This window comes from Zootoca vivipara, chromosome 5 (genome assembly GCF_963506605.1).
Source record: "Zootoca vivipara chromosome 5, rZooViv1.1, whole genome shotgun sequence".
In the NCBI taxonomy this organism is placed as follows: Eukaryota; Metazoa; Chordata; class Lepidosauria; order Squamata; family Lacertidae; genus Zootoca; species Zootoca vivipara.
In genome coordinates, this window is record NC_083280.1 from 59,939,301 (window position 1) to 60,011,389 (window position 72,089).

General features: G+C 43.0%; 2 protein-coding genes across 2 annotated transcripts in view; one reads left to right on the forward strand and one right to left on the reverse strand.

Annotated features, from left to right (window-relative positions):
• Nucleotides 1–2,738, reverse strand: part of C5H10orf143 (chromosome 5 C10orf143 homolog) — an 11,620-nt gene extending 8,882 nt beyond the window's left edge. The window contains exon 1 of the mRNA XM_035138561.2: nucleotides 2,579–2,738. Within this exon, the coding sequence (XP_034994452.2) occupies nucleotides 2,579–2,644 (66 nt within the window). The 5' untranslated portion in view covers nucleotides 2,645–2,738. The remainder of the gene's footprint in view (nucleotides 1–2,578) is intronic.
• Nucleotides 2,739–13,841: 11,103 nt separating this feature from the next.
• Nucleotides 13,842–39,283, forward strand: GLRX3 (glutaredoxin 3). Its single transcript, XM_035138232.2, has 11 exons — nucleotides 13,842–13,998; nucleotides 15,730–15,838; nucleotides 21,370–21,444; nucleotides 22,101–22,302; nucleotides 26,683–26,855; nucleotides 26,941–27,002; nucleotides 28,580–28,637; nucleotides 30,844–30,896; nucleotides 31,993–32,032; nucleotides 32,854–32,946; nucleotides 39,007–39,283. Exons 1-11 carry the CDS (start codon nucleotides 13,916–13,918, stop codon nucleotides 39,055–39,057), a joined length of 999 nt encoding a protein of 332 aa, XP_034994123.2. The 5' UTR covers nucleotides 13,842–13,915; the 3' UTR covers nucleotides 39,058–39,283.
• Nucleotides 39,284–72,089: the final 32,806 nt, after the last annotated feature.

Here is a 72,089-nt window from a genome sequence, read left to right on the forward strand (position 1 = left end):
AGTCATGTTTAACTATTAACACTAGAGGGCAAAACAAAATCTTAGTATTTGGTAAAGTAACCCTCAGAAGCGGGAAACAAATTAATATTTTAAAATACAAAGTGCAGGTGTTAGAAAATTCTTTGCTTACAAAGCACACCGAAGTCAACTGCAGTATGGTTTCAGGGGATGTTATTTAGTTTAGTCCCAATGTATTTATTTTTATTTTTTTAGGTTTGAGAAGAAGTAGGTTGGTGTAGAGCAGGGGAAGGGAATTTGATATTGGGCTAACATTATTGAACTGCACCTTGGACTCTTAGCCATCCTGGTTAGGGCTAATGGCAGGTTTAGCCCAAAAGCATATGAAGGGCCAGAGGTTCCCCATCCATGGGAGGCAAATCACTTAGGGAACCACATTGGCTACTTCTGTCATAGTTGAGTATTTCAAATTCCCAGGTACCAGTAGGTAAGGTGCCCATCACTTTCTCTTCAGTGCACACGACACCCACCTTTTCCTCCTTTGGAAGTGACAATGTGTTATGTCAGATGCATCTACAACTTATAACTGGGTAATGGTTTCTGACATTTATGTATCACGAAGTGGCTACATATTTCTCCATTCTCACCTCCATGACAGCTCATGAAATTTCCTAGTCAGAATCTGCTACTTCCTTGCAAGGGTGGAAAGGTCTGATGAATGAGGAGACCCTCTAGGAACGTGATATAGGAGAATCACTTGAAGGTTTGAAGAGGCAGTAAAAGTAACTGACAGAGATAGGCCTAAGAACACCAGAATTGGTACATGAGGCAAAAGGTTTATGGCCCAGAGTATCTTTGTTCAGGCCTTTGGTTGTATGGTTCGGTCTTTTAAAAGGATAACCCTGAGTTCATGTAAGCCAAAAGAAGAAGAATAAATCCCAAGAATCTGGTTGTAACTGCTAGTAGTCACCTACCAGTTTTTTTAACTACCCTGTCTCAGAGTGCAGATACAGAAGGCAATGAGGGAGGGAGCTTGACGGTTTCCAGTGGGATAGCCGTGTTAGTCTGGTTTTTTTGGGGGGGGGGAACCCAACTCAAAGATGCTAATAGCACTTTAGTGCATGGGACCACTTTAATACCTTGCTTGTCCACAATACCTTTCAAAATGGAAAGGGCTCAGGGTTGTTGATGTGCACTTACCCCATGCTGCCAGGCAATATCCTTGGCAGTGGGCAGCAAAGCCCAGGTGCAAACTTGGGCAAGCTATGGCGGGAGATTTGGGTGGTTCAAATCTGCTTGGCTCCTTTCAGCCTAGCAAAAACACCTGTCAGCCCCAAGTCCAACTTAAGAAACAAGTCCATCCTTCAGCTCTGAGCCTAGCTCAGGGCAAAAAGGTGGCTTGGCATGCTTACCTGCTACCTAAGCCAGCTCCAGGCTTTTGGGGGCCATAGATTAAGGTACCTTTAACTGCCCTTTAACTCCTTTCCAAAGTGCCAGTGTCTCCTTCCTTTCCCTCTCCCACTGAGCCTAAATATGTCCAGCTGCCCAGGATGAGGACACAAGAAGCTGCTTCTCCATCTCTTCACTCTTGTCACTGCTTGGATGTTGGGGGGGGGCAGGTGAACAAGCAGGAGGCTGTGGGGGATAAGAGTTGGTTGCCTGCATGAATACTGGTCTCTGCATGTGCCCAGTGGTGTCCACTCATGGCTCTGGCCTTTGGGGCTGAAGGGTACAGAAAGCAAGATCCCCACTAACTTCAGCTTCAAATACAATATGGGAAATGGGCCAAGGCAGGAATTCTCAAATCTTCTGCTCTGAGGGCTCTCTTGAGACACCTGAAAATTACTGAGGCCCACCAGTCACAAAACAGTTGCAAATGGAGCCGGAGTTCGGCGTAATTAGCTGGCAAGTACTGACATAATTTTTCCTGCTGTTATCTAACCCACCTTTGGAAATGGGAAACTTAAAAGGAGAGCGAGAGCGAGAGCGAGAGCGAGGGAGAGAGCGCACGCGCGCCAAGACATTTACGTTCGGGAAATACACAAATGCTACAGATCGAAATGATCTTTTGGAGGTTGTGAAAAAGTTGCAAAGTATTCCCACTCATTAGAGCTCCGCCCGTTATTTCAGACAAATACGATCTCGCCTGGCCCTTGTAGCGACCGAGCGTGTGCGCGCGCGCCTTGAAATGCAAAGCTGGCACATTAATTTGCGAAGTCCTGTAAGGGCTTAGCGGCTCCTATTGCTTGCTTAGGATTGCAACAAGCAGCCTTCCTCTTTTCATGAAGTTTGCTTTCTTTCCCCTCCGTCCTGCCCGCTTTTCCTACCCTCTTCTTTAGCTCTTGCTTTGAGAGGCTGGCTTGCAATAAAAATAATATGCGTGCTTTCTGCCTTTGTCGCTTTCGCTTTCCAACGTGTCTTGGAAAGCTGGCAGCAAAACCTGCATTCGGGAGAGGGGCAGCGGAGGCGGAGGAGAGTCAGAGAGCGGTCCGGAGGTGGGGTGGGGAGCTCGTTGCTTTGGCGGATGTTACAGCGCATGCTCAAGCCTACACGTATCAGGCCGGGCACCAGCAGCAGCTCTTGATGCGCGCAGCCTGCTAGCGCTGAGCGGGGGACTTACGCGCTCCGGCTCGTGCATGCTCAGCTCCGCGGGCCTCGCTCTCCGCCGATCCGCCACCAGGTTCATGGCCACTTGACCGGCCGTTTCTCTCACTGCGCGCTCGGTCCCTCCGCGCCGCTTCTCGTGGGGCTGCGCGCCTGGCGCTCCACCCCTTTCCTTTTCGTAGCCAATCCTCCTAATCTGGCCGGCGAAGGATAGAGCGGCCTCCGCGCGTGTCTTTCTCCTTGCAAGGCCCGGCTGATAGAGCCCAGAGCTGTTTGGTGCAAGTTTACGATGCCCAGATGTAACGATACCAGGAAGTACAGTAATGCACTGATCGATCCGTGAGAAAAATACAAGCAGGGCTCAGGGCTCTTGCAGCGAATCGGGTTATTATTATTTCCCTTCCCCCAAGATTTTTGAAAAGACTTTTTTTTTAGTTACCGAAAAAACATCTAACCCCTCCTTTCAACTTCAGTGAGGCGAGGTAGTCGGAGCACACTGTTCTTTCAAAGGATGCTTTGGCAAAAGCTTCCTAGTCGTTTTTGGTAACTACTCGCAAATGAACCTGCTGTCAAAGACTTTTGAGTCTACAGCAGCAGAAATAAGGTTTATTTCTGCATTGAAATAACCGCCTCTCTTTGAAAGTTTCATTAATTTTATAAACCAATCCAGCACATCCCATAACCGTTTTACCAAGGTAGATGGGGACCTCTTGGCACAACAAGCTTCCCCGAAGGAGATGAGCTTTGCCATGTGTGGTCCAAAGCTGTTTATTTCTTACCATTGTAAACATGGAGTGCATTCAATGAATATCCAGTTTGTGTTTTCCTTCTAGTGCATCAGCCTCTGAGATGGAATGATGAGGAGTATCAGCTCTTGGGTCATGTGGAAAAGAGTGTTATATGTGCTAGTATTACCCTGTCCTGTCATAGTAACCCAGACAGATAATAATTATTAAAAGAATGCTCCGTTATCTAGATGATGGTGATGATAACTTGTTAAGATTGTATACCACCCTTCATCTGTAGATCTCTGGGTGCTTCACACAACAATACAAGATAAAAACACAAGGTCCAAGTAGGTTTTCAGCCACCTCCTCATAGGAACTTGTGAACTTGGAGGTCCTGGAAATAAGCCTCTTGTAGTTTTTAGGAACTTTTGTGGACTTACTGAAAATGCAGGCTTAGAATTGAAAGTACCAGGAGTTCTAGGCAAGACATATAGGCCTATGATGGGGAGGTCTCCATACCATCTTTGATGTCTGCATTCTCTTAGAGAACATTGTGCCCAACAACTAGTAGTAGTTGGTTTCCATTGACTTTTCTACTTGGTGCCCCAACCAAAATTAATCTTCAGCTTTGTTAATATACCGTAAAAATGATCTAGATTTTCCTTATTCTTGTTTTATACCTATCAAGGAACCTGTGTGTTTTGCCTAAGTATGGAGACAGATATGGGTAACTAGATTTTAGATTTTCAAAAAGGTGGTTCAATCATTTCTTCTTCTTTGCCATAGACGTAGGTCAACCCCAAACCAGCATAACAGTTAGGAGTCTCATTTGAATGTCTGCTACTTTGTTGCATTTCCCATCTTTAGACTGTCTAAATCAGGCATGTCAAACCTGCGGCCCTCCAGATGTTTTGGCCTACAACTCCCATGATCCCTAGCTAGCAGGACCAGTGGTTGGGGAAGATGGAAATTGTAGTCCAAAACATCTGGAGGGCCGCAGGTTTGACATGCCTGGTCTAAATGAAGACTCCATAGCTTCAGCATTAGCCAGTTCCTCCTCCTCTTGCCTTGTTTACCGAACGAAGCCTGACGAAGGGTTCCAAAAAACTTGAAAAATTGCACAGTATTTTGTGACCCATTTGTTGGCCTGAAATATTGCCCTATGTGGCTTTTGGAATTCATTTGTTTTATATATTTATTCAGGAACCTGTTAAGAACCTTCAAATGTAGAATGGTTCTCTAGTCTTTGTTTTCCTCCAGCATGTATGGCGTTACTGACTCTGTGACATCCTCTATGGCCCAAGTGTCTAGCAGAGAGCATGTAGCCAGACACAACCTCAGCTGTATGGCTGTCCAAATCCTCATACATTTTGGTGTTTCGGGAGTGCAGCAGTTAATCCATTGCAGACTGTGGTTCACTACTAGATGAAGTTTAAAATCACAACTGTTTGGGAATAAATAAATAGACTTCTTTTCACAGATACTAAATATCTGCAGTTCCCTGGAGCACCAAGTGTGACACACACACACACGCGCGCGCACACACACACACACACGTCTGTTGCTATTCCTGTTTCATAATAGTGTGTTACTGTACCAGAGTCAGCATTTTGAGAGCTAAAACAATTGCAGTTCTCTCATTGTCTTGGTGGTAGGGCACATGGTGTTGCATGCAAATGGCCTTAGGTTTAATGCCAGGTGTCTACAGGTAGGTATGAGAAAGACTCCTGCATGGAACCCTATAGTGTTACTGGTCAGTCTAGAACAGGATTTCCCAAACTTGGGTCTCCAGCTGTTTCTGGACTACAGTTCCCAGCATCCCTGACCACTGGTCCTGCTTGCTAGGGAAGATGGGAGTTGCAGTCCAAAAACAGCTGCAGACCCAAGTTTGGCAAACCCTGGTGTAGTGTCTTGCCAAAGCAACCCGAAGTGACTGGTAAATATTTTGAGAAGGCCCTAGAGCAGGCATGGCCAAACTTGGCCCTCCAGGTGTTTTGGGACTACAACTCCCATCATCCCTAGTTAACAGGACCAGTGGTCAGGGATGATGGGAACTGTAGTCCCAAAACAGCTGGAGGGCCAAGTTTGGCCATGCCTGCCCTAGATGATTGGGAAATGCAGATATTTTATCACCATCATAACTTTTTTGTTAATTTATGTCAAAAGTCAATCCCCTCCCGTGTAACAAAATTGCTCAGTTCCAGAATATGACACAATTACTCTATGGCAACTTGGGGGCAAGGAATATTGAAACAGTGTTCTAGTGTCTGAACGGTTGCCTCCCATCATTAGTAATACTTAGCATTTACAAAGTGCTTTTGTGTGTTCGAAGTTCTTCACTTAATTGCCTAGCGGTAATCCTTACCATGAAAAGTAGGTCAGTGTTATTATTATCACCCGTATTGCAAATGGAGAGATGAAGCCGAGAGAGACTGGCTTGCTTAAGGACACATAGTGAATTCATGGCAGAGGTGTAGTTCTATGTATGTTTAGTCAGAAGTAGGTCCCAGGGTTCACTGGGACTTCCTCTCTTGAGGTGATTTGTGTTCATAGAGGTGTAACCTTTCAGAGGTCTACTCAGAAGCAACCACTACAGAATTCACTGGGACTTATTCCCAGGAAAGTTGGTGTTGGATTGTATGCTTATGTATTATGAGAAATGTTATTATTAACGAATATGGCTAAATAAGGCCACAATATTGTTTTAATAATGCTCAGTGTCTATAGCAGTCCTTTTCAATTTTGTCGGGGCTTTTCTGTATAATACAATGATATAAGTGACATCTGCAGAACAGGTTGTCATGGAAACGATGTAGCTCATTTAAACATGCACTTACTTTGTCTGGTGGTTGACCAAAGGCAATGGGGGCAGTGGTGGGGTGGGAAATTTCTGCATTGATGGTGAAACAAAATCCATCTTCCACTAGTCTGGATTCTAATCTGGATTAGAAATAGTTTTTGCAGGATTTGCCCTGAAAGGGCTTGTTGGAACATTGGCAGAAGCAAGTTAGAGTAAATAGCAGTCTTCCGACCCAAACCGAGTATGAGTCCAGGGAGGCCTCTAAGTCACATGAAGTTCTATCAGCCTTTGGCAATGGTTGACTGTGATTTGAATTCCAGTGCTATTGATGTTAGATGTATAATAGGCTCACAAGTAGTTCTGAAGATAAAAAACCATCTCTAAGACTGCAGTCCTATACATAGTTGTCTGGGAGTAAGTGCCATTGAACTCAACGGGGCTTAATTCTGAGCTAAGATTTCATTGTAAGGTGGAGAGTCACTTATCTTTCATAGTGGTTTGAACAACAGCCTGGATAGCTCAGTTGGATAGCGCATGGTGCTGATATTGTCAAGGTTGCAGGTTTGATTCCCATATGGGACAGCTGCATATTCCTGCATTGTGGGGGGTTGGACTTGATGATCCTCAGGATCTTTTCCAACTCTATATGATTCTATAAATCCTATTATTCTAGTTTACAAAATGATCCTAGCCATGCTGCAATCTTATGGCACTTACTGGGCAGTAAACCTTATTTAAATTAATGGGACTTCTGACCATAGGTGTGGTTAGAACTATGGCCCTAGTCTCATTAAACTATAACAAGTGTGAAGAACCTTTCACCCTCCAGATGTTGTTGAACTACAACTCTCATCAGCCCTAGCAGGCCTGTTCAATAGCCGGGATAATGGGAGCTGTAGTTCAGCAACATCTAGAAGGCCAAAGATTCCCCACAACTTGGCTATACCAATGTATGCCAACAGATATAATGGGATATACCTGACCGTTACAAACAGAAGGTATACTTTAGCTGAAGAAAGTCGAATCAAACAAAACACAAATTTAGTATGATAAGTCTCAGTGTAGCACTGTTCAGAATATTTTTTTGGATATAAAATTACATGAGGTTTTTATTTTTTCCTGTGCTATTACTGTATTGATTTTTCCCCATTCTTTATGTTGATAACCTGCACCTGTCTTCTCATTTTACAAAAGAAATGCAAATGCACTATTAAAAACACAGAGTTAAAAGTTTGGCTATACTTAGAGAATAGTGCTAACTTTATACCCCACACCCAATTTCCTGGCTAGCTAATAATAAAAACAAAAAGCTTTAACAACAATGTATAGTTGCTCATCTTCAGAGGGTGTTGATGCCATCTACAGACAAGCAGCTATCTTTACAACTCAGACTTGTAAAAATACTCATTTCTAAGAAATATTGGCTTAATTAAACCATGGATTTACTTATTGGAAAAATAAAGAACGATTAAGATCCATTTTCTTTAGCAAGATTAGGAGGTCAAAGGATCTATGTAAGATATTATAACTCAAATATTTGATGAAAAAGTTGCATAGCAAATGGAATCAGCATTTTTCTCACTTTTGGACATCTGGTTAAGCTTGCCTGTTATTCTTAAATGAAATCTTGTAGACTTTCATCTGACTTTTTGCCTTATATTCTTTTCTTATGTTAGCTCTATATTTGTTTGCCTTCTCCTTGCTTTTCCTGGGCATGTTGGCATTCGGCAGCAGCTACATCAGAGAATTATCAAGGCAGTTGGGGTGGGGGCACTGAATATTTAGCTGGCTTTTTGCAGTTACACTCTCACTTTGCCCTCTTCTGAATGCAGCCTTGTATATTCATGCTAAGACCACACCCCTTCCCAGGGGTGTGTGTGTGGAGTTGTGGGTGGGCATCTGGGACCTCACTGTGACCTGGCAGCGGGTGGAGTGACGCTGCCCACGTCATCGGGATTCCCAGCCTCGTCATACCCCCCTCCCTGGCTGGCCAATTGGGTTAGCCAGGGGGCGTGGTTGCTGCCATTTAAATCATGGCGCTGCTGGGAGGTGGCCTTCTTTCACCTCCTCCTTCAGATCACTCAGCCCACCCGCCCTCTTTTTATGCATTGCTTGACTTTGGCCTTGCTATGGACTAATGTCAGTCGCCTTATTGTTGAGGCCAGGTAGGAATTTTTTCACTTGGCAAATTGACACCAGCCATATGGTTTTCGCCTACCTTGTAGCAATCGTCACAACTTTGTAAGGTTAGGCAGTTAGGCATTGGGTAAGCCTGGTTCATGGGAGGGGAGGTTGCTGCCTCCAGCTGTTTTTGGACTACAATTCTCATCATCCTTGACCGCTGCTCCTGCTAGCTTGGGACATAGCTGCCAAGTCTCCCGCTGAAAAATTCGGGATCAGCAGTGGCGCGGCACCGGAAGTCACTTCTACGCATGTTTGGACATGCGTAGAAGCGACTTCCGGTGCCGCTCTGCCCGATTTCCGGTGCCCAGACATGGGCAGAGCAGCACCCAAAATGGAGCCTCTGGTAGGTAGGAAATCTGGGGGATTTCTGGGATTTTTTCCCCATTTGGGAGAACAGCGGGAAAATAGATTAAAATCCGGGGGGTTTCCCGTGAAAAACGGCAGACTTGGCAGCTATGGTTTGGGATGATGGGAGTTGTAGTCCAAAAACAGCTGGAGACCCAAGTTTGAGAAACACTGCTTTACTAGCTTTGTAGAGTCATATTGTGTGTGTGTAAATATAAAGTAAAAAAGGGAAGAGTGACATTCCAATTGTAAATACATATGTGATAACTGACTTCATTTGAATTTAGTTCCAAGTAGGTGTATGAGGGGGGTTGAAACATGCTTATGGATTTACTGAATGTGGGATGCATAGCTGTCAAGTTCTCCCTTTTTTAAAAGGGAAATTCTCTTATGCTGAATAGGCTTCCTTGCGAGAAAAGGGAAAACTTGACAGCTATGGTGGGATATGACTCAAAATCAAGATAAACACTTGCAACTTGCTTCAATTAAAAGGAACTATACATGCTTATAAACACTAGATATTGGATAAGTAGGTTAAATGCAAAAGTAATCTTTGACAAATAAAACATGGCATTTTGAAAATATGAATGAAATTCCAGCATTCGCTGCCTTCAAACACATATACTCAAACAGTAAGCTATTTTCGAGGTGGTTTGTATACTAGCATATTATCAGCAACTGGAAAATGCACAATATGTTTCTGGCAAAATATTATGAAAATACTTTGTTCATAAAAGAACTCCCCAACCCAATTAATATATGAGCTCCCAAACCCAATTAATACATAATAAGCAGTGCTGTGGCTCCCCACAGTACTATAATTTCCCAGAACTGGAAGAGGGTGGGATACCAGAAAATTGGTGCTGGTGATGGAGAGGTTTTAAGGTATTCCTTTAAGACATTTGGCTACATTTTTATGTATTTTATTATAGAGCAATGGAGAAATAAAATTTATGTATGAAATTTAACCTTGTGTTTGCCTTGAATTCATTTTAATGTGTTTTCCCTTGACTTCAGTCTTTCCTTCCCCCTGTGATCTGGAAAGATGTGTCCCTTGTCCACTGCGATGACTTTGAGTGGCTCTGTGTGCTAGGCAGGCAGTTTTAAGGCCAAAGAGCTTAAAGAAGTAAATCCTATTTCCCTCCTTCAGATAAAAATAGTGGTTCCAACGGGAGGACAGAATTCTGTTTAACGGTGCTAATTTTTAATGGGGGAATTTCTCCTGTAAATACAATGAAATAAAAACTGAAATGGTCAGGAATGTGTTTTTTAACAGGTTCAGTAATTCTCCCTCCCTAACATATGTATAATATGAGGTCTCCATAAATAATTTGCGATGCTTTTTGAGCTATTGCCGATGAGATACATTCTGATGATAAGGACTGTGAGCCTAAAAGCCAGTTACAAGTGACTAATCCCTAGGAACTCCAATTGGAATACTCATGAGCAAGTCAGTACAGAATAGGAGATGGGCCATGTGGTCCTCAGTATCTTTTTCACCTCTTAATATGTTTTGCCCTAGAGTTAGATATGGATTTTGCAATCGGCTTCCTTTTGACTTAAGGTGAGTACCTGCACATCTGGAAACTTTGGTTTCCGTACTCAAAAAGCTGTGCTCGCTGCTGCCCTGTTCACTTCAGCGGGGCTCGTATTGGCTGAGCGGCTGGAGGATTATACTTGTCTGGGAGGTTTGCCAGATTAATTTGGCCCGCTGCCTGTTGTTCAATCTGGAGCTACTGAAGCCCTCGGTTTCTCTGGGACCCTGCTGCCAGATATTCCATATGGGATGCCCAGAAATATAGCCTAACATTAGGGAGATTTAGTTCTCCCATGTCTCAATGGGCCTATACATTTTTAATGACAATTCTTGTTTTTTGCCTACCAAATGAACCTTGAAAAGGTCTTGTGGAGCTTATTAAAGTGTGAGGTTTTAAATTCTCTGAAACAGTTGTAGTTGATATAAGAGACTAGGGAGGGTATTTATTTTAGGAAGCGGTATTCTTTCCATAATTGGTGCAGGGAGATTCATCCACCTATGCAGATGATCCTTAACATTCAGTGGCATCAGGTTTGTGCTTGGTTGTTGAATGGCCTCATTAGCATCTTAAAACTAGAATAAGGACATCATGTGTTAAGCGCTTAAGCAGGTTTCTTAGTCATAGATGTGGTGTGCTAAAAGAAACTGCAGGAGCAGAGCGAAACGGAGGGTGTTCATTTTTTGTTATTTGCTAGACCCTACAGTCTGACACAGGGGATGTGGGTGGCGCTGTGGACTAAACCACTGAGCCTCTTGGGCTTGCCGATTGGAAGATTTGGCGGTTCGAATCCCTGCGACGGGGTGAGCTCCCGTTGCTCGGTCCCAGCTCCTGCCAACCTAGCAGTTCGAAGCACGTCAAAGTGCAAGTAGATAAATAGGTACCGCTCTGGCGGGAAGGTAAATGCCGTTTCCGTGCGCTGCTCTGGTTTCGCCAGAAGCGGCTTAGTCATGCTGGCCACATGACCTGGAAGCTGTACTCCGGCTCCCTTGGCCAGTAAAGCGAGATGAGTGCCGCAACCCCAGAGTCGTCCGCTACTTGACCTAATGGTCAGGGGTTTACCTAAACAGTCTGACACATACAGTGCTGATGTTGGTGCAAATTATTTGCATGTAATGGCACAACCCAACAAAAGGAACCACCCATGTAACTGGGGCTTCCCTGTGATTGATTATGCAAAGCAAAAGCTTCCCTATGGCCACAGAACTTTCCAAGTCCATAGACAGCAAAATATGTGAACTCTATATTTTACAGTGGCTTACCTTTTCTTCTGCTGCCTCCCTGTACCGTACCCCTGCTCTGTTCCTCTAATCTCAATTGACATCCTCAGAGATTGCTTTGCATGCACAAGGAAACAGACAAGAAGAATAGCTGTGGCCGTCTTTTAAAATGTAGGCTTGTAATAAATGACAATGGTTTCTAGACAAGCAAGTTCAGGATGTATTTTGGAGGGAAAGGTCATAGCTCTGTGGTAGAGCATTGTTTGCTTGCTTGCTTGCATGGTTCATTCTTTGGCATCTCCAGCTAGCTATGGGGATGTCTCCTGTCTGAAACACTGGAACGCCACTGCCTGAAAGGTAGATAGGACAGAGCTACATGGACCAATGGTCTGATTCAGGGATTGTCCACACTTCTGTCTGTCCTGCCGCTTCTCTCCAGGAAAATCTGCTGTTTAATGCTGAATTGGAACAAATGCCAATCGGGTTTTCTACATCAATCAGTTTAAGGAAAGAATGTGCTTTAAATCTATAGTTTGTACACAGCCTGGGACTTGCACAGCAGCAAAGCTCACTGGATGACCTTTTGATACAGTGTAAGGCAGCTTCCTCTGTTCCTAATTTGATGAATTATGGTGGGAGCAGTTTAAAGAGAAACTGGTACATGTGCTGGCTTCTCTTCGGAATCCTTGGATTTAACTGAAGTTTATTGCTACAAATTGCTTTCAGCCACTAAAACAGGATTGCTTACACTTGAGTAGATTTAAGCTTATTTCAATCAAGTGGGAGTGGTTGTGCTTCTGAGTGATGAGTTTATGTGAGCTGTATTTCTAAACAACATTACCCGTCCCCTTTCCCTCAAGGCTCTTATAATTTTAACAGATGCATGCTAAGCAAATTCAACAAGTGAAACTTATCTTAAAACTGCACTTCTATGCTGGGAAAGCTTCTCTGTTGCTTTTTTTTTTATGTTCAAGACAGTCAACTTGCCCGTGCTTGAGCAGGAGCTAATATTAAGTCTCTGCTCTTGTTTTACAAAGCGTTGAACCCTGTACTCATCTCAAATGGCAGGAAGAACAGGATTGTATCTTCATTCCCCTAGACAATGCAGCCATGTTATGCTGAACATAGGATCAAACTACAAAGCTGTATTCTTTCAGCACAACCCTATGGAGGTTTTCTTGAAAGGCAGGAAGTCCCACTTTCATGTAAATGTGTATGGGATGGCAGACCTGTACATGCTTACCTTGGAAGTGACTGGAATCAGTGCCACATATTTCTGTGTTGATATGCATAGTGTTGAGGTGCATTTTATATTGGATATAGCAGGCATACTTATCAGTAAGTTTGAAAAGAAGGTTTGACTATATGCATTTTTGTTTGTAATATTTACAACAGCTTAAAGCCTCACTGGAGTATCAAATTGTGAAGTATGTCCCAATGAGTTGGGGTGCTGAAATTTGGGGTACATGTTATGAAGGCGTCCAAATAATAATAATAATAATAATAATAATGGACTCTTGCACAACAATCCTTTCAAAATAGGGGTGAGAGGCTATTGGTGCATCTCAAATAATGTAGTCAAGCTATTTCTGCAGCTAGGAAAATGAAATTTGGTACTGTATTGCAAACAGGACTAGACATCCTGATGACCAGAAAATGCTAAAAAGGCGGCAATTATATGTCTTTGTGTACTGAGGCCAGGAGATGCCCCGTCTCTCATTTTCTAATTTAACCTTAAAGTTTCTTACCTGCCCCACACCCCCATAGGAAGTAGTGGACCCATTAGTTTGTAGGAGGGCAGGGTGGTGTGGTCGGGACGGAAATAGGCTTCGGGGTGTGAAATCATGTTCAAGGTACTTCCATGACAGAGAAAGTGGAAACATCATTCACCCTCTGTCATGAGCGCAACGTTATTATAAAATCCTAAACAGTGGAATGGATGCACCCATGTTTACAATCCGGAGCACTTGGTATAATAAGAGGCCACAACAGTGTGCTTCAGCGTCGAGGTACCGTGTGAGCGTTCCCGACTCCAGCAAGCAAGGAGCAATGCAGAAGGCACTCATTGCTTTCTAGCAATTCATACAGGTGTCAGTTGATCTGAGTCGGTGTTGGGGAGTTTCCTACGTTCTTCAGACTGACTGGCTGGGTGTGCGTGTGTGCACACAATTGCAAACATGGATAGATCCCGTGCACCAACTTTAAAGTCCCAGGAAAGTTTCAGTGGCATTTGCCTCTAAGCTATGCACTGCCTTAAGAAGCAGACGCGTTGCCTACACCTGCATAGGAGTCGCGGGCAGGTCGCTTTGTAACCGCAGGGCTTCATTTCTCGCTAAGCCGCATGCGCGAGATTTCAGCAAGCGTTCCCGAGGATGAATCGGCGGGTGAGGAAAAAAACAAAACAACAACAACCCCAGAGCATGCGCAGTGAGGCCGCCTTAGAGGAGGCGATAGGCTGGTAGGCGACATGTGCGTTTAGCACCTCCCAGTCCCCCTCCCTCCCTCCTGCGCTTGGCGGCGCCGCCGAGATCAACACCAGCCATGGCGGCGGAAGGAGGAGCGGCAGTTCTGGCAGAAGCGGCGTCCGCCGACCAGTTCCACGATCTGCTGCAGCAGCCGGGAAGGTACGTTGTTGCTGCTGCCGCCTCCGCCTTCTTCCCCGCCTTCCAAGCTCGGCTCCGAGGCTGGCAAACAGCCAGGAAAAGGAGCCGCAGCCGAATGCAGGTGGTGCAGCAGCAGCAGCAGCAGCGCCCGGTGCCAGGCCGCCGCTCCGCATTCACACGTTCACTTGATGCGGGTGTCCATTCCGACGTTTTGGGCCGCTGAACCGAATGGGGGCTTTCTCCCCAGCCAGCGTGGTCAGCCGTCGTTATCCCGCCTTGTGCGCTCCCCTTACCCTTCTCACCATCGAAAGGGTTGAAGGGTGGCAAGAGTTCTTCTCCTGTGCAGGGATAAATAAGGCTTGAAAGTCCTACTTCTGAGTAGACGGGCTCCGGGGGTTGTGCTCAACGCCGCCGTAGGCCTTCTGAGTAAGGCACCTAAAGTAGGCTTAATTTGTGCGCAGTTTTACTTCCCAGAAGTGTGCGCTTATAGGGTCCAGGCCATACAGTAATCGTGTGAAATATAAAAGCGCCTCTTGAGGACACGTGTATATGGGGCGGGAGCATGGTCTTGGCTCCCCCACAGGACAAAAGTTAAGGAGCAGGTCAGATCACATAAATGACACTGCATCAGACTTAAGTGCTGGTACTTTATTTTTTAAAGGGATCTGCACAATTTCCCTGGTGTACTAGTTAGAATCCCCCCTTTTTTTTGCTATCCTGCGAGTGTTTTTAAAGGTGAGACTGAGTTCTGCAGCTGGTTTCCTTTGTGTGCTGAGTAGAATGGAGGGCTAGATTGCTAGGTTGCTCCTCTGCCAGGTCATCCACTTGCCATCATGTATTTCTGGTTTGCCTGTGGCTATGAGACTAGTGTTTAAATACAAGGTTGATACACATGTATGGGAGAGATTTACACACCCAACCAGGAGGGAAAGATGCCCCCGCCCTGTGATTGGGATTTCTCTTTCTCAAAGAACCGTTGATGGTGTAGGAATATTCTGTTGCCAAATCATTAAGGGGATTTAAAAACACTATGGATTTCTGCTAGCATGACCTGTGAAAAAGACCAATAGTGTTGGAAAGGAAAACCCCAGCCCTATTTGTTACCAACTTTTCTCTGTGGAACCTCTATGACTGCCAGGACCCTTATTTATCCATCCCATGGAATGATGATGGGGTATAATGGATTAACGTGAGGGGAATTAACAGGTTCAGTTTGTACCTTCTAGTGTGATTCTACAGGGAATTGCTAGGTTGGAAGTCTTCGCTATGCAATCTCCCACTGAGGGGCAACACATCATGGTTGTAAATTACCTGGGATATGTAAATTCCAGTGAGTGTGGCAGTGAGTGAGAATTGAATTTGGATCACTGCCTTGAGTAGAACCAGAAGGCAGGCCATGGGGAGCATTGGTTTGCCATATACTGTGATATGAGCAATCCTTGTGGCTGTGTACCTACTGTCTTTTCTTCTTTTGTAGCAGAGGTGAGCAAACCAGTAACTTTTCAGTTCACCCTAGTTCCCCATGGAGTCAGATTGTTGGTCTGTTTGGCCAACTAATCTCAAATTTGACAGGTAGTGGTTCTCCAGGGTCTCAGGCAGAGAGAAACCTTTTCTGTCCTCTTCCAGAGATCTTTTCATGTGAGATAACTAGTGATTAAAGCTAGAACCTTTTGCTGTGACTCTCATTGCTTTTATTTTACATTGCTTTGCTGGCATCTGACCTCTCTGTTTTCCCTGTTTATTTCATCACAGGTCTTTAGTGGTGGTTCATTTTTGGGCCCCATGGGCTCCTCAGTGTGTTCAAATGAACGGTGTCATGGCTGAGCTAGCAAAGGAGCATCTACAGGTTGGATTTGTGAAAGTAAGTTGAATTGACATTTTGTTATCTGCTTTTGATCTAACATGAATGCTTGCTGTATGCATACTGGGAAAAGGTGGAAGCGTAACTACTCTAGCTGCTCCTACATTGCTTAAAACCTTGGAACTGGGCAACTTGGGTCTGTTGTGGCTTTGCAATTGCCTTGTTGTTCTCTTTCCTTGGTAGTAAGTGTCATATACTCTCCTATTCACTTACCGATACTTTAAAACTACAATAACTTATTAAAGCTAATTGGTGACAGTGTCGAGAGTAGGGGCAATGCTTAGCAGCCTAGGAAGTATTGTCACAGTCTGTAAAATTATTTCATGAAAGTCAGTGGGAGGTGATGGAAAGAAATGTCTTTTGCAATGGGGAGGTGCATGCATAGAATCATAGGCTTGTAGAGTTGGAAGGGACCCTGAGGATTAACTAGTCCAACCCCCTGTAATGCAGGAATATGCAGCTGCCCCACACAGGGGTCGAACCTGCACCCTTGGTGTTATCAACACCATACTCTGAGCTGCACAGACACACACACACACACACACACTTATGCCCTGTGATTGAAGCTCCTACTACAGGCATCCCAAAACTTGCACCCTCCAGATGTTTTGGCCTACAACTCCCATGATCCCTAGTTAAGAGGACCAGTGGTCAGGGATGATGGGAATTGTAGTCCAAAACTCCTGGAGGGCCGAAGTTTGGGGATGCCTGTCCTACTAGGAGTGGAAAGCAAATCTGGACCTGGAGAGTGGGGCTTGTGCCTTGATGCTGATGGTGGTATAGATGATGAGGAGAGGAGAAATCTCCAAAGTATGTGAGGAGGGAGAGAACCTCTCCTTACTTTAATGCTGTGGTCTTTGGTTGCCTTAGGAAATGCTGAGATGGCGCTTACTTTCTGGTGAAAGCATGAACTCAGTGGTTGTTTGCAAGCATCAGTATAAAACCAGGAGGCAGTGTTCTGCAATAAGGAAAGCTGATAGAAAGAGGTCTAGTGAGACATAAGTACTCTATGGCTAAGATCTGAGGGTGCAAGCAGGTCTAAGAGGCTTGGTATTCAAAATGTTGACATGAAATAGCCATCCAAATCTTTGATTGCCAAGTATCCAGCTATAATGCTAATACTCTTTTTTTCTCATTTAGTTACTTGAGCTAGCACTTTTAATTCAACTCCCAGTAGCTTTTCTTCCTGTAATGCAATTGACTAAATCCTGATCTTCTTATCCGAGGGATTTAAGAAAGTAATACTACTCTTTAAAAAAGCCCCCCCCCCACTTGTGTGATTTGATGTAATGTAATGATGCTGCTGGTTGGGCAAATAGACATTCTCTTAATTTGTGTTTTAGCTACTGATTTCACCTAAGAAAGATACGTAGGTTTTGGGGTTTGCATAATTATGTATGGTGGCTGTCTTCCTAGGGTAGATTGAAATCTGGATTTGTGTAATAATACTTGTATGTCCCAGTAACAGCACTCTGGTAGGTAGGAAAAGGAAAATGCACTAGTTACAAGTGCTGTTCATCAACTCTTCATCAGTAGTTTGGATTAAAACACTCCTATGGTGCTGAAAAACAAACATTAAACTTATGTGTCAGTATTCCTTAGGTCCATGCTTTAGGAATTCCTCAAACTATGATGAAGTGTCAATTGCCATGTGGCCTACCCCATTAATTAACCTCTAACCCTCTGCTCATGGAAATATCTTTGCAAGATATGTTGTTAAGGGTTGTCCTGAGCCACTGTGTCACTGGCCTGCTTCCTTGGAGTTGACCATTGACTTCAACTAATGTGAGACAGAAGCTTGCCCCTGTGTATGACCAGTGGATTTGCTTATCCACCAACTCCTCACAGTGCTTTGTGCCATATGAAAATGTTACAGTGGTTGAACTGTTAGTGCCATTCAAAGGGAAGAGGTTCAAATCCCTAGTCAGCTATGAACTTCACTGGGTGACCTAGGGCCAGTAATTACCTCTCAGCCTAATGTACCTCACAGGATTGTTGTGGGCTTTGAATGAGGAGGGGGAGAGCCATGTATTCCACTCCAATCTCATTGGAGAAAAAGTTGGGATACAAATGCAATAAACAATAATAATGATAGATTACGCCCAGAAATTAATATTGGCCCTGTTTGCATGTCACATTGAAACCGTAGTTAAAAACAAACTGTGGGAATGTGTATGTTGCTGAGAAGTTCCTACTTCTCTGCTGGGAAACAAGCAAAGGTCCGGATTGTTTTGCAATCTGAACTCAAGACTCATTGCTTATTTCTTTCCAAGCAAAACCGCAAGCGGTACCCAAGATTTGCTCTTGGCCTGCTTCTTGTGATTTGTCTCTTGGCGGTGTGGCATCAGCAGGAACAGGAAACTAGTGGAATGAAACATTTCCAGCAGTGCACACTATCATAAGGTGTGTTTATATTAAACTACAGTTCGTTTTTAACTGTGGTGTAATGTGTTGTGTGAACTAGGCCATTAAGATGCCCCACCATGACACTTAGAACTTAAATATCTGTGACCGCAGTATTTCAGCCAAACAGCTTTGGTCTTGATGAATGGTATGGAACAGAACTCTGCATTATTGTATTAGTAGTTCTTGTAGTTGAGTAATTGTGCCGTTAAGTCACTATTGGTAACAGTTAGCTACAGTAAGTAAAGTCCCATCATTGTGCAAGTCTATAATTGTATTGCCTGAAGTCAAATTAATTATAAAATTAATACATTTGCATGGTAGCGATTAACTGAAAATAGATGGGGTTTTCCGTGAGTTACAATGTGGAATGATGAAACATGAAAGTACAACATCAATTATGCTAAACAGAAACAACTCAGAAAGTGAAAAGAAAGCTTATTGTCCTTGTTTGCCAGAGATGTAGCTGATGTGCCTTCTGTAGTTCTGCCACCTCAGAATGGCTAGCTACCTCTGTGGCATGTAACCTTTTGTTGTAGTAAGAGTTTTTTTGTTCTTTTTGAAATGCATTAAAATACAGTACTATAGAAACCACACCACAAGTAGTCCTAAACAAAGTGAGGGAACAGAACATAAATAAAAGTCTGCCTTCTTGCTGCTGTTGTTAAATTTACTGCCTGCCCTCCACCAGCAGGTCGAGTTACAACAATTTAAAATTCAGTATTGAAAACAATGAAAACAAATTTCAATCACATAGTAAAGGTAAAGGTAAAGGACCCCTGACAGTTAAGTCCAGTTGTGAACGACTCTGGGGTTGCAACACTCACTTCACTTTACTGGTCGAGGGAGCTGGCATTTGTTTGCAATTTTTTCCAGGTCATGTGGCCAGCATGACTGAGCTGCTTCTGGCGAAACCAGAGCAGTGCATGGAAACACCGTTTAGCTTCCCGCCGGAGCGGTACCTATTTATCTACTTGCACTTTGACATGCTTTCGAACTGCTAGGTGGGCAGGAGCTGGGACTGAGCAACGGGAGCTCACCCTGTCGTGGGGATTCGAACCACCGACCTTCCGATCGGCAAGCCCAATGCTCTGTGGTTTAGACTACAGTGCCACCTGCGTCCTGAAAATGCACACCAAGTGCCAAAGCCAGGGTGAAGAGGTGCGTCTTCAGCATTTGCTGAAAACTGTATGATGCTAATGAACTTCTGGAGGGAAGGAATTTCACCACTTAAAGGCTGCCACCACAGAGAACCATACCCAAGATGCTGGTGTTGAGGAGCTTTCAAACATTGATCCCACATATATACTGAGATGATTCAGTTATGTTGGGATGGAGTTTGTCATGGGCACCTGGACATTTGAGTCACCTCTAGGGGCCACTGAAATAAGCAGAGATGCTTATCGTAAGAGTCAAACAGCTAGGCACAGGAAAACCTGCCCAATAATGTTCCATTTCCCTAATAAAGCTTTAATATTTCCTACTGACAACAGAAGGGTAGGAAATTGATCCTGCTCCATGTCCTTCATATGAACATAAAAAAATTAAACTTAGCTGGAATTGCTATCTTTCCACAGTCAAGGTGGTTGATGTTGTTTGAATTACACCTTAAGTAATATGCTTTATTGAAAATTAGCATCAACATGTACTCATTGTTTTGTAGTTTTAGGATAAAGTGCAAGATGTCAATGTGACTTTGGTCTCCTAATTTATCTCTCTTCACCCCTAATGTCTCATTACCCTTAATCTTCACAACAGATAGTCACCGGGTTTTGCTTTAAAGTTCAAGTAGCTCATTCCGTCTTGCTGTTCCCACTTACAAATCTCCATGTATGCACGACATGAAATTCACTCTTTTTAAGAAAGCTCTCACGTGTAAATGTTGACAGGCCTCCCAAATGCTGTGAATCTCCAAAAATGAAGAACATGAGAAGAGCCAGTCACACATCTAGACCAGCATTCCATTCTCACAGTGGTCAGCTAGATTCCTATGGGAAGCCTAGAAGCCAAGAGCTGGGCGCAATAGCACTCTCGCCTCCTGCATTTTCCAGCAATGGGTATGCAGACGCATACGTCCTCCAAAAGAGAGCTTCTGTTCTAAGGGCATAGGAACATAGGAAGCTGCCTTACACTGAGTCAGACCCTTGATCTAGCCAACTCAGTATTATCCACATTTTCTGGCAGCGGCTCTACAGGATTTTAGGCTGGGTTCTCTCCTTGTCCTACCTGGCGATGCTGAGGATTGAACCTGGGGCTTGCTGCATGGAAATCAGATGAGCTGTGACCCTTCCCCAGCTCAGAAACCCCAGTGAATACTGTGTTTTAAATATATTCACATGCTAATGTCAACATTCACCAATATTTCAGGCATTCACACATGTATACCACATGCCAGAATTAATGTGCTCTTAAGCAAACTACTCTGTTTGCCTCCCGTTTCCCAACAGTCATATAGTCCGTTATATTTGGATCATATGTGTGTCCTGTGTCTGTAAATGGAAATGTATTTGGTATTTGCATTTTCTACAATTTTGTATTTGATGATCTGTTTAGGTTTCAGGTCAGTAGTATACTAATACCGTATCTAGCAGTCTTGCAGGAGTTAAAAACAAAAATTTAGCAGGCATCAATAGTTTATTGAAGAAATACTCGTTTTTTGCTTCATAATTTGCAGAAGGCTGCAAATGTCAGTCATGATGTACTGCCTCTTGAAATTAGTCAATAGAGCAAACAGCAAGAATTGCTGTGGGCAGAAAATAAGCACTGTAATCATGACATAACTGGGGTCAGTGATTTATGGATTTCAATATAGTAGTAGCTGCATATGATTGAAAATTTACTAGGTCACTAGTGCACCAAAATTTTTATTCACAGCCTCCAGGCATCTTTTGAAATGTGCAACAAAATAAAAACCTCTGAACCTGTTTTGACACTGGAGGCTCAGTGGATGACAAGCCTGCCCTGTGAGTTTCATTTAAATGCAAATGTGTCACAAACTTTTGCACTGAAATCCCTTTTAAACATTTAACATGACTAAAAGAACAGTGTAGACAAGATCAGCCAGCACAATCTAAACTATAAATAAGAGCTTGAAAACAAAAGATGTTTTATGTTTGTTTGTTTTTAAGCTGGAAGCTGAAGCGGTTCCTGAAGTATCTGAAAAATATGAAATTACTTCAGTCCCAACATTCTTGTTTTTTAAGGTAAGCCTTTTTTTAGCTCACTTACTTCCATGGATGCTTACAATGTTCTATGTTCTTAGTGCTGGTGTGATACTTTGTTCAGAGGTAACATTTGATTAATTTAGGAATGCTGGGAATTGCATTCTTCTTAGCCATGTGGTGAAGGCCCGTTTCAAATATTTGAAGCTACCCTATGCTGTAACTTGCAGAAACATTTTTTGAGAAATACATGCTGCATCACCAGGCAGTTCCTGAATTTGAAACCTTTTAACACTGTTGGATAGTGATGTCGAGATGACTATTGATTGGTTCCTAAGCTCGTTGTGGTGATCCGTCCAAAATTCTTTTGGCAGGTAATGATATTGTTGTTAAAGCGAGTTCTAACAAAATTCAATCCACCAAGCGCAGAGCTTGGGTTAGTTAACCTACAACAAATTCTGGCCATGTGTGTGCTCCCTTCAGTTGTGTTAGCACCATAGAAATGTGATTGTACACCAGTAGCACTCAATGGATTTCTCGGGGGGCTTTTAACGTGCTTTGTCTTGAATCCTACAAAATAACGTTTGTATATGGCCTAGCGAGAGAGAGAGAGAGAGAGTTCAAATTCCAGTAGCTTTTTAAAGACTGTTCTTGTGAAGTTCATAATGTTTTCCCGAACTACTGTTCTCTGTTGGTAGAATTCCCAAAAAATTGACCGATTAGACGGTGCTCATGCACCAGAACTGACCAAGAAAGTCCAGCGCCATGCCTCCAGCTCGACCATTCCGCCAGGCTCTAATGACAATGTGAAAGAAGACCTGAATGTGCGACTCCAGAAACTGACAAATGCTGCACCTTGCATGCTGTTTATGAAGGGAACACCTCAGGAGCCTCGTTGTGGTAGGAATTGTCTTGAATTTCTATTTTATTCAGCAGGGCTTGATACGTAAGGAGTACCTAACAATATTATATCTTACGCTTTCTATCTGAGTGGCTGCTATTCTTGTCACCTTTGCGACAAATGGAACTGTTGTCCTAGGCTCCAGAGGGGATAAGTTGATTGGCATAGTACTGTTCCCCTTCAAGGCTGCTTTGCACCCCGTTAGCTGCCTTTGAATTGGCCCACCATCTCATTAGGTTCCGAAAAGTAGAATAGGGTTACTAGATCAACAATTGGGTAGGCCAGAGGTTTAGGGCCTTAGAGTTGGAATGGAGATGGATGGAGAATAACGGTGATGCAAATCTAGGTTTCCACTGTGTTCTGGGCACCTAGCTGCCCAAGTCCAGCCATGTCCGCACAGCTGTATTGCCTGAATGAGTTGAGGCTTAAAGCCACAGTCATCAAGCCAGAGCACTGTTCTCAAACTTTTTTTGTGCTTGGGTCCAGTTCTAACTTTTTCTGTTTTCTGCCTCCTCCCCTTCAGCAATCTTGTTTGTCAGTGTGCAGAGGTCCTCGCATGCAGCATGTTGCTCCGTAAGAATAGCTGTGTGCTGATTGAACGATGAAATTAAAAGGGGAGTAGAACAGGACATGTCTTAAAACCGTGCAGAGGGAGATGTTTTAAACAAGCAGCAGATTTTCAGGTTCAAGTGACAGTAGTTGCCCTGAGAAACTCAAGGTGGATCACTGAGGTCTATTGCATGAGCATCAGTCTGAGCAATAAAGACCACAAGAGACATAGCATAAGCATTTGTTTAGGGATGGCAGTTAGCAGCTGCCTATAGTAGAACATTTCGGAATTGCTTCTTGTTAACATCCATTGGTGAATATTAATTGACATTCCATCACTGAACCTGTCGGGTTTGTGATTTTGTTAAAGGACTCATTGACATTTAGGTGGTATAACCCAAGAATAAAAATTTTGATTCCTTGAGCCGATTCGGTACCCTTACTGAATCTTCATTTTCTTCTTCTTCTGGAAATGGCTCTAATTATGGAATGTACTGTCTTTTCATTACCAATAATGTTCATATACCACTTTAAAAAAGAAAAATGAACTAAACTGAAATAATGAAGATCAAGCTATGACAAATGGATTCCTAGGCCCTGGTAACTCATTATACACTCTTTGGTTCTCTCCCCACAAGCTTGTAAGCAAACAGAGTCCCAGAAAGGCAAGGGGCTGATGCTGCCATTGAATTCTAAGAATGCAAACAATGCCCTAGTTAGGTCCCCCCCCTTCATTCTGAGACATAAAAATTCACCCTACTGTATGGGGTTGCAGATTGAGCAGTGGCATCAGGTTTGAAGCTTGCATCTTAATATGGCTCAACGGAGAGCTTTAATCTTTCTCATATACAGATGCCATCATACGTAAGCACCACAGTACGATACTGTGCTTATGCAGTTTGGTACTGGCTGCACATGCACCGTATGAATATTCCTTCTACAAGAGGGAGAAGCTGAGATATTTGCGATGCCTTGACAAAGGCGTGTTAATGCAGTGCAGCCTGCATATTCACCTGTCCGGGGGGGGGGGGGCGTGTCTCCAGCAAGGTAGACATAGTTCACTATCTCGGTGGTCTTTTGAGGGCCATTGCTGGTTGCAGCAGGTGGGCAGCAAGTTCCAAAAGCTGGTGTGATCTGCATGTAATGTGGGAGGATCAGAATTAGTGCGAAGTACTAAGGCGAAGTACACGGGACACAGGTGGCACTGTGGGTTAAACCACAAAGCCTAGGGCTTGCCGATCAGAAGGTCAGTGGTTCGAATCCCTGTGATGGGGTGAGCTCCCGTTGTTTGGTCCCTGCTCCTGCCAACCTAGCAGTTCAAAAGCACATCAAATTGCAAGTAGATAAATAGGTACCGCTATAGCAGGAAGGTAAACGGCGTTTCCGTGTGCTACTCTGGTTCGCCAGAAGCGGCTTAGTCATGCTGGCCACATGACCTGGAAGCTGTACGTCGGCTCCCTCGGCCAATAACGCAAGATGAGCACCGCAACCCCAGAGTCGGTCACAGCGGGACCTAATGGTCAGGGATCCCTTTACCTTTTCTAAGGCTGAAGATAACATTGCTGCTCTCCTTTGCTGTTCTATAATAAATTGAATATGAATAGTCCCCCCCCTCCCGCCCTTGGGCTTTGAGAGACATTTGTCGTGGCTGGGCTATATGTCCATACACACCTCACTAGCCAATGCCGTTCATAATATGTGCCACATCTCACACAGCTAACACAATAATGAGCTGGTTCTTATTTCCTCAAGTGGACCGCAAGGACAGCTGTGATGACAACCAGATGTAGGGATGGTGGGAAGGGGCTAGCCTGTGGTGGTCCTCATGTTGCTGTTAGCCATAGCCAGCATTGTCCGAGGCTCTGGGCGTTGTAGTCTGATAACGTACAGAGTGCCACAGCTGAGTGGCCTCAGGCTTAGGGTAAGAAAGCAGCCCCTTGGCCTTTTACTGGAGTTCAGCCCCCTCGGCTTGCAATGCAGCTTCAGGCCCAGGAGCGGGTCAGCCTGCATCTTGTGCAGAAGAGGTTCCCGATGGATGTTGCCCTGGCTAATTTTCATACTAATAGCAGGTTGTCGGTTGCAACGGAGCTTAATTGGATCTTGGTGTGGAATCAGAAATCCTTGTTATATCCCGCATTTCACCACTTCCTACGGAAAGCCAATTCATAATAATGTTAAATGAGGTCTATCCCCTTGGCTCCGTGCTCACGGGCTTGTTGCTTGCTTACATCATTAGTATTATAATTGTACTTAGCTTCCTATCACCGGCAGCGCAGCGTCCGCATCACTCTTAAAGCGGCCTGTGTGTTCACGTACACGCACTTCAGTGGCGCTTTCATTAGCTCTTGCGTTGCTCAGATGTTGTTTGCTCAGAAAGTCAGCCTAAACCTTTTGTTATGGGAATAAAGCAGTCTTGGCACTTTATCCCTAAGCATAACATTTCCAGTCTGCTACTTTAACCCTTAAAAATGAAACGCCACCAATCAATCTTTCTCGTCTGCATGGAGTTGCCTACAGCTAAAATGAAGCGCTCTCTTTCTCTCCCCTTCTCTCAGCCTCTTACAGTAGAAATGAGTTAATATATTGGCAGCAGAATAACCATCAGCAATCAGCCTGTAGCTGTTTACTAATGAACTCCCAGATGAATGGCAGGCTGGTTGGTAGTGGGGTTGGGGGGTTGGGGGTGGAATTCGGGATTCTTGTTTCACTCCAGGCTGTACAAGAACTTAATGCTTCAGTTGTGGAAGAAAAGCAACTTAGATGCCATATAAATAAATGCTACTTGCTCATGGCTCAAAATGCAGATCATGGAGGACCTGGAGCTACAGCACAAATCAAAAGTAATGGATGAACTTGTGAGATGGAAAATCATGCAAAGGTTCCTTTTGTGCCTGAAACATTTTGAAATTTGTTGCTTTAAATCCCATTTATTAGAACCTTTTGAAAATTGGTGTGAGGTGTTTCAGGTCTCACCAGGTAGAGCTACTTTAATTTATATACTGTACTGGATATTTAGCTGTCTGAGGAAGATAATTTTTCTTTAGGAAAGGATTTTAAAACAGCAGAAAAACATGCCAAACTTGATATGGGTTGTGGTTTCAAAACTGATATTTATGTAGGTTTATTACACTGATATTTATGCAAGTTGCTAATTAAGGAGTTACCGTAGGTTAAAGTTGTTGTTTTTCTGAATTTTGTGTGGTTGAAATATTTTTATGTGGAGAAAAATTGTGCAGACTTACAGGTTTGGGACATGCAGTGGTTCAAACAGTTCAAATATCAAAATTTCGTATTATAGTTAAAAAGGTAGATTTTGTTCAGAAATTGAACGGTATGATTTATTTGGAAATTAATTCTATTTAAACTGATGGGACTAATGCCAACTCGCTATAAGTTGAATCTGCATTCTTGAAAGTGTTTTTTTTAAAAAAAAGGGATTGAAGCAATATTCATTATGTTGTAAATATATCTACCTAAATATTAAAATAAGAGCCTTTGTTGGATCAAAGCATTACATTTATCTGCATGTGCATTTGGGTTTGATTTTGTCTAAACTGGACAACACACTTCAAAACAGAGCAAGCAGCAGGACAAACTCCCTAAATTCAGCTCTGTAGTTTTTGCTACGGTTTGCAATTTGCAACATTGCTACGGTTTGCAATTTGCAACATTGTTTTCCTTTGAGATTTACGGTACCTTTTTGTGGGGGCAGTTTGCTTGCAACACATGTTAATATAAGCTATAATGTAGGCACTAGACCACAGTTTTGGTTAAAGTTAAAGCCTTGTTAAGGTCTGTGCTTTTCTTTTTCTTTCCCCTGTAACCACCAGGCTTCAGCAGACAAATAGTGGAGATTCTTAACAAACACAACATTGCGTTTAGCAGCTTCGATATATTTTCTGATGAAGAAGTACGTCAGGGCCTGAAAACCTACTCCAGCTGGCCTACTTACCCACAGTTATATGTAGCTGGGGAACTTATAGGCGGACTGGACATTGTTAAGGTAAGAAAACAAAAGATCTGCATTTTCAGTATCGTGATTTTAAAATAGTGTTTTGTTTATGAATTTGAAATAATTTTCTTTTCAGGAGCTTGAGGCCTCTGGAGAGCTGGAGACAACCTGCCCCAAGGCACATAAAATAGAAGACAGGTATGACGCATTTTACCCTTTTTAAGAAAAATATTATGAAGGAAAATCACATATTCCATTAATGATCTCGCCATTAAAATTCTGTGCCTTATGGTTTTCATTCACCTTAATTTTCCTTGCCCATCTGCTGCACAACAGCCCTGTAGAGCTGCAAGCCAGATCTTGCTACCTGTCATTTGCTGCTGCTCACTTTTTTTGGGGTCACCTTCAGCCCCAAAAGCAAAGGGGTAAAACTGGGGATATTTTATTATTTGTTAAATTGTCTCATCCTGTACCAGCGTGCCTCACACCGCCAGCCAATCCCTTGCAATTTACGCTTCTCCCTGAGAATAGGGCAAATTCCTGCCTTTGTCCACACTGGTCTTAGACTTCCAATAATACGGAACCCAAAGTGATCTAGGTGTGTGGGGATTCCTGAATCCTGAGGGTGGCAATTGCACACTGATTCCACTAGTCTAGTTGTGAAACTTGGTTAGAAATAAAACGTTGGGAGGAATGCAGGTCAAGCAGAACACACAGCAACCTTGTTGGGGACTCGGAAACTACAACTAATCCAGCCTGCGTCTGCTAGACTGGTGACTGGGAGTGGCCTCTGGGACTGGTTAACATTGGTTCCCACTACATTGGCTCTCAGTACGTTTCCAAGCACAATTCAAAGTGTTGGCGCTGACCTTTAAAGCTTTAAATGGACTCGGCCCTGTATACCTGAAGGAGCATCTCCACCCACATTGGTCAGTCCAGCTCTGAGGGCCTTCTGGTGGTTCCCTCACTGCAAAATGTGAAGTTACAGGGAACCAACCAGAGGGCCTTCTCGGTAGTGGCACCTGCCCTGTGGAACAACCCTTCCATCAGATGTCAAGGGTATAAGTAACTATACAACCTTTAGAAGACATCTAAAGGCAGCCCTGGGAAGGGAAGTTTTTAATGTTTGATAATAGTAATAATAATAATAATAATAATAATAATAATAATAATAATAATAATATATTTATATCCCACCCATCTGGCTGGGTTTCCCCAGCCACTCTGGGCAGCTTCCAACCAAATATTAAAAACAGTACAGCATCAAAGATTAAAAGCTTCCCTAAACAGGGCCGCCTTCAGTTGTCTTCTAAAAGTAAAATAGTTACCTATTGCCTTGACATCTGCTGGGAGGGCGTTCCACAGGGCGGGTGCCACTACCGAAAAGGCCTTCTGTCTGGTTCCCTGTAACCTCACTTCTCGCAATGAGGGAACCGCCAGAAGGCCCTCGGTGCTGGATCTCAGTGTCCGGGCTGAATGGTGGGGGTGGAGACGCTCCTTCAGGCATACAGGACCGAGGCCTTTTATTGTGTTTTATTGTGGGGCAACGCAGTCAGAGGGGCAGCCAATAATAATAATGATAATGATAATCATAATCATAATGACGGCTATTACAATTATTACGATTATTATTATTATTAACCGGAGCACTGTGGCTCTAAAACCAGACAATTTTTAAGGCTAAATTCCTGTATCACCTTTTTTTACCCAGGTTAAAAATCCTTTATCTAAGACTGTTCTACTTTATCTGTATTTCCCCCCGCCTCTTGTTTTAGACTTAAAGACCTGATAAACAAAGCTTCTGTGATGCTCTTTATGAAAGGAAATAAGCAGGTAAGGCTCTTGGAAATGCTTTTAGTGCTTAAAATCCTTTAGGCCAGCTGTCCCCAGCCTAGTGGCACCCAGATGTTTTGGAGTATAGCTCCTATAAACCCCAGCCAGTGTAGCCAGTGGTTGGGGATGATGGGAGCTGTCATTTTAAAACATCTGGAGTGAACTCGGTTGTGAAAGATCATAAACATAAGAGCACAAGGTGAGCCCCGCTGGATTGGAAGACGTTCCATCTAGTCCAGCATTCTGTTCTCAAGGTGGCCAACCAGACACCTGTTCAGAATCATACTCCCTCTGATACTGGAGGTATGTTGCGATCATATGTGGGTGCTGTGGGTTTTTCACCTCTACACAGCATGCCGGCAGCTGCTGCAAGTAGGGAATGAAGAAAATATTTAATTTCACTCCTACAGCACGGCTTTCTAGAGCAGTTTCTAAAGCACGAAAACATAGAAGGTTTTCAAAAAGGATACATTTTAACAGCATGTTAAAATAATACATTAAAGGCTTAGGAGCAATAAAGATCCCTTTGCCTGGGGCTGAAATGATAACAGTGTTGCCGCCAGGTTCCATCAGTGGGGTGCCACAACAGAACGATCTCTCTTTTCCTCTTCTCCTGACGCCTTTGCTCAGAGGGTAGAAAGGGGTAGTTCACACTGCTAACTTCCCTGCGTGGTCATATACAGATGTACACATGGGTATACAACCACAGTCCGTGGGAACCATGAGGGGCACTGGCAACTGCGTCGTCATTGTGACAGCTGCAAAAAGCGCAGCCCTAATTAAGGGACCCAGGTGGCGCTGTGGTTAAACCACTGAGCCTAGGGCTTGCTGATCAGAAGGTCGGCGGTTCGAATCCCTGTGACGGGGTGAGCTCCCGTTGCTTGGTCCCAGCTCCTGCCAACCTAGCAGTTCGAAAGCACGTCAAAATGCAAGTAGATAAATAGGAACCGCTACAGCGGGAAGGTAAACGGCGTTTCCATGTGCTGCTCTGGTTTGCCAGAAGCGGATTTGTCATGCTGGCCACATGACCTGGAAGCTATACGCCGGCTCCCTCGGCCAATAATGCAAGATGAGCGCGCAACCCCAGAGTCGGTCACGACTGGACCTAATGGTCAGGGGTCCATTTAGCTTTAATTATGCAGTACGAGTAATAGGTTGCTGTGGTAAATTTTTGCTCGAGCATATATAATATATAATAATAATTTATTATTTATACCCCGCCCATCTGGCTGGGTTTCCCCAGCCACTCTGGGCGGCTTCCAACAGAAAAATAAAACACAATAATCTATTCAACATTAAAATGTTTAATGTTGCAGATGTTGATGGCAAATAAAATTCATTCCCTGAGAATTCCCAAGGAGTTTGTAAAGTGTCCACATGTTTCGGTTTCTGATGATGAAGTGCAGGGGTGTGGAACCTGTGCGCGCCCCCCCCCCCCGGTTTATTTATTGCAAGGCTTTCAAGGTGGCGTACATGATTCTCCATTTAATCCCCACAACAACCCTGTGAAGTAGGGTAGGCTGAGAGGCGGTGACTGGCCCAAAGTCATGGCCAAGTGGGAGTGTGAACCCTGGTCTCCCAGGTCCTAGTCCAACACTCTAACCACTACACTGCACCACACTGACCTCAGTTTCCATTATCTCCATCTAGCATGGCCAGCATTCGGCACAGTACAGCATCTTGAGGGCCACGGGTTCCTCATCCTTGGTGTAGCAAAGGTGGAAAACAAAATGCTGTTTATAAATGTGCTTCAAACACTTATTTGGGATTGCTACATGCCACATATAGGGACCCAGGTGGCGCTGTGGTTAAACCACTGAGCCTAGGGCTTGCTGATCAGAAGGTCGGCGGTTCGAATCCCTGTGACGGGGTGAGCTGCCATTGCTTGGGCCCAGCTCCTGCCAACCTAGCAGTTCGAAAGCACGTCAAAATGCAAGTAGATAAATAGGAACCGCTACAGCGGGAAGGTAAACGGCGTTTCCATGTGCTGCTCTGGTTTGCCAGAAGCGGATTTGTCATGCTGGCCACATGACCTGGAAGCTATACGCCGGCTCCCTCGGCCAATAATGCGAGATGAGCGCGCAACCCCAGAGTCGGTCACGACTGGACCTAATGGTCAGGGGTCCCTTTACCTTTACCTTTACATGCCACATATACATGCACTGGAACATAATGCACATCAGAGTTGTTCTTTTTCTTACTGCAGATGGCGAAGTGTGGATTCAGCAAGCAAATTATAGAAATTCTAAACGGTACCGGGTATGTAAATATTTTTCTGCCTTGAATCTGTTCTTATAGTAAGAGCACAGATATATAGGAACAGCACTGCTCGATCAGACGAAAGGGCCGTCTCGTCCAGCATTCTGGAATCTCTCAGTGGTCAACCAGAAACCTATGAAAAGTCCACAAGCAGTGCCTTGGCATAGCAGCAGTCTCCATTCGCCACAATCGGTATTATTCAGTGGCACAGAGTTTCTGATACTGGGGGTCCTACCCCAGCCATCAAGGCACATCCATAACCCCCTTTAAAGCCATCCAAGTTGGTGGCTGTTACTACAATCTTGTAATAACAAATTTTGTAGTACTTCTGAACAGTGTGAGGAAATGCTTCCTTTTGCCTGAGAGGTGCTACCTTGGCTGCTTTGCAGTGTGTCTCTACAGAAGCTGATCTTAGGAGCACGTTGCATGTTATTGTTAGGTGATCAGGGGCTCCCTTTGGTTCACCTCTAGCCTTCCCCATAGACCCCACCCCCAGCACCCGTGCAAATGGTGGATCTGACCTATGTCATAGAACCATAAAATAATATAATTGTAGAGTTGGAAGGGAGCATGAGGGTCATCTAGTCCAACCTCCTGCAATGCAGAAATCTTTTGCCCAACATGGGGCTCGAAGCCACAACCTTGAGATTAAGAGTCTTGTGCTCTACCAACTGAGCTATTCCTTTTGCATAAATGGATTGGCCTGTATAGATTATCTGCTAGTCTTCAGTAAATATTTCTCTCTGTTTATTAGGATATTTCAACAATATATATAGTATATCTTTCCTCTTCCCTCCCTGTCCCCTTTCCCTTGTGTGTTGTATTTCTTTAAAATTGTGAGTATTGTGGGCAGAGACTGTCTTGTTTTAATTGATTGTAATGTAAGCCACTCTGGGAGCCTTTTTTGGCCAAAGGGTGGGCTACAAATTCTCTAAATAAATATATCGCTACAGTATTGCAACGTCTTGCATTTTACTCTTGATATACAGTCGCTGGGATCACTTTTACACTGATAAATAAGTGATAGAAATTAGCGTAGCTGAGTGAATATTCCTAGCCTGTATAATAAAATCCTTTTTTATTCTTTTTTTTTTAGTGTTGATTATGAAACATTTGATATTTTGGAGGATGAAGAGGTATGTTGTTTGCTTGCACTTTTCCTGTTATCCTCTTAAAAAACTGCACCGTGTAAGGCTGACCAAGCATTTATTCTCTTTATAAGTAATGGTTTGATTTATGTAATTGAATGTTTAATGGAGAATAAACTGCTACAGAGGAATTATAAATGAAATCCAGGGAAGTCACCTAATGATGTGATCAAAAATTGGGTTGCAAAAGAAATATTTTAGAGGACTTTCGGGTTAAGCGCGATTGCCGGCGGCCGCAGGAGATCTTTCTCCTGTCTCTTGGGAGGGTTCTGGGGGGGGGATCTGCAGAGCGCGCAGCCCCCCAAACTTCAGGAAGAGCGTCCTGAAGCCGTGGAGACTTGGCGGCTGTCCACTTTGATCTCCTCCCCCCGAAGAGCCCTAATAAGGGCGCGAGAGCGGGAGAAGTGGAGACGAGGACACAAACAAGTTCATCGCTTGTTTTTATACAGTGGTACCTCGACTTACGAAGACGATCCGTTCTGCAGCGTTCTTCATAAGTCGAAGTCTTCGGTTGTCGAAGCGCCCATTTTGCGCATGCGCCGACCGACCGCTCCGCTTCTGCGCAGGCGCAGAACTCACGTGCGGCGAAAAGACTTCCGGGTTTGTCGACTTCGGAAGTCGAAACCTTCGGAAGTCGGGTCGTTCGGATGTTGAGGTACCACTGTATTTTTATTGTATGCATTCTCTTTTATTATTTGTGTTTTTTTTTAAACCTTTTTCTGTATTTTTGTATTTTGTAATGTTGTTTTCATGTTTCTTTTTATAAAATGAATAAACATTATTTTTTAAAAAGCATTTATTCTCTTTAGGTGCGGCAAGGATTAAAAAAGTATTCAAACTGGCCAACCTACCCCCAGTTGTATGTGAAAGGGGAACTTGTCGGAGGCCTGGATATTGTGAAGGTAAGGAAAGATCTAATAGTTGACAGGTGTGTGTCATCTTCATTCTTAAGAAAAGGTTCTTCCTAAATTTTGTTCTCATTTATATTGGACATGTTTTTATCATTAGTTGCTCTTCCAACAGGTGGTGTTTCCTTCTTACATCCCTAAACAGCAAACACCATCACTGTGAATAGTCATTAGCAAAAGAAACATGTCTTGGTCCAGGATACCCAAAGAACCATCTCTTTCTATATCAGCTTACCTGCTCATTTCCCTTGTGTCGTAGCCGTGGCTGAGCCCTGGTAAGCTGGGTTGAGATCACAGCCATAACTAGTTGCACCCAGAACATAAGGAGAGGCCTGATGGATCAGGTCAAGGGCCCATCTATCCCAGCATCCTGTTCTGACTGTGGCTAACCAGTTGTGTGTCGAGGCTTACCAGAAATCACCCTTAAATAACTCACAACAGACACAATAATTTAGGTTTGGTTTTTGGCATTAATTTTGGCCACAACTTTATTTAAATACAATTTTTAATCCGAGTGTTGGCTTAGACTTTTGGTTAACCATTCGTCCTTCCTTAAGAAGGACCATCTCCATCTGTCCACTTTGGACAGGACTCAAATCATCTGTCCACTTGGGACAGGACTCAAATCATCTGTCCACTTGGGACAGGACTCACCACTGTCCGCTTGGACAGTACCAGCTCCGACTTCCCCAAGGGTAAAGGGAAGTCAAGTGAACACCCCTAGGAGAGGAGGTAGCTGAGGCCAGGCATTCTCTCCTCTCTTTTTCCAAGAATGTTCCCCAAGGCTCTTACTCTTATAATTTGCCCCTCCAGCCCCGCCTATGACGGGGATGTAAGGATGAGAGCGTAAGCCCCTGGATTCCTTTAACGGAATACTTCTATGTGGAGCAACAAAAGGTGGGGGTAGGCATCTGGATGGCACACCCCTCTTCCGAACTGATTCAATAACCAAAAGCCTAACCACCAACCTAACAAGTTGTGACAATTTGCTAAGCAGTAGGCGAAAACCAAGAGGCAAAGCCAATCAGCCAATTGGGAAAATTCCTACTGGGCCCCTGAATAAAGGCGACCCCTTGAAAGGCAAAGCAATGTCAGGCTAAAACCTGTAAAAGAAAGCGGCGGGTGGGAGGGAGATTCAAACGCCAAGGCAAGAGTGATACAAAAATGGAGGAATTGAATTTAAATAGGGGGCCCCCTCCACCAATCCCATTACACGCATTTAAATAACCACACCCCCATTACTCAGCAAGAGCTGTGGCCTAGGCCCCAGCCAAACCCTTATTAGATTTCTTACCAGCCCTACCACAACCCGCTTTATATTTAATGATATAAAGCGCTATGCCAGTGAGAAGCCCTTATCAGAACCTCACTGCAGTAGCACTTGCCCCACCCATGACTCCCTGCAACTAATATTCAGATGCAGGCTGTCTCTGACAATGGAAGTAAAATAGAGTCCACTGTGGCTAGCAGCCATTATCTTGCTCTGTGAGATCACTGTTCACCTATTTATTTATTTTTTGCCAATAGGTCAAAAAAGCATTTTTGTTCCGGCAAATATTTAACCTGCCTTGCTTGGTGTCCTTTTCACATCCTTTAGAAACAATCCTAGTTGTTCAAAGGTTTTATCTGCTGATAACACAGCAACCATAAATACGATGTGTTGTTGTTGTTGTTGTTGTTGTTGTTGTTGTTGTTGTTGTTGTAAGGTGCCCTACGCAATGCAAACCCATTGGAAGGGCAGTGTTTAAATTTCCAAAGTATATATCCCTATTACGCATTCCTCCCTGCCCAGCCACCTCTAGATTGATCTAACTTTGCATTTTCTCTGCATTTTGAGTTTTCTCATTCCTTGTTTGAGCATCTTTCCCCTTTGTTCAGCCATGGTGAGGTCACACACACACACACACACACACCCATCCACAAACACCCCTTTTTCTGATCCCTTTTTTTTATTTGAGACTGAGTGACATAGTTGTTTTTTCCTGTGACTCTCATCATTAGCTTAATATATTGGTGAAAGGAGCCCTAAATCTCCAGTGTGCAACTATGTTGCCTGCTAGTGTAGCACTGAAATGTTTTTTCTTGACAGCAGCCACTTACCTTCCTGGAAGAACCATTTCGCCCCTGTGGGTGCATTTACAGCTTTTCATTTGGTTCTCAGTTTTAGTTTTTTGACATTGTGTTTTCTCGAGGAAGGTGATGACATTTTGCCTAGCAAACTGTCTCTCATTCCTGAGGAAAGCTAAGGCTTTATTGTATGCTTTCTTGAAAAGGCCCTAAGCAACAAAAATAGATCTGCATTTGTTAACTGCATCTTCTGATATATATATTTTGTGTGTGTGTGCGCAACAGAACAAGTACAGGCTTCTAAACCCAAATACTCTTGAGCCTGTTCTTGTCTTGAATGTTTTATAGTCAATACCATAGGCACTGAAACTCCCGGGAAGACAGAATCAATAAATCTCATTAGGTTTTAAAAAGAAGTTGGTATTACGTTGCTCATGTATCCATTTTTTAATATAAAAAACACCCACACATTTATTTCTTGGAGTAGTGCATTAAAGGTTTCTTTTCTATAGTTTTCAAAGAGTTGGGGAAATTAGTAATGTTTATCTGCCTTTTAGAGGGCATTGAATAAATTGAAGTTGACAAAATGGTGTTTAAAGTTAAGTTTAGTTATTTTGGAAGTTTTTCTAGGTTAGCATCATTCTCTCATTTCCCTCACCCGTCAAAAATCTAACTGTTAATAAAAAGTACGTAAAGAAATCTCTTTTATTATGCCCAGTTAAAGAACCTATTTTTAATCTATTAACCTGCCCAAGCTTTTTCTCTGTTGATCTTACTAAGATTATATTTATTATTTTTTTATTTCTGGTATTTGCCTGCTGAATAATAGTTACGGTATCTAAGTCCCCTCCAAAACTTCTTAGTAAGAAGATACCAAAAAATCATAAAAACATTTGAAACATAAAAGTTCTGGTAGAGGAAGCCCTAAAACCAAATTCTCAGTATAATTTAAGATACACTATATGGGCAGTGGAATAAAAGCTGAGATTTTAAGATGACTGCTTCTAAAAGCCTGGGAGAATAAAGTGTTCATTTTAAACATTTTATCAGTGTTAATAATAATAATAATAATAATCATCATCATCATCTGTTGGACTTGTTAGTCTTTTGTTAGCCAAAGGCCTCCAAGTAACTTACAACATATTTGAAAACATTAGTATTATATTATACCATAAATTTATTTATTTATTAAATTTATATACCATAAACACAGAACAACCACCATGGCAAACCACCATAATGATGGTTTTATATATACTTATTTTTAATTAGCTGGTGTGTTTTAGTCATATTTTATATATAAGTGGACTTGCACACCACATGGAGAATTTTCTTTGAGCAACTGGTCTAAAAAAATCCTAAAGAAAAATAAGGAAAAAAGCCATTCACCTGGAACCAAAAAGACCATAAAGAAGGCAGCAGGTGAGCTTTTCTTGGGAGGCTATTTCTCAGGGGGGGTGAGCACTTCCTGAAGCCATCTGCTTCACTTCACTTGGTGGTGCACTTTGAGAAGGGGCTTTTAAAGAGGAGAAGGTGATCTCTCAGGTAACCTGATCCAAAGGAATGGTGACTCGTTGCTTTTTCAAAGCATAGGTAAAGGTAAAGGCGCCCCTGACCATCAGGTCCAGTTGTGTCCGACTCTGGGGTTGCAGTGCTCATCTCGCTCTATAGGCCGAGGGAGCCGGCGTTTGTCCGTAGACAGCTTCCAGGTCATGTGGCCAGCATGACTAAGCTGCTTCTGGCGAACCAGAGCAGCACACGGAAACGCCGTTTACCTTCCCGCCGGAGCGGTCCCAATATATCTACTTGCACTTAAAAGCGCCACCTGGGTCCCTTTCAAAGCATAGCTAAGACCGGGTTCCGGTTTCCGCCTGCAGGAATGGCGGACCTGTTTTCCATCTCTCTGACCTTCGTAAGGAATTTGGCGGTTGCTAGGGGAGTAAATGGCAACCCCCTACCCTCTCCGGGGGTTACGGAGAGGGGCCGCTGGCCCGCGATGCCCCCAGACCCACTCCGACTGTTTTTGGAGTGGGGGGAGCTTGGGCTGAGCACTTACGAGGGCCAGGACTCCCGGACGCTAATCTGCATGGCGGGGATTTCCATGGTTAAAGAAGATAATTAGGCTTAAATCTATGGACATACTTCAGAAGGAGGGGAAGAAGCGCTGTTTACTGCTGAGAAATTTATGCTGCTGAGGGAGAGGAGTCAAAGATTGTACAGCATCTGGAAGAAGGATTGATGGGGACGGAGCGATAAGGGAAGTGAGTTTTTATTTTTTTCCTTCATATTGTTGCCTTGTACCTTCCCGGACGCGATGTCCTGGCTTGTTTGGAGTGAAAGAGAAGCAAAAGACTGTGTGAGTTGAACTTTATAACTGTTGTTACTGAGCATATTTTTTAAAGATGTGGAGTTGCCGATGAGAAAAGCCCCCCCCCTAGTCGGACGGAAGGAGTTCTGGACGCGTTCGGAGGATTTATGAGCTGTGACGCACTTTAAATTGGAGCAGCGACCTGAAGCTAAGTTCAGCTATAGGGCAAGGAGATCCATTAATTTACCAAGAGTTTATGGTTTGATGTTTGGGTCTCCTGCCTGGAAAAGCTGTAAATTCTATAATGATCGTAAATCTTCATGGCTATGAGAGGAAACGAAAGTGATTTGAAGATGGCGCTGCTTCGTGCTGCTTCGACGCAACAGGGAGCTCCATTAAGAAGATTTATGGGGAGGCTGGACTGATTAACTCACACAGGAGAAAGAACATCTGTGAAACTTTGTTTGATATTTATCTCAGCAGCTGGGAAACAATCGGATGAAAGTGGAAAACATCTATGTGACTGTAAGGGGAAGATCTGGATTATTATGAACTTGGAGGACGATTTGAACTTTAGAAAAAAGACGGCAGTGGACAGTTGCGAGGAATTCCCAATTTCTTGAAGCATGGGAACCCAAATAAAAAATTCTTTAGATGATTTGGCATAACATTCGGTTTGATTGATATATATATGTGTATAATTTGAAATATTGAATGTGATATAATTGGTTTTAATTGGAAAATTAATAAAAATATTTTTTTAAAAAAAACAAACAAAGCATAGCTAAGACCAAAACGGTTTGCTTCACTTTTCCCTCCCCAACTCCCAGCAGTAGAAATGCCTGAAACAATGATGGTATCCTACTTGTTCTGTTTTGCTAAATGCCACGAGGAAGAGGCATTGGACCAATACTTCTGGGGGCAGCCATTCCTTGGCACCCATGTGCACTGTGCAACCTTGGATTAACATGGTGTGCTTTCCATGTTCAGAAAGATAACAAATAACAAACCTCCCTGCTTATCACTCTTGCCCAGATTCTAGGGAGCATGTTAGGAGAGAGGGTGTATACTGAGCAAAGCCTCATTCTAGAGCTAGCTAAAGGTGACAGAGATGCCCCTCTGCCAGGCACTTGCCCTGTGGTTCATCTATCAGACCTGCCTAATCTGCTAGGCCTGCCCCTTTCTAAGGAGTCTGCAGGGGTGACTGCTCACTGCCGCGGCTGGGGCAACTGCAATTATCTCCTGCAATCTCTTCTCTGGTGCTCCTGGGTTCTACCGGAGAGATGGTTACCAGCTGTAGGGCTGGTAGGTCCATAGATGACTGACGCCTAAAGCAGTGTTTCCCAACCTTGTGCCTCCAGATGTTTTGAGACTACAATTCCCATCATCCCTAGCTAGCAAGACCAGTGGTCAGGAATGATGGGAATTGTAGTCCGAAAACAGCTGGAGGCACAAGGTTGGGAAACACTGGCCTAAAGCAACAGAAGCTTTTGTGTATCTATCTCCTCTTGGTAGATATGCCGTAATGTAGCTGCTTGCAAAACAACAAAATCGCTTGATTAGGGGTAATGGGAGTTGGAGTCTTGAGGGCACCAGGTTGAGGAAAGCTGAATTACAAGCTAACGAGTTCTTTTGTTGACACCAGCCTCTGAATGCTTCCCTTTTTTTTCTGTTTCCAGGAACTAAAAGAAACTGGTGAATTGACGTCTACCCTGAAAGGAGAAAATTAATGCATCATAAGGACGCTTTGATGAAGACCAATGAAATATAAAATGTATGATTGTTCGCTGCACTGGAACAATTCACGATTTGCTCGAAGGAATAGAATGCTGGTTTTTGATTTCCTGCTCATGCTTCACAAGGCCATACTACAGGTGTATGTAATTGTAGGTTTTCACCCCAAATGTAAAGCTGTAAGCATCTTCAAATTGAATTATTAAAGTTGGAAGCCAACAATGCCTGTAGTGTTCTTGCATACTTTTCATTTTTCCTCCTGCACACAAAATTGTTCAGCATTTGTAAAATACTCTTGGACCTCACTCACATCTCCTGTGCCTCATTGATTATTTCTGTTGTGCTCAGAGTATCCTGGGATGTTTGAACCCACACTTGGATTCAGAAACCAGCCTCGGAAGAAGCTGCTAACCAGCATGCTATTGTTTGAGCGCCATCTCTTTGAACCTTCTTCAGATAAGAGGCAGCAAATAGAGCAGGAGTGGGGAGCATCTATCGCCCTACAGATGCTGCCGAACTACAGCTTTCTTCAGCCCTATTCAGCATGACCAGAGGCCATAGATGATGGGAGTTGTAGTCTGGAAACAGCTGGGAGGTTGTACATTGCCCACTCAAGAGATAGAGCATTGGCATAGGAACAAGTTCAAGGAGGTTAACCTGGGAAGATTATGAAATGAAGTAGATTGTATTTTTCCTGAAACAATGCACTAAGGCAGGGCTAGCTAATCTAGTGCCCTTCAGATGATGCTGGACTGCAACACCCATTGTCCCTGAGCACTGACCATACTGCCTACAGCCTCTTACTAGCCATTGGAATGTACATGGCTGATAGGTAACTCTATGTTCTCAAAGGTAACAGCCATTTCTACAGCTCTGGATACCTACACACACACCAATCTTGTGTCTATGCAGCTATTCCCAGGTTTGCACTGTATGGAGCAGTTGCCACTCCACCAGTTTATGTACCTCTCATCGAAGGGCTACACACATGCAGCCGGAGATTGCGCCCATGTGGCAACTTCCGCTGCTCATCCCTTTTCAGTCCCCTCCTGGTTCTGGGAGACAGTGGTGCAAGAGAGGCTGGGGAAGCACATGGCCCTGCACTAGTGTAATATGGCTCTTCTGGCCCATCCTGTGCTCCACCCTCCTTCTTTGAAGCGTCCCCTACCTCTGGTTCATGCCTCCTGGCTAGTACAGTTCCCCACAAATCACTGACCCGCTCTACAGAGTGAAGACTCCAGCCCCGCTTCCCCAGTGCACACTTGTCAGCGTCCTGCCACTCCCTGACGCTATAATCTATCTCCCTTCTCTTGTTACTTCCATGGAGTTCCTCAAATGAAATCTCATTCTGCTACACCCACAGAGAATGCCCTCCCCAGGGCTACACACAAGCTTTTGAGAATGGTGGAACTACAAAGAGGTCCCCCCTTTGCTGATGTTAACACCCTTGAGGGTCTGTAGGGAAGAAGGTGGTCTGGGGTATTTGCAGCCAAAGTCATTTAATGCTTTAAACATTAGCATGGGCACCTTTAATTGGGCCTGGAAATTAACTGGCAACCAGGGCAGGTGTTTTGAAATGGGTTATGTGAGTTTTGAATGGAATCCCAGCCAATAAATAATCTGACTGTTGTATAAGACATCTGTCTCTGCAGTCATAATAACCTGGAAATTACTGTTGTCATGGTAGTCCATTAAAACATAAATAAATCCAAAAGCCACAGTTGAGCAATAATCTTTTATTAAGATCAGCTAAATTGCCACAAAACAGTTAATACAGTATGCTGACAGTGTGAGTGCTGGTGCAATTCCAAACTCTTAACCTCCTCTCTAGCTGCTTGAATACTTACTGATGGTCAATTAATGATCATAACCAAATCTGGGCAAGCCCCTCTAAAAGCAAAGGTGGTCCAAGCATGGTTATAAGTGTGCGTATCAGATTTATTTGCTAAGTACAGGGAAGCACACTGTGGCAATGACTGCTGCCAAATCAGCCTTCTGCAGTCATCTGGATATTTTGGATTCCATCTCCCATCAGCTAGCTCAGCAGGTCAGTGATAATAGGAGTCAAATTCCAAAACATCTTGATGGCAACCTGTCGGGGAAACCTGCCTTAAAGAGATATGTGTAAGTGAGGGTAAAAGTCTTGCATCAGTCTTGCAACAGCAAGGACTCAAGCCTTTACCCCTGTCCCCACCAACATGAGGTGTTTTTTTTTTGGGGGGGGGGGTTCATACTGACAAATCCCTCCCCCCCAATTTTATTCCATGCTTCAGTCTGAGACCTCATTCACCTACTCTAGCTGTTTCCCCATAAAAGCTGTCTTTTCCTTTTCCTACAAGCACATAGAAACTTTACAGGATATTCATTGGATTACATATTCTTGAATGCAAGTGTGAGCCATTTTCTTTTAAGCTTTCTTGTTTAGAAGATGGTCTTAATTTTTATATTGATTTATTTGTAAAATAGGGACCCAGGTGGCACTGTGGGTTAAACCACTGAGCCTAGGGCTTGCTGATCATAAGGTCGGCGGTTCGAATCCCTGTGACGGGGTGAGCTTCCATTGCTTGGTCCCAGCTCCTGCCAACCTAGCAGTTCGAAAGCATGTCAAAATGCAAGTAGATAAATAGGAACCGCTAAAGCGGGAAGGTAAACGGCGTTTCCATGTGCTGCTCTGGTTTGCCAGAAGCGGCTTTGTCATGCTGGCCACATGACCTGGAAGCTGTACGCCTTCTCCCTCGGCCAATAATGCGAGATGAGCGCGCAACCCCAGAGTCGGTCACGACTGGACCTAATGGTCAGGGGTCCCTTTACCTTTACTATTTGTAAAATGCTGGACAAGATATGGGTGCCTGTCTTTCTGGTGTAATAAGTAAAGCACAACACATAAGCTATACAGGTGGGGGAGGGGAAGTCTCTGTGGTGGGGAAGGTCAGATGGAGACAATGCTTGAAAAGGTCTCAATGCTCAGGCACAACATAGACGTTAAAATTAAGCAAAACCAAGAAGCAGGATGAAATTTCCCTATAAATATTGCAGAGCTGGAAAAGGTTCGTGTGTATGTGTGCTTAAACACTGAATGTTTAAAAAACCAAATGAGCCTCTCTTATATAACTAATAGGATCTAACTATAAAGTGTCATATTGCGAAGGCACTTGATGCACACTTTTTTGATTCCATGATACCAAAATCGATGAATTCTGGAGTTTCAGTGCACTCATCAGATTTTATGTGATTATTTCCTGGTATCCCCCCACTCCCCCGATATATACTGCAGACATCAGTGGGTGCAGTCCTGACTTTTGAGAGAAACAGTTTTATTCAGATTAGTTTTTTCTTATGTCTTATAAATTTCTGATAACATTTTACTTTTAATACTATACCTGGAAGAACTTTATAATTTCTACAAGACATCTGCTTTTGAAAATTGAAGTTAGCAATTTTGGGGGGGGCAGGTACAAGTAGTTAGCCTTGCCTAGGGTGCAAAAAAACCTGGCACTAGCACTGACTTCATTGAATTAGTATTACATCTGTGGGTCTTCTTTATTAAAAAACTCAGTTCTCTTTAGCCTAATTTTCCTTATGAGCTGGTGTCCTCCTTTTTGGATTGCTAATAATTTTTATAAGCACAACTGCTTTACTTTGTATTTGCTGGCGAGCATTTCTGCTGTGCTTCCACAAGAGGGTGCTGCGTACCAGCATTCTAGAGAAAGCATCAAAAACCACATGCATGCAAAAATGTGTTTTGCCACACGATGTCAGCATAGGACTGTTAGTGCCCCTAATGCGGTCCTTCTGTGTGTGCTATAGGTAAGATCAAGTATTTCTGAATTAAAGCGTGAGGTCTTCATTTGCTATGACCATAACAGCATTTGACTAGGAGAAAAGCTAATGCAAAAAAGGGGTGCTAAATGAGGAAATGCATGCTTGGAGGAGAGATCTCTTTCACATTAGCCATTTCCTCCAGCATGCTCATTTTTTTTCCAAGAGAGCCATAGGATGTCGCTGCCAACCCACTGTGTCTCAAGGTTTCCCTGGCCATCCTCCCAGCTTTGTTTAAGACTGCGTTTGTGCTGAATTTTTTTGACTGGCTTTTCTTTTATGTGTGGTTGATATGTTATAAATTTTATAAAAGGAAAAAAATGTGCAGTCACACTACCCAGTCGCACTACCATAGATAACTTGGCCCCTTTGAGAAAGGTTAAAATTCTCTTTGGGAGCAATACGGAATATAAACAGCTGCTGAGTGGGATTTTAATCTGCATTGGTGGTTTGTACCTCTGCTATTACACCTGCTAAGTAGTATTCCTTCTCCTGTTCCTTTTTAGCAGCTGGCAACTCTCCTCCTCCACCACCTGATTCTCAGTTTGTGTTTGCAAGTTTTTGCAATGGATGTGATTGTTCTGTGAATGCTAATATTTGCCTTGCTTAATTTTAGAGAAATTAGGGGAAATTAACAAGTGCCACTATTACCGTATTGGTCTGAATGTAAGCCGCACTTTCCCCCGCATTCCGACTGTGAAAAGTTAAACCACGGCTTATATTCGTGACCTTACGGTATGCAGCCAGGAGCGCAGCAAAGCGGCGCCCGCCCCGTGCGTAGTCCCTTGTCCTCTCCCCCAAGGTCCGGAAGGGAGAGAGCGAGGGAGGAAGGAAGGAAGGAAGGGGAAAGGCCTCTGGCATCACAGCGTGACTCCCCCCCCCAATATGCAGCCAGGAGCAGTGAGGAAGGGAGTGGCTTATATTTGGGTATTTTTAAATTTCCCCCCCCCTCCAATTTTAAAGTTGCGGCTTATATCCGAGTGCAGCTTATATTCGGGCCAATATGGTATCTTGCTTGTGCCGAGGAACGGGCAAGAGCCATACCAGTTGTTATGATTAGAATACTTACACAGAATACCTGGTGGTGAGTAAAAGAGCTTTTGTGGCTTGGAAGCACCCATAATGCAGTGTTACAGAATGGAAAAGGTGGTTTGTTCAGCACAAGGCAAAACCATACCTGCCAAGTTCCTCTCCGAAAAATAAGGGACCGGACCGGAAGTAGCGCTGCCGCCATTTTGGAACTGGGCGGAGCATGCTCAGAAGTGACTTTTGATGCTGCTGTGCCCAGTTCCAAAATGGCCACCGCACCAGAAGTCGCGCTGCAGCCATTTTGGAACTGGGCAGAGCAGCATCAAAAGTCGCTTCTGAGCATGCTCCACCCAGTTCCAAAATGGCCGCCGCGCCAGAATAAACCGGGGAAAAACAAAAAAATCCGTTTTTTTCGGCTGGGGACAGCAGGAAAAATGGGGGTTTCCCGGGGAATACGGGAGACTTGGCAGCTATGGGCAAAACATAGGTCACCCCCAACTCACTTTGCCTGGACCAAAAGCTTAATTATGGAGATAGCAGGGAATTCCCTTGTGTGGCAGTTGGAGGTGGGTGCTTAGAAACCCTGCAGAACTGTATGGAGGCTGAAATAAGCAAGACAGTGAAAAGTTCATATATGTCTAGAAATAGTCTAGATCTCGCAAGAGCTGTAGGTGTGCAGATCTGTGAAGTATAAAAGGTCATAAGAAATGAGAGAGATGAGATCCATTAGTTCTCTGTCCTGGAATACAGAGATGCTGAACTGGGTTTTCTGGGGAAATCACAGTGACTGAGCAGCACTGAACTCCCCAACTTCAAAATCAGTTGATGTGCAGGCAGTTCAATTTTGATTTCTGCAGGGTTCAGATATGTGCGCCTGACCTCATGCGCTTGAACCAAGCAGGATTGCATATATGGCGTGGAATCACATAATAGCAACAACAGCAACATTCATCCATAGCAGACAATGGGTGGAAACTGAATTGCAGTGAAATGGAAACAACACTGCTTATGAAAAATGCAGGTTCGGCCAGAAATTGCTGCCTTCTTACATCCATACCTATAGATCCTATCATTCCTATTGACCATGTTGGCTTGGGTTAATGTGAGTTGTAGTCCAATAACATATTGACTACAATAACACATGCTCCCTAGCCCTGCTTTATTCACTCTGGACTTGATCTACTCCAGGCATCCCCAAACTTCGGCCCTCCAAATGTTTTGGACTAAAATTCCCATCTTCCCCGACTACTGGTCCTGTTAGCTAGGGATCATGGGAGTTGTAGGCCAAAACATCTGGAGGGCTGCAGTTTGGGGATGCCTGATCTACTCCAAACAGTGGCATAACTGCCAATCACAGATGATGTGCATAATTGAAGCTGACACACCAGTATAAGATCTGGAATAGGCACAGGTTGCCTCTTGTACTTCCCATGATAAAAGCTGAATCTAGAATATCACCAGACTCTGGATCTGATACTTTTTAAGGGGATTCCAACCCTGTCCAGAACAGGTTGAGGAACACCATTCTAGGCAACAGCATCCCTGTATTGTCTGGATCGAGCTTCAGTTTATTGGTCCTCAGCTTGTCTGTATGTAGATCCAAGTACTGGTGCAATGCTTCTGCCGCCTTGCCTGAATCAGATGTATAGGAGAAATTGAACAGGTCGCCATCGGCATATTGATGACACTTCACTACCATTTCCCATGAAAATATGGCTCTTGGTTGGTGGTGGTAGAGTTCCCATGGATGATGTGAGAGCCTCTCAATGTTGCTATGTTAGATATTGTTTCTTAGCTATTGTGCCATTTTGAATGTGCTGCTAGTTGAGCCTAGGGCAGGCATCCCCAAACTTCGGCCCTCCAGATGTTTTGGACTACAATTCCCACCGTCCCTGACCACTGGTCCTGTTAGCTAGGGATCATGGGAGTTGTAGGCCAAAACATCTGGAGGGCCACCATTTGGGGATGCCTGGCCTAGGGTCACAACTAAGTTGCTTTAGCCCTTGTGTTGTGGCTTGCCAGTGGCACAGGAGGACCAAAGGTCCGGCCTGTAATTATTAAAATGAAGAATGATAAGCTTTCTGGATGCAAACCTTGTTCAGTGCATAGTACTGGTACTGCTTCATTATAAATAATTTTAAAAATAGACAACAGTATTGGATTAACTAGAATTTGGCACAAGGCATCAAGAACTGGCTGCCCAAACAGAGAGTACCCTAAACACTTAAACCTCCATTTTTCTGAGGAACAGAGGTTTTATTCTAGCCTGTCACTGAACATGATGAATTGATACCTTTTAGATTTCATCTGTGAGGCTATGGTGACCTGGTCAAGAAATGTTTCTTATTTTTACAAAGTTGTGAACTCTCCTTGAACCTTCCCTTTTGAGGACTTATTTTCTGTGCAATTGGTAGCTTTGCGATTTAGATTGTAGAGTGCTCTTAGATATAAGCTTCATGCACTATCTAGCATTGCATCAACTCACCTCGAATCAGCACACTGTGGTTTTCTAGTTTTGTGTTAAAAAAAATTGCTAACCCATTTTCCTAAATGAATAGACAAAAATATGGCAACGCCTATAATACAGTGACAACCAGCCTGTTGGTACTAAATCAAGATTAAGAAGTAGTAATAAAATGTGATCATGTCTGTGGGGTGGGTGGTTTGCTCTGATACATTTTCACTGTTCAATTCGCTTTTGATTTAAGGATGTTCATTCACAAGGGAATAGTGTGTCTCAGCTGTCATATGACACAGTCAGGTGAAAAATCTGATTACCATGCCTGACATTAAAAATGGATGACATTTTAAAGCAGTTATTCTAAACTTGCTCACCCTGCTGATGTTGAATTCAGAATAAATATGAACAACACTAAATGGGGCTTCCTACGCTCTAATTTGAGCTGTCAGAGGGAATTTTTTTTTTTCATTTTGGGAAGGAAAACAGCAGGGAAAGGAAACAACACCCAGTGTATCGTGGTTCTTGACATAAGGAATGGCCATTCTCAGAGGGCAGATAATGCCATAACCACACCCTTCATAAATAAATAACAAAAGAATTATATAACTGAAAGCTTCCATGAATTTGAAATTACCAACTATATATGCATAACTTTGTAGAAATCCTTCTCTGAGGTACTCATTTAGCCCCTGAGTCTGGGTGTTTAAAAATGCTTTGAAGGCCTGTCTGTTCCAATCGGCTTTCTTTTTAATGCAATTTTATTGGCTATGCTGCTGACTTAACTGCTTTATTGGTATGGTTTGTTAAAATTATTTTATGCTGGTTGTTTTTTAAAATATATTTTAGCGTGTTGTTTATCTTTACCTTTTGTCACTTTAGAAGTTAATCTTCTGTTTCAGTTTTGTGGTTCATACTGTATGCTACCTTGAGAGGACTTGGTCTGGACAAGGAGCTTAAAAATGCTCAAAATTAATAGCAGCCATGTTGCTTTGTAGCCCATACTGCCTTTATTTACAAAACAAATTTGTGAGATAATCATTATAGTTTCCAGTTTATAGATGCGGAACTGTGAGGTTTGTTTGTGACTAGGTTGGGTTCTGAGCAGGTTTAAAGAAGCAGCTACAAGCCCAGACATTCAGTCCTGGAGAAAATGTTTTGCACCTGATGAGTGTGGCAGCTCTGATGTACACATGGAATTGTAGCTACAACTGCCTGCACAAATTACATGTGGAAGCACATTTGCATATCTAATATAGTTAGCGAAATCTCCATCCTCATCTACAGCAAGGATAAAATGCCCTTTCCCATCTTGCAATATGGACAGGATTTCACATTCTCATCCACTGTCTTTGGTGTCAGTTTTGGTTGTGCCTGAAGCACCAGCTAATCAGTGGTAGATTGTCTCCAGGCTTGGAGGCTCTGCTTAACTATCCAGCTCATATCCAGTCATAGGACCATCCAAGGATCGCTGTCTTCCATCTGGATTTTAAACCCTAGCTTTCCTCCAGGTATCAGGGAGGAAGCTGAACAGTGCGGTTTGCAGGGATCTGTATGAAAAAGGGGAATGGGTGTGGCTCAATCAACAGGCATGCACCAACATTATGTATTGAAAGAATTCAGGGCTGCATCAATCTGCAATTTTGGGCTGCATCAATAGGAGTATAGCATCTAGATTAAGGGAAGTAATAGTACCACTGTATTCTGCTCTGGTCAGACCTCACCTGGAGTACTGTGTCCAGTTCTGGGCACCACAGTTCAAGAAGGATACAGACAAGCTGGAACGTGTCCAGAAGAGGGCAACCAAAATGGTAAAAGGCCTGGAAACGATGCCTTATGAGGAACGGCTTAGGGAACTGGGTATGTTTAGCCTGGAGAAGAGAAGGTTAAGGGGTGATATGATAGCCATGTTCAAATATATAAAAGGATGTCATATAGAGGAGGGAGAAAGATTGTTTTCTGCTGCTCCAGAGAAGCGGACACGGAGCAATGGATTCAAACTACAAGAAAGAAGATTCCACCTAAACATTAGGAAGAACTTCCTGACAGTAAGAGCTGTTCGGCAGTGGAATTTGCTCCCAAGGAGTGTGGTGGAGTCTCCTTCTTTGAAGGTCTTTAAGCAGAGGCTTGACAGGCATATGTCAAGAATGCTTTGATGGTGTTTCCTGCTTGGCAGGGGGTTGGACTGGATGGCCCTTGTGGTCTCTTCCAACTCTATGATTCCATGATTCTAAGAAAACTTTCAGAAAACGGCCAGCTTGGCTCATAAATACAGAGCCCATTCCGAACAGCTGTGGGGCAGGGATGAGGGCAAGGTCCTCAAAGTCACCAAAAAGCCGGTCAGTGTTAGCAGCTGAAGCAGACCCCATCCAGACACTTTTAACTGTATCTAACACCTAAGCAATCCAGTTGTCCAAGATCAAGCTGCCAAAATGGGTGTTTCAGCTGTGCTTGCTAAAGGCAGACAGGCCTAGATCCCAATGAAGCATTAAAACAAACACATTGCCACTTTCCCTGTATTCCTCTCCCTTTTTACAAAGGTAATACAGTCCCATAATCCAAATTAGCTAACCTGCTGTTTTGCGTAGATGCTGCTATTTAGGGTGTATGATAGGGTTTCTGCAACTTAATATTAACTATATCAAAGAATGTGCTTCTGAACTGTATTGTGAATCTTGATCTCACCCCTCCAATCTTCACATTTCCTGCTACTGAAACCTGATGTCTATTTCTTAGTAAGGCGTCCCTTTGCTTACTAGGTCAAATGGGGGGGGGGGATAAACATGTGATGGCATTGAAATACAGAGCTTAAAAGATGCTTTTCTGCTGCCACTAACAGATCACATATAATTTTCTACTCTGCTTGCTCAGTTCCTTATCATACCTCGTTCTCCCAATACAGCATGTACGTACACACAGGGAAATGCTACTAAGCAGCCTTCAGTATGTGTTTAGGCTGACATTACCTCAATATGCTGATCAGAAACTGTCAGGAAATGTAATAATATTCTAACCAGCTGATGCAGCAATCAGTCAAGGACTGTTAACAAGGCCAGAGGGTTAATCTCCCGGGCTATTTAAGCATTTGGAATACTGACTGATACACAGTTCCAAAACATTGATTTTCTTGCATGCTTGCGTTCTCATTTTTTTTTTTGTTTTGGGAGGAGGATCAGAGCATTTGCTGTTCCAAAATGTCCTTCAGTATTCACACTGAAGCAACTGTTTGCTGTAATTTCAACAACAATGATTCATCCTTTGTTGTAGGAAATGGGCCATCCTAATGTTAGCAATGCCAGCAAGCTTGGGTGGGTGATGGGGAAATGATGCGTAATCTTCCAGTTTTGAATACTGCTTTGTGGTGCTGAAGTGGGCATTCAAATAGTCTGTGTGAAACTTAATGGGAGACAGTGGTTGCTAAAGCAAAGTGGGGCGGAGCCCCATCATTTCTCCTGCACCCTAAAAATCCAATGCTAGAGTGCAGCAGTCTTGTGTCCTGTAGAGACACATTCATAAAATTCCTATCATTCAGAGACTCCCTTAGAGTTTTTTCCTTCCTTCAGAAAAACGGAAAAATGACAGGAATACGTATCAAAGTGTTTAATGCTGCCTTCTAGAATTGCAACATTTCTTCAATATCTGGAGCTTGTGCCTGTATCATTGCACAGGAGGAGGAAAACCAGAATAAGTTGGCACTGCCTCCTGTAGCTGCCTGGGTCGGGCTCACATATGAAACCAAACTAAGCGACCCATTAGCTGATGGGTGGGATTTCAAAATTTTCTGCAGGAAATGACTGCATATAGCAAGTTTGTTGCAGGGAACTAGCATACACAGGCAGACCAAACAGGGCTGAAGTTCCACCCATCATGTGAGATCACCCATTGGATAGATGACCATGGTTTTAGAAAAATGGCCTCACATGTCAAATTGGAACCTATGGAGGGCTAAGATGGGCCCACGAACCAGAGACTCTCCACCCCTGACATGTTTACTGGATACCTGCTTTTGGAGTGCTTCTGCCTCCAGCAATGACAGATATCAACAGCTTCTTAAACAGATTCAGACCACTGGTCTATCTAGCTCAGTCTATTCTACTGAGAAGATTTGGGGAAGGTTTGAGAAGGAGAGCATGTGTGTGGGGAGTCCCATTGCTTAATATGTCAGAGGCAGAATGCCTCTGAAAACTAGCTGCTGTGAATCACAGGTGAGCTGGGTGATGTTGTGTTCATGTCCGGCTTTCAGACTTCCTACAGGAATCTGGTTGAAAACTGTGAATAGATTGCTGGACAAGATGGGCCATTAGTCTAAATCCAGCAGGGCTGTTCTTATCCTTAGACTGATGGGATGCTTACTTAGCCCTGCATTGGATACAAGCCTCAGTGTATTTGTCAATTTGTTCCTCAGCTGCATTATTTATGTTTGGAAAATTTCAATTTACAGGCATTCCCTTAGCGCCAGCTACTCAACAGTGTATGTGTGTATTGTTCGCATGTATATGATGGGAGCCCCTATTGCTATGGAGCTGTTATCTTTTAACATTGCATTTTTACCGGTGAGCTGAATTGTTGTGATCTCCATAGGAAAGGCAAGAGATCTTTTCCTGAACCACAGCCTATCTTTTATCATCTGACTCTCCTTGAACTTCCTTTGCCTCTGCAGGAGCTTTATGGCTTTATTTTGCTGTAGTGATACAGCTTAATGGAAGTGAGTGAAACAAGACAATCTTTGCATGCTGCCAAGTGCTAGTTACTTAGGCAAGAGCTGCCCAAGACAAAGCCCTCTGAATGTTGCACAAGGGAGCTAGAAAGCAAAAAGGTCTTTTCAAAGTCTCAGCTGACCAGACATCATTCTACTCTTTTGCAGACAGGCCACTTCTGCTATTTCTTTGTTGTGCTAAGAAGCCAGGGGGCTCATCCAGACTTCCTTTTGTGCCATGTTTCTAGGCTGCTGCTTTTTTTTTGCCCCAGAATTTCCCCCTTGAAAACCCACTCTTTACCACTTAATTGGAGGAAATGGCAATCCACAGAATACCTGAATTGCCATTTGTTCTGATACAGCATTAAAGAGCAGGTTTTTGCAGGGAAAGCTCTGGGGCAACAACAAAAACAAAAAACCAATAACGCTCAGACTGTTAAAGTGAGGACCTGTGCCTAAAAAGCATGGGGCAAAAGGTAAATGTGGCTGAGCCCTTGAAATCTAAGTGATATCACTGAATGGGCTGGGGCAAGACAGAATCTTGTAACAATACATTTCCAAAAGCCTCCGACTACAGTAGTTCCATGACATTTAACTCAACTAGGTCAGGAGGAAGGGAGTGATATGGCTGACTGAGGGAAGTTGTAGCTGAAGGTTAAAACAGCGTGGGCCAAAGGAGCTAGGTCTAAATAAGAATGAAATTGCCACAACTGCATCAAGAAACAGAGATCTTAAAAGGATTCCTAGCCACCACTGCAGCAAACACACCCAGGAACAGTTGTTGAACGCTATAATGGAAAGGGGTTCATATGTGCTCTGGGACATTAGGTCTGCTAGTCACCATAATTTTAGTCTTGTCAGGATTTCATTTCACCCAGTTTCATTTCCCAGTCATGGCAAGACATGGGAGGACCTGCGTTACCTAGAGGGAAAAAAAAAGATTAGGTGCCATTTAGCCAAATGAAGGCAAAGGTATCAAAAATCTTGATCAGGCACCCCCAAATTTCGGCCCTCCAGATGTTTTGGACTACAATTCCCATCTTCCCCCACCATTGGTCCTGTTAGCTAGGGATCATGGGAATTGTAGGCCAAAACGTCTGGAGAGCCGTAGTTTGGGGATGCCTGATCTAGATCTTCTCACATGGATGGAAAATATGACATTGCTACATCTTGGATCCAGCCAGCCACCTCAGCCGCATGTCTCCCTGAAAGCCCAGGTAGCTCCAAGTAGTCAGAACTTGAAAAGACCGAAGCAGCTAGAGTAGAATGGGGAACCTGTGGCCCCCTAGATGTTGCTGGACCTCTTCCACCAAAATAACCGTGGTCAGGATTGATGGGAATTGTAGTCCAACAACATCTAGAGAGACAGAGCTTCCCCAGCACTGAATTAGAAGGAATACAGCAGGGGGAGAGCGAGGGAGAGTGTCTGCAGAGCAATATGCTTCTTCCTGCAGTTGTATCGTAAGGTTACAGATAATTCAAGTTTGTAATTAAATAGTGATTTCTCAAGTGTGTTATCTTAGATTTAACTCCGATAAATATGAAAGCACTGAATAGCATTAGATCCATACCTGGGGTCCGTATTCTTCCTTAGCCTTGGCTGACCTAAATAATTTTGTCATCTTCCTTTTCACCATCCCTTTCAGATGGTTAATGAATACATTGAAAAATGCCAGACCTGGTCCTGGTCTCTGGGGCACTTCACTATTAACCTTTTTCCATACTGAAAATTGCCCATTTGTTTCCAGTTGGTTTCGTGCCTCTTAACCTCTTTTTAAATCCATGACAGGGCTTTTTGCTCTTACAATTTTGGTATCTAAGTTTCCCGAGAGCTTCTTGCAAGGATATATATATATATATATATATATATATATATATATATATATATATAGCCTTTTGAGAGGCTGAATAATCCACTGAGCTTTATGTACTTAATTTAAATCTTCCAAAAAGGCACAGTTTTCCTTACTATTCTTTACAAGTATGAGTGTGTGTAAGTGGGAGATAGACAGATTATATTTTAATATTGCAGTTACATTGACAATTCCGGATGAAGCTGTGACTTTGCACCTTTCCCCATTTCTTTGGACTTATACAAATGAATGCTGACAGTCATTTTTGGATGGCAGTCCAGCTTTACAGGATGTTCTCAAACATTAACAAAAGATATCTCTGTACAGTAGTACATTTGCAAGATGGGCAGCTTTTGATGGCACTAGAGAGCCTTCAAAGAAAGAGGGAGGAGAAAGATTTAGGGGACAACTGTGGGTGTTTTTATCTCTTGATAATTTCCTCTTTCAATTACAACCTTTACAGGTTAGGCTTGCCAGATGCCCCGAAAACCCCCATTTGGGCTTGCTCCTCTGCCTTCATAGTAAAAAAAATGTGCAGAATTCAGCTGGGGTAATTGTTAGGCATGGAAGCCAATGTGACCCCCTGCTAATGTCATCCAGCGAACCAGTGGCTACAGGCAGAGGAGGAGGAGGAACAACAACTGGCAATTCCATTAAAGGCATAGGAGCCTGGTTAGGAAAAAAGTTGGCAACCTTTCTTTCTAATCTTATTTCACTTGATGAATTTAGCTGCTTAATAGGCATAAGTTGCATGTGAATTCTTGCTCTTCTTTGTTGGATACAGCTTCGTGTATCTATTCCAGTGAAGAAGAGATAGCTGGGACCTAGATCCATTTTTCTGCCACTGTCAGCCATCCAGCTGCAAGGTAATCAAAGTTTAGGAAGCCACACAATATCAATATTCCCTAAATAACATGGCTGTTCATTGTGGTGCCAATAACAGCTGGAATTTCCCAGCATTTTGGAGCTTCAGGGAACATGGAAAGCCCTTAACACAACATGTTAAACTGGGAAAAGAAAAGAAAAGTTGTAAACAGTGGAATCTACCGTAATGGCAATATGCACAAAATTCATCTGGGATTGTCTGCCTGTCTCTTTCTCTCTCACATGCTCATTCATTCTGTTACACAAAAGAGTTAGTTTCAAAGGATGTCTAGAGGGAATTTCACATGGATAAAGCCTATTTTGTAACACAATGAAGCCTTCTGTTAATGGCAGGCACTTAGGTAAGTACGTTTCTGCACTCTTACCTAAATCCTCATCCGCTTTGCATGCGAGTTTTAAGGTTTTAAAGTTCAGAGCTAAAGGATGTTAGAGGACCAGAAACATTTCCTTGGGGGAGCTTGCAACACAAGTGAAGTAGCTTCACACTTCTGCATGGGAATAGTTCAGCTCAAGAACAGATATACATTCCCAATCTGCATCCCTGAAAAGCCTTTCGTCCTAGAGTGCTTGTGTCTACTTGTTGACTACACCTTGTTGTTTGGGTCATAGGGATATTCCCTCCTACTTTTAGTCAGTGATTTTTTAAAAGCTGTTATTCCTAAACCACGGGCAGGGAACCTTGGGCTTAGAGGCTGGATGTGACCCTAAAGGACTCTCTGTTTGACTCTTGGGACTCTTCTGACCCAGGTTACACCTCCCACCAACCCTGCTACACCTCCTCATCAAGTTTGCCTAGCCGGACTATGTCCTTGAACTGTAATAATACCTCCTGCATTCCTGGATGGAGAGATGTATGGTACGTATGTGGATACTTCTGGCTGCTTTATGGGTGGAAATGTAGCCTTCTGTGCAGAGGTAAGAGCCACATTAATTGCTCCTCCCACGTTTTCTTCTGGCCCTGTGCAGTGGTAGCATATTGCCCCCTAAGAAAGTTTCCAGAATGTACTGTGGCCCCTTGAGTTGAAAAAGATTGTCCACCCCCATCCTAAACCTAGAAGCGTATTCAGCAGTGTGGTCAATGAAAGGAAATAAACAGGCCGGTATTACAGAGCTGAAGGCAGCTCATCTGTGACTGAATTGCCAGGATTTTTTAAAACTAAAACATATCCCTGTGTTTTTTCAGTTTTTCAGCAGGGATTAAAGAGGCATTTGTTCCTTTCTTGCATCAATCAAAATTGACTCCCCTCCACCCCCACTGCTGTTAGTTTTCTTTGCCTGTATTTGCCTTATACCTGCATATCTGTTAAAGGAGCTCCTGATTAGGTAACTGGTACAGTTTCTAGGATAGAAATAGAAAATAAAAGAAAAGAAAGGAAAAACACCAGTGTATAATTAGCTAGCTGCTGTTGTTTTCCTACACAGTATCTGTCTTCAGTCTCTCTATACCAGAAGCTAGTACGTTGCTTCCATACTAGGAATTGCCACCATTGCTTTACAGGTTCTTAGTGGAGTAGTCAGACAATATTGTTGCATACTTATTGCATTTTGGGTTTTTTGGAGCTGTCCTGGATTCTATTGAAGCACTATTGTGGCTTTTCAGAACTACTGCCTCTTTAATCAAAAGCTTCCTGTTTGCTGGTTCAGCTCATTTTATTTCTTCGTGTTGAGTACAGCTGGGAGGTTAGTGATGGATTTTCCCTTGAAAAACCTTTCCACCAATTAGTGCAGCAGGCAGTTCCCATGGGGGAGCTTTAATTAATGACTGCTTCACATTACTTCTTTTCATTTTTAAACAGTATAGCAAAATTATTTTGCAAATAAACATGAAAAAACCCTATATAAGTAGTTAAAGTATTCACCCTCCAATGGGAACAGGAACTGATATTAAGGGGCAATTAAGAAGTCTTTGACTACTATTCCCATTATTGAGCTCATTAGAAAGCAATAAAAGTGGCAGAACAATTAAGCAATAATCTTAATATTGTTGCTGGATGGGATTTACTTCTTAGTGAATATTCAAGGATATTGACCATGACAGAGAGCACCGTTGGAAAATATAGCACAGAAGGTTCCCACATAATTGCAGTAAAGCAGCGATTCAGCACCTTTAAATGGCTCTAATGTAGAAAAAGCCAATGAGAGGGTAGGTTATATCTTCAGTAAATTCTTTGTCTTAAGAGGTGGGGCAAACTGTTCAGTATCATTCATGAATCTGTGGCTTATTTGTAAGGTTACTTACTAAAGAATGTTCATGTTGAGTGTGAGTTTTCAGAGAGAGAAACTTGGAAACGAAAGAACATAAATCAAGTGATATTTTTTATCACCGCATCTTTCTTGAGTAATAGTTAGCTGTGGTGTAGAATAGCCAATATATGTAGAGCTGTGAAACTGTCTCCAGACATGATGAATGTTATATGTGTGTTTTGTAATGCAGGAAGCGAAATCCATCAGCTTAAGGACCAAAACTACATATTCTTGATTTGTGCGTGTCTGGCAAGGGTCTCTAAAAATTACCGATATTTATGAAAATAGCATATACAATTCATTCAATTATAGGTTTGAAATATCCAGTATGTTATAACTGAGAATTGGTTATTTTTGGGATGTCACTATGTAATAGAGGGAGAAAAAGTTTAATAAAATTGTGCTCAATAAAATGAATTTTTGCATTCAATGAGAAGTACTTTCAGATACTTATGCAAAGCCTCAGCCTTAATGCTAAATTGTTCTGTCATACACTCTCATGAAAAAGTGGAGTAAGATTCAAAACATGAGAGGCACAACTAAAAGAGGTTTAATAAAACGGATGTTTGTAAGACAAAACAGGAAAATTGGCACTAACTCCATCTTACCCTCTTTTTCCTATGTGTTTTTGTTAGAAGCGCTCATAAAATGTCACTATGCATCATTGCTTTCTATCAAACAGTATGCATTTATTTAAGACAATTGGTTAGCATACAGCCTAGTGGCTAATGCTGAACTAATTTTATTTCAAAACAACAATAATCTTAGGGCTATATTCTCTCTTCAACTCAACCCAGTGCCAAGGAAAAGCGACCTCAAAGAACATGAACTGGGAAGTTATGTGCCTGTTAGGACATCTCAGTCCGTTTAGGACAAGCAGTTCCAGAATGTTCTCACAGTTCCAGAATCCTGTTCTCACCGTGTCCAGTCGGATGCCTATGGAAAGCCCACAATGAGCACCTGAGTGCAATAGCACTTCTCCAACTTGGATACCCAGAAACTTGTGAAGGCATGGGACTCCATTAGAAGAAGAAGAGTTTGGACTTGATACCCCGCCTATCACTCCCTTAAGGAGTCTCAAAGCGGCTAGCAATCTCCCTTCCCTTCCTCCCCCACAACAAACACTCTGTGAGGTGAGTGGGGCTAAGAGACTTCAGAGAAGTGTGACTAGCCAAAGGTCACCCAGCAGCTGCATGTGGAGGAGGGGGGAAGTGAACCCAGTTCACCAGATTATGAGTCAACCACTCTTAACCACTACACCACGCTGGTGTAATCATACTCTAATCATATTCAAAATGGTAGTTGGTGGTTTGAATTTTACAGTAAAATTATACCTGATCCTCCTCATTCTCCTGATTTACATCTCATGCCCTTTTCCTGCACTTTTTACCTCAGTCCTGTTTGACTGATGAAGTGAGCTGGACTACACCATGCCTGAAGGAATGGAGAAAGATGAGTTAAGGCATGGAATAGGGAGTAATGAGTTCCCCTCGCCATGTCACCTTCCCATTTACACATGAATGGAACAGATGTATGAACAACAAACACATCAGGAAAAAAATGCATTTTTGTCTCAGGGGATAAGTGAGACAACACACTATAGAAATATGGATATCTGAATAAATATTGTCCTGTTAATGGGTGGGGCGGAAGAGAGCCATTACATGGCCTTCCTTTTGCCTTTCTGATTCATTAAATTCCACCCCCCACCCCTGCTTGAGACCTGCATGAATAAGAGAGTTAAGCACTCTTGAAGTATGCTGTGTTCCTTCAAAAGTATATATAAGGTTTTAAAAGACAGAGCTCATAAATGTGGAAAAAGACTAGATAATAAAAAGACTAAGCTATGGATATCATGGCTTCTCTAGGGTTACCCAGAAGCAAAAGGGATTTAAATCACTTCCCCCTCTCAGTGTGTCTCTTAGGCTGACTGAAAATGAACTGCTCCGATCCTGCATGGAAGCAGTGGCACAAGCAGAGTCAGCAGCAAAGTGCTTACTTTACGAGCATGAGAAATATCAACTTGCCAGAAGAGCCTGGCTAGGCAGAGATCCAGAGAGCAAATCAATTTTTAACACCTCTGAAATCTATGTCTGCAATAAGAGCATCTGTGAACACGGTCCTTCCATGTGCCTTGGCATCTATGAGCGTTACAAGAAGCATGAGTGCTGCATTGCTCGCTCTCCTTTGAAGTGTTTCCTACAGGAACTAAACTTTCCCTCACATTTGCATCTTAAAGCCATGGGTGAGTGACTTATCAAAGATATATGTTTTTGCCTGTCTGGACTGGCCCGGCTCCTGAGGTGAAGGACAAGATGCTGTCCCCTCCATTTCCTGTACAGAAGCTTACCAGACTGGCAAATGAATCTGACTTCAGCATTGTCAATGGGACAGAGTCCTCCAATGTGGTTTGGAGCCCAATTCCCCCCAATTTATCAGATGATCTCTGTTATGGGTAAACCTGAATTTACGAGGGGGAAAGATCAATATTGGTGTTTGAGGGTAACATCATGCACAGTATACAAATTAAATAGGAACACAAACAGCTGCAAACACAAAGTAAACTTGGGGCGTGGACAAGCCCATATTCTTTTTAAACAGGATTAAAAAAAAATACTGGTTCCCTGCTCTCTTTCTATGGCAATGGGCAGTGGAAAGTTTTAAATTTTGTAAGTGGTCTGGACTTGGATATAGTTTGGCACACATGTTTTCTTTGGAGAAGGAAGCCTAGAGATGGCCTATAGATTGAATATACATTTGAACATTTGTATTCAGCAATGCATTTGGGTCCATGTTGCACAGTCCATGTTGATGTGGCAGATCCCAAATCAGCACCCCTTTAGTACACTTTGACTCTGTTAAATTGTCTGTGATACATTGCTTCTGTGTCAAAAATTTCTGAATACAAGAGTTGGGGCAATGCAATGCCTACAAAATGGTGGGAATGTGTGTGGCAAAATGTCAGAAATGTGAATAAATTCTTGCTTCAGAGGCAGAGTTTGGTTGTTTTATAAAATCCTGGAGAATGAGTGTGTATTATTCACAGTTCTTCAGTGTCACACACCTTGGTAAGTTTTACTCAGAGCACACCCAATAAAATGAATGAAGTTAGGTGTATTAATTTCAGTGGGTCTGCTCTGAGTAAAATGCAGTTGACTAGCACGGCACTGTGGGTTAAACCACTGAGCCTAGGGCTTGCTGATCAGAAGGTCGGCGGTTCGAATCCCTGTGACGGGGTGAGCTCCCGTTGCTTGGTCCCAGCTCCTGCCAACCTAGCAGTTCGAAAGCACGTCAAAATGCAAGTAGATAAATAGGAACCCCTACAGTGGGAAGGTAAACGGCGTTTCCATGTGCTGCTCTGGTTTGCCAGAAGCGGCTTTGTCATGCTGGCCACATGACCTGGAAGCTGTATGCCGGCACCCTCGGCCAATAATGCGAGATGAACGTGCAACCCCAGAGTCGGTCACGACTGGACCTAATGGTCAGGGGTCCCTTTACCTTTACCTAGCACCCAGAATTAAGTGTGTCAGGAAATAGACATGCCGATTGTTGCTCACCTTGTATGTCCATGCTTATTCCCATTTTTTGTTGTTGAAAAAAATGACTATTATACCAGGCTATTGCTGTCACTTTTTCAAGGATTGTTCAAGCATTAAGTTTTGTTCCTTAATGCTTAGACAGATTGCTACTACTGTATTTGCTAGGAGTGTGCAACTGCTTTAGTTGAAGCCTGAATACCATAGCTGCCAAGTTTTCCCTTTTCTCGCGAGGAAGCCTATTCAGCATAAGGGAAAATCCCTTTAAAAAAGGGATAACTTGGCAGCTATGCTGAATACCCAACTGAGTGGACTGCTTCAGAGGCATTCAAACCTCCTCCAAAGTGAAGTGACTCTTGTCTGAAACAATTCAAAGTGAAGTGAGCTGCTCCTGAAGCTTCATAGCTGCTTCAGAAGGGTATTGCACTGCTTATTCCTGGACGATTGATAGTTTTGTGAACCTCTCTCAAGTTTTCCATACAAGGAAAATGCCTGGCCGAGGGGAGGGGAGTCAGAGAGGTGGTATGTGTCTCTGGGTTTGTTTACTCAGCGGCAGATTTAGGGGAGCACAGCTGCTTCAGTTCCTCTGGCCACTGAGCCTTGGGGCACCACAGGGATTGCTGCAACTATTATTCAGAATGCAGTGCAATAGACAGAGGGGTGCCGAATGTTGGCATTTCACAGGGTACCAATGAAATTTGAGACTCCAAGGTCCACCACTGCTTTACTGGCCATTGTATCCTCTAAGCCAGGGGAGGTTAATTTGAGGCTAAAGAGAATCTAACCAGACAATTCCCTACCCCCCCCCCCCCCGAGCTCTTTGGTCACAGCTCTTTAGAAGTGACATTGGAGAAACATACCAGAAGTCATCCCACTGTGTTTAGTGTTCTTTTTCAAGTTGACACTTTTGGGAGCAGGAACGTGGAGTTTTGGAGTTGGCAGTGGTTGTCTTTTGCTTCTGTGATGTTCTCATTCCAATTTTCTTAAAATTCTGTACTAAAATCTATCCTCTTGCATCATAATTCTTATGTACTCTTGCTGTTAGTTTATTCACTAGTATTAGCAATCAGGGAAGTTATTTTCCTTCATACCCTACCACCAATCTGGCCCTAGCGTCATCTGATATAAGTTCAGTGTTAAATATTTGTAGGTCTGTGTATGTCTCTATGTGTAATATATCCCCTTTCTTTTAACTTGAAGCCATTGCTCTGGGTCCTACCTTCCTGAGCAGGAGAAAACAAGCTTGCTCTATCTTCAATAGGCTCCATATATTCAGAAGGGGATACTATGCCTCAAATAAAATAACATCAGATTCTCCCAAGCAATAAATATATATATATACCATTGGTTGATTTGTCCATTGCAGTCAATGGGGTTTGGGAAAACTGTAGTGAGGTTCTGCTTCTTATCTGAATCAAGGCACATCTTGCCTCAAGTGAAACAGACCCCTCTCTGAAGCACTGAAGAAAGTGAATTCATTTTTCTGTGCACACCCATGCGGCCCACATATTGAAATTCATAAGCAAGTGTGGAGTAGATGGTTACTCTGCAACCATAAAGAAATATATGTTTTGTGGCTCAACAAATCTTAAGATAAGACTGTTTAACTGACAGAGTTCATGTAAAATCTCAAAAGAGACACTTTAGACTTCAGATCTGTGTCAGTTGAAATTGATAGACCTGGCTCAAAGTCTTCATTATTGTAGTCTTCATTTGCAAATGGCACAAAACTCCTAAAATACTAATTAAGTTGTTTGTTAAATGAACACAGAGTTTCCCATGTCGATACATATCCATTATTTAAATAAAAAGAAAAGGACTAGCTGAGCATCCAAATAGCTTGGAGAACTATTCATTGCTGAAGCAAATACTTGCGTAGTTGATTCTGTAACGCTGCACCTGAAAACTAAAGCTAATACTTCAGTATTTTAAAAAGCATGTTATTTTCCCTGGTGATATTACCTCAAAATCTGTAAAACCCTAGCAACCAGGCTAAAATTAATGGCAATAATGTCTCTGCACTTCTGAGTTTGGCCTGTGGGACTTAGGTTACACTAGAAAACCTCCTCAAGTTTTATAGCATCTCTTTGTGTAATAAGGGCATTTCCAAGGATACCTGAGATATGAAGCAGTGCTGAACACTTGAGAACTCTTAAATAAATGCTTGTTGTTGTTGTTGTTGTTGTTGTTGTTGTTTTTATTATTATTACAAGCTGCCAGAAACCACCATCTTAGGTTCTTCTAATTCTTTTTTTATGGGAGCTAATCTTCATGCTTTGTTCAGTTGTTCTGGTCTTAAATGTTGAAGCCAATTATTTCAGAGAGGCATAAATGTTGCAAGCAGTTGATTGAACCATTTTAAACCAGGGCTGAACTACAAGCCTATCAATTAAATTAGAACCCCACAAAAACTGTGACACAAAATCAATGGAATCAACAAGCTCTATATATACATAGGAAGGCTGGGAAAATGGTGCCTTTGATGCAGTCTTCCTGGGAATAGAGTGTGATCACAGACCTGCTCTTGCATGCGACAGAGATCAGCAATGCTGCTGTGCTGGAGAAGTGGCAGACAGCCTGGAATAGGTAAACAAGCTCAATATTTTATCAGCAAGCAGCCAGCAGAGTTTGCAGCTATGGCATTTCATGTAGCCTCACCATTGTGGTGGTTAAAGCCCACCTGTGTTTTATTTCCTTACTTTTCATATGGTTCTGTCAGCTGCTGGATTTCCGGAGGAATATTCTTTCAGATGTGCATTTGACAGGCCACTCTCCCCCACTCTGTTCCTCCAGGTTTAATCTGCTATGAACAGAAAAGACATTTTTTCAGCCAAAGGGAGAATGGCTACAGGATGCTGAGGGATGTACTGGATGCTTTTGAGGTCAGAAAAAAGAAGGGTACTGGTGATGGCTGAAAGGCTCCCATTTTATCTTAAATAGATCAGGTCAGGAGCATTCATTATCTCCTGAAGGAACTCCAGATCTTTGAGAAGGGCCAGCTGTGAGGTTCTTGCTATTCACACCGTAAGAATGAAAGGGAGAGCAGATCTGTCAGGGTAACTGCGCTCTTGTTAAATATCGAGATCCAGCAAGATGGCATTAGGTCTGTACAGTATAATGCTTTCTGTGCAGCAGTTTTACACACAACCTTGATCACAGTGGCACTTTTTATCTTAACTCCACTCAAACTGACTTGAGTTTAGGAAAGGACTGTGCAGTATATTTCGAGCATAACTCTCAGTACTGAAAGAATATGACTTAACGTCTAAGGTGATTTCAGAGTAACACTACGAATGACTTTCGGTTTGCACGGAAATGTACTTCTGAACATTATTAATATCCTGTGCAAAATGAAGAAGAAACAACTTAAAACAGAACTCACAGACCCAGGAAATTCAAATATTAACTTCAAAGTTGCTTGTGAAAGTTGATTTTTCCCATGCCGCAACAACACAGAAATCTGAAAACATTGACAATTATCATTGCTGTACAAGCATGGAATGTTTCAGTGCACCTGGAGTTTAGTGATATATACTATACCAGGGGTAGTAATCCTGGTCCCTACTGCCCATTAGTGGGCATTTCAGGATTCCAGGTGGGTGGTAGGGGGTTCTACAGCACATGTTACTGCAGCACTGGTGGGCAGTAAGGAAATTTTACCATCAAGAAAGATGCATTAGTGGCCGGGAGGTATAAAAAGGTTGACTACCCCTGTTCTGGAGGTTCTAATGCTGGGGCAGGGCAGGGTCTAGATTATTGTCACCATGAGAAGGTAGAGCTGAGGAGGGAGAAGAAACCCACATCACCCAGAGGCTGGGAAGTGAGCAGAGGTGAGGAAGGAACCCTGTGTCAGTAGCCAGAAATGAGTGACAGAACCTGCTTCCCATCCAGACAGCTCATTGGTCCTAGTCCTGGCTGTGCCTCCACTCTATCTGAACCATTCCTGATTCACTGGAGCAGAGCAAATCCAGGTGGAGCTGGCCAGGAGCAGAGCCCTCCTTGTTAATGTAAAAATTCACAGAGCAAGTAAAATTCCCATTGACTGTGTAGAACCAGGAGAGGGAATCTGTGACTTTTCAGAGGACTCCAACTCTCATCAGCTATAGCCAGCAAGGCTAGCGATGGGGGATTATGGTGGTCTAACAGCATCTGGATGGCTACATTTTTGCCAACTCCAGCGAAGAGTTTATGATTTCTAGCATAGGTAACATAGATAGGGTCCTTACTGAAGTTTATGATTAGTTTGCAGCGAGTGACTTCTCCTCGTTCTTTTGGGATATATTTAATTGTACAAAAGGCTTCCATATCTATCAATCTATCATCTGTATGTCTATCATTGGTATTAAAAAATGTAATGACCTGTGTGCCAGGGGCAGGGGTGGTGCTCCCCATTTTGCCTCTTGAAACGAAAATCTCACCAGAACGAGATTTCACTGGAAACCAGTGCTGCTGCCACTGCCAGTTCTCTGCTAGTGGTGGACGCAGCAAGGTGTGTGACAGACGCAAGAAAGTTGCTGCCCTTTGGGCTTCCACCACTCAAGCTGAGCACCTCACCTTGTCTCATCAATGGGCTGGGCTTGGTCATGGGTCAGAGTAGCCACATTTTCTACTTCACAAGGAGCTAAAATTGCGATGTCATGCTGGAGCTCTTTATTTTAGTCTTTTCATGATGCACGACTGACCCGAATGATATATTTCATCATTTTATTTGATTCTTTTAAATGTAATAATTTGTTTAGCAGCTATCATAACAGCAGTGTTTTCTACACCTAGACAAAATGGTACCCACATTGTCACCAATAAAGAACAAATGTAAAAAAACGCACACACCACAACCTTGTAAAATACAGTGCATTGTAATCAGCATACTTTTCTGATGTGGTGCAGTGCTAAATATAAAACCTGATATTTCGTTAGCCTTGGTGCGATGTGTGTTAGTTTAGCACAGTGCCAGTTCACACTCAGTGGTTTCTAAATATAGTTCTCCGTGTCGCCTAATGTCATTTTTAAGCATCACTTTCAAAATGATAGTTTGGAACATTGTGTAGCTTTCACAAACCCAAGGAATTCCCTTGAGCACATAGACTATACTCTCTAACACAATGTTTAAGCCCATTGAAAGCACTTCTGACTTAGTTTTAGATTGTCACTACAGTGCTTTCAGAAGACTGAATAAAATAAACTCAGGAGCCTGGTGATTTACTTTTAAGAAGAATAGAACTGTGCTGCTTGAAACCATAATAAAAAGCCCAAGTTCAAAATTGAAGCTGAAGCTTATTTACTTTCTAGGTATGCCGATTATTGGCACATTGTTTGCTAGAATGGTTCATGAGTCTCATCTTCTCTCACTCTCCCTGGAGTTTCAGGGCTCTAATTTCCTAGCTAAGGTGGTGATTGCCAAGACAGGTGTGAATGATTGTTGCTCAAACCAAACTGGGCAGTTGCTGTTATTCTTCTTCCAGCTGAAGGCCACGTTGACAGAGGTTTTTCTGTGGCGTTTGAGAGTATACATATAATGAAAGCATTCCCACAACACTTCTGCAGCTTCACTTTGGGCTATGTGAAAGGATATATATATATATATATATATATATATATATATATATATATATAATGTCAAAGCAATCTATTTTATGAAAATGGAATATAGGTTCTCTTAGTTCACATACCGTGGTCAATGCAATAATAGGTTTCAAGAATGATGACCTGTGCTTTGTTTGCTCCTTTTTTGAAGAGGAGCTCTTCTCCTTGGGCAATCAGTTGCTGCAAGAAGAGGATAAGAAGGGTGCACCAACATTCAAAGCATGCTCCCTCTCCTGCCAGGCTCTATCAACAACAGATACGTGACGTAAAAGAACTGGATTCAAGGGATGGTATTCTACTAACTCATCTCATCAGTGCAGGAATTACTGCTGGCACAACACAACCCCCCTCCCACCCCATCCCCTAATCTGTTCTACAGGGCTGAGGGAACCCCTAGAACAGATTTAGGGGGCACACAGGTGAAGCAGAGGGGCTAAGTGTTTAAACAGGCTACTGTTGCTGAACAGTTAAGCAGTGGGCCTGAATGGGCCCAGCAATATATTACCAGTTCCTTCTCTTCCGATGCTTTTTCTACACAGTTTGTGTGCAAACAACCCAGCAGCAATCTCTTTTTCTAATCTGATAATCAGAAGACTCTGAGTCCTAAGTCCTCCTTCCAGGGGTGTAGCTAGGGGGTGGTGAGGAAGGCCCCTGCCAGGGGTGCAGGTGTGTGTGTGGGGGGGCTCACAAAACTGGCTAAAATATGTCCATAAATAAAAAATATTGATTAGTGTGTGAGGAATTGAAGTGCATGAGGAACTGAATGGGTGGAGGGGGGGTGTTGGAAGAAGAGCTAATTTGTCCATGGCTAGGGGGCGCAATCTGGATGGTTCTGCCCAGGGGCACAAGATCACCTAGCTACAGCTCTGCCTCCTTCACCAGTCTTGTTTCCAGACTTACGTCACCTCCCCATAGTCTCTGTCTCTAGGTTTCCCTCTTTTCCCTCTGCCTATCTCCTCATAATTTCCCTCAGGAAGAGCAACCTCAGTTATTTTCAAAATTCTGTGAAATGGCATTACTTTTCAAAACAATCCATGAAACATGTCACACTAAAGCCTTTTAAACCACCCAACTCTATCTCCTTGTCACATTTTACCCTATTTTAACCAATGACTTTGTTTGTCACAAATTTGCAACCCTATACCTTAAAACATGCCAATATTTGGAGGGTGCCTACCCCCTTTCACTTTTACAGTTGTGAAACTGAGGTTTAGACTAAAAAGATTAGATAATAGCATTATGCCTGAGTAGCAGTTTGGACCCATTTCTCCAAACTGAAAACCAGCGTCCTGTTTGCTTCCTGTTTGCCTCATTACCCTGGTTATCATACACTCTTTGAAAGCTTTGTTAATGTATAGATCTGAATTTTGTGTCCCCTGTAGAGTTTTGTATCAAGAGCTACATTCACATACTGGGTTTTTACATCATTGATTTAGTAACTTGGTTGTTATTTTTCTGAAGTCCACAGCGTTATCAATTATTAAATAGCAGCAGCAGCATGCTTTTACAGTATTTGCTATTTTAGAAGGTGTTATTAAAACACATCAATAGGAATTTAAAATATTCTGTGCAAAATCTAGAAATACTTTTTCTAAGGTCTATTGAACAGTAATATTTTCTGCATTATCTTTTTAGCCTACAGTAACTTCTAAAATAAATTTATTTTGCAGCCTAATGACTGGATATCAGCAGCTCTAGGATTCCAGAACGCTCACTACAATATGAAAATACTGATTCTGGCTTTCATATTAATTTTTAACTTTGCCTGTTTATACTAGATGAAGGTTATTTCTCAAGAAAGGCTTGTTCTATTAGCCAGTGCAAGAATTTAGCAGCCAGATCTGATTTTTGAGATGTGAGATGCTGCGATGTGCATATATTTCTTTTTACGACATCAGTCTGTCACTTATCATAGTGAGAAGCAGGCATCCAAAGCCCTTTGTATTATGAGAGCTATTGGCTTACTATCACAACATCTTTCCTCTAGTTATGGCAGATTTCACTCAAGTTGACTGTGGGCTCAACATGAAGACTTGTTGTCTCTTATGCTGAATTTATTACAAGCAAGTTGACAGCTCTTCACTCCAAACTCACTTTGAAACCAACAAACTCCTTCAGAATAGACAGCAAAAGAATAAGCATTGTATTGTTGACCAAGCAAAATGCTTCAAGCTTATCTGGGGGAGGGTATGAAATGGCACAAGAAGAGAAGGTTATTTTGAGATAACCCAGTTTCCATGCTAATTTAAAAACTTTCTGCTCTTCTGAAATAGCAAACAAATATGTGTTTGCAAGTGGAAACTTATCTTATAGAAGTCTGCTGCTGGGCTGATTTTCAATAAGTAGAAATAACCTGCTTGGAAGGTGACAAATCATTTTGAGTGTAGCAATGAGGTTCTGTGCGCCATGATCAGTTTACATCTCTAGCTCAACCTAAGTATTAAGTACCATAGGATTCAACATTAAATAAAGCTTAGCTGTGAATGAGCACTTAATAACATCATTGTTAACTAATGCACAGCAATAATACTGTGATTGTCTGTGTGTGTGTTATGACATTACTTCAGGTACAGAACAGTGATAATGTGAAGAGATAATGTAAAAAGGTTAGTAACAATAAGCTCATTGAGAATCTCATTTATGCCAAAAGGAAAATAAGGTGAAATGATCAATTGGATGCAAACAATCCATTCCAGAATTCTGCACAGCAGTGTTTATATAATTTGAATAGGCTCAGAACTTAACCCTGTGCCAATAATGATGCTTTTTAGCAATATATTTTCCTCCTTTAAATAAATTTGCATAGCAGAGAACATTGCTCAATTGAGGCATAAATTTTAGGGTGTATTAGCAATGGTATTCAGTTAATGTTGTTGTTGTTTAGTCGTTTAGTCATGTCCAACTCTTCGTGACCCCATGGACCAGAGCACGGCAGGCACTCCTGTCTTCCACTGCCTCCCGCAGTTTGGCCAAGCTCATGTGCGTAGCTTCGAGAACACTGTCCAACCATCTCGTCCTCTGTCATCCCCTTCTCCTTGTGCCCTCCATCTTTCCCAACATCAGGGTCTTTTCCAGGGAGTCTTCTCATCTCATGATGTGGCCAAAGTATTGTAGCCTCAGCTTCAGGATCTGTCCTTCCAGTGAGCACTCAGGGCTGATTTCCTTCAGTTAATAGGAATACAGTAATATAAAGATTTTTTTGTCCTGGAAAAAAATCTAAATCATATTTTTAAAATGGACTAATGGTTCCTATACCATTAAAATTGAAGGTCAAAACTGAATGTGGAAGTTAAAAATGAAGGGCAATGTTCAACTAATTTTAAGCTGTGCATTATGACTCCTCCCTTTGTAGCTTCTTCACCCACCCATCCCTTAGCCCTCTTGGTTGGGGAGAAACCCTGGAGCAGGCATAGGCAAACTCGGCCCTCCAGATGTTTTGGGATTACAACTCCTATAATCTCTAGCTAATGGGACCGGTGGTCAGGGATGATGGGAATTGTAGTCCCAAAACATCTGGAGGGCCGAGTTTGCATATGCCTGCCCTGGAGCATATTTAGAGGGTACATAGGGAGAGGACAGGGTGGGGAAGTTACATTGTGCAGCTAAAAGTCATTGCATCAGTGTAACTGTTTGGTCAACTACTGCACTAAACACATTCAAGGTTGCACTAAGGAGATCACTCTGTGCAAGCATTTCTGCTTGCCTGATGAAATAATTTCACCTTTCTTCCCAGTGTGTACTGCTCTGGGGGTTCTCCTGACCACCAACCCATAACTGATTTGGGGGGTCACACAGGGGGAAGAGAGGAATAAGGCCCCATTGCACTGTGGGCCTTGTGTTGGTTCCTGCTAGCACAGCTATTTAGTTGAATGTGGCTCACAAGGTTGTGTCCAACTAAGTTCTACCTAGAGTCGACCCATTGAAATGAATGGACCTGAGTTAGTCATATCCAGGTCCGTGTGAGTGCCTGGAGGCGGTTGGAGGATGGATGGTGGCTAACAGATTGAGGCTGAATCCTGACAAGACAGAAGTACTGTTTGTGGGGGACAGGAGGTGGGCAGGTGTGGAGGATTCCCTGGTTCTGAATGGGGTAACTGTGCCCCTGAAGGACCAGGTGCGCAGCCTGGGAGTCATTCTGGACTCACAGCTGTCCATGGAGATGCAGGTCAATTCTGTGTCCAGGTCAGCTGTCTATCAGCTCCATCTGGTACGCAGGCTGAGACCCTACCTGCCTGCAGACTGTCTAGCAAGAGTGGTGCATGCTCTAGTTATCTCCCGCTTGGACTACTGCAATGCGCTCTACGTGGGGCTACCTTTGAAGGTGACCCGGAAACTACAATTAATCCAGAATGCGGCAGCTAGACTGGTGACTGGGAGCGGCCACCAAGACCACATAACACCGGTCTTGAAAGATCTACATTGGCTCCCAGTACGTTTCCGAGCACAATTCAAAGTGTTGGTGCTTACCTTTAAAGCACTAAATGGCCTCGGTCCAGTATACCTGAAGGAGCGTCTCCACCTTCATCATTCTGCCCGGACACTGAGGTCCAGCACTGGGGGCCTTCTGGCGGTTCCCTCTTTGCGAGAAGCCAGGTTGCAGGGAACTAGGCAGAGGGCCTTCTCGGTGGTGGCGCCTGCCCTGTGGAACGCCCTCCCAACAGATGTCAAAGAGGAAAACAACTACCAGACTTTTAGAAGACATCTGAAGGCAGCCCTGTTCAGGGAGGCTATTATTATTATTATTATTATTATTATTATTATTATTATTATCCACTAATTTCAGTCTACTTTGACTATGACTAATGTTGGATACAACCCTTGTATACAATGGTCTGAGCTATTACTAAAAAAAGTTAATAAACCATTTAAGGGGGGAATTTTCAAGTGTAGCGAAGAGCACTATGAGGTTTTACATATCACTAGCTTTGACATGTGTATTTACTGCTACTATTTCATGAAGACCTGTTACCATGTGATACAAGCAGTTTAACAGACGATATTTACTGATTATTTAATTTGATTGAAAGAGTTTTTTTATATATCTATAGAGCATCATAGTTCAGTTTTCTGAGGGAGTGGCTCTTCATTGTATTACTGGCTTCTGATATGCTGCTGAATCAGATTTAAAGTGTTTTAATATATATCCTGAAAAACTGCCTGCTCCCTTACATGCCTACCTGGACTTTGAGATCATCACGGGATGCTCTTCACATGATGCCACAGATACAGCATGTGGATACTCAAGAGAAAGTGTTTTCAATTATGGCACCACAATTGTGGACTGCTCCTGCTCTCAGATGAGAGTAATAGGAAATTATTCTCTGATGTCTTTAGGTACATATTCATTTGTGATTGTCATTGGAACATAGCCCATTAGTAGAGCATAATGTTCTAGTTTGTTTCCAGTATTTCAGTTAAGGATAGCTGAGCTGGAAAAGACTTCTGTTATGTACAAGGAAGCAGAGCCAGTGGGAGGCATAGGGCACATTTATTGGCTACTCCTATGCAGATGAGGTGCACAGAAACCGGCAGGCATGAAGGGACAAATCTGTGATCAGATCTCAGATTACAAATCCAGAGGAAGGCACATGAAGCAAGGGCAGTGAAAATGCAGAGCTGTCAGGACCCTGGACAGAGCACTGGAAGCTGATCATTTGTTCCATTGGTGTCTCAGTTTTAACAGAGCCCTTATATAGCTCCTACCAGGAGCCATACCCTGTGACTCAAAGTGGAGAACCTAAAGGGACAGCTCTTGGGTCTGAAGCCGAGCATTTTATTTCCATCTGCTCCCAGCAGGTGCATTGCCTGCGTCGGGGAGTAGAGGCTGGAAAACATGACTTTTATGACAAGGAAGCCCAGGGTTCTTTTGCGGAGTCTGGGTCAGAGAGTCTAGCACTGTGTGGGCTTGTGCCATCTGTCTGGGTTCTCCCATTCTGTGTTCTGGCTGCTGTTTGGGGCCTGCTCCATCATAACTTAGGATGCAGCCTTATAGTAAGTTAGACCATTGGTCCATCTAACTGAGTCTTGTCTCCAGGATTTCAGACAGGAAACATTCCCAGCCTCACCTGGAGATGCCAGAGATTGAACCATGGACCTTATGCAGCCTTTCAACACAGCTGGCCCAGTTTGGCACTAGATTGCTTCATCAGATCTAGAATTCTATGAAAAGAACACCGATAAGATTTACAGTGTAAAGAAAACAGAGATTTATGCTGGTAGAATATCTAAAATTATATATTGAATCTAAACATTGCTAACCAGAATCTTGTCATGTGTGATGCTTCTTCTGTGATCCTATAAAGTTATGTGCAGGAGAACAGCAACCATGCCCTCTTTGAAAAATGAGGCAGAAAAATCATTTTGCGGGGGGCGGGGGATAATAAAAGAATGCAAAAATAACCATTTGCCTAAAGTGTGAAAAGAGAATATGAGCAGAATGTAAAAGTGTTATTATGCTGCATAAGCAGCAGATATAAAACTTGCTTTTGGGTTTCTCTTTATTTGGCTTTTTGCTTTTGCTTTTATACTCTTTAAAAATATTGATGTTTCAGCTTTCAAAAATATATTGTACCACTGTGTCTAACATAACCTGTAAAAATTTGTGTCCATGTGGATTTCATTTAACGAAGATTAATATTGGTCTTCGCTCTTCTCTTTGCATCAGTGATCCTGCTTGGCAACATATGTGCATACCCAAAAAGATAATCTTCCTCCTTATATTCCTTTAGGACTGCAATATTGACTGAGAATGTTTTCTTGTCTGTTCCATGTGTGCAGCAAATTCAGATGATGAGGACATGCTAGTGAGGCATTTTCATTGACTATAGATTACTCTAGATGGAGATTTGACAAAGTGAACTTAAAAAAAATAAGCAAACCTCTACAACTTTCCTTCTTAGACTGCTTTTAGGCCACGTCACACAAA

What these genes read in the sequence shown, in the direction of transcription:
- GLRX3 (XM_035138232.2), top strand. Translation starts at nt 13,916, where the DNA reads ATGGCGGCGGAAGGAGGAGCGGCAGTTCTGGCAGAAGCGGCGTCCGCC. An exon ending in ACCTCAGGAGCCTCGTTGTG is followed by an intron (nt 22,303 to 26,682) that starts GTAGGAATTGTC and finishes TGTAACCACCAG; the next exon opens with GCTTCAGCAGACAAATAGTG. An exon ending in GAGGCCTGGATATTGTGAAG is followed by an intron (nt 32,947 to 39,006) that starts GTAAGGAAAGAT and finishes TTCTGTTTCCAG; the next exon opens with GAACTAAAAGAAACTGGTGA.